The 65,658-nt window shown below is 54.4% G+C and overlaps 1 protein-coding gene across 1 annotated transcript; it reads left to right on the forward strand.

The window, feature by feature from the left end:
• Positions 1-7,361: 7,361 nt before the first annotated feature.
• On the forward strand, positions 7,362-41,720 carry LOC106803971 (nuclear pore membrane glycoprotein 210-like). The gene is made up of 24 exons (XM_087431700.1): positions 7,362-8,852; positions 9,098-9,226; positions 10,298-10,425; positions 10,520-10,721; positions 11,320-11,532; positions 12,136-12,198; positions 12,441-12,569; positions 15,247-15,327; positions 15,832-15,912; positions 16,340-16,471; positions 17,747-17,905; positions 18,386-18,499; positions 20,749-20,840; positions 22,549-22,645; positions 26,337-26,512; positions 28,587-28,807; positions 30,106-30,242; positions 32,941-33,064; positions 34,088-34,234; positions 35,799-36,049; positions 37,052-37,268; positions 38,759-38,854; positions 38,929-39,012; positions 40,237-41,720. Exons 1-24 carry the CDS (start codon positions 8,766-8,768, stop codon positions 40,335-40,337), a joined length of 3,261 nt encoding a protein of 1,086 aa, XP_087287826.1. The 5' UTR covers positions 7,362-8,765; the 3' UTR covers positions 40,338-41,720.
• The last annotated feature ends 23,938 nt before the right edge of the window (positions 41,721-65,658 follow it).

Raw genomic sequence — 65,658 nt, forward strand, 5'->3', positions numbered from 1 at the left:
TGATTGTTTCAAAAGCTGGCACTTAATCACATCAGGTGCAATTAGCAAGGTCTTGAGATTGTCTGATTCATTGTTTGTGACCCTTTAGTCATTTGCATGCTACCTGTGTGATTTTATTCCATCTCCAGAAACTACCCACACTTAGTTAGCTAATGGTTGCCTTTCAATCGACCTTTTAATTAAGATTAAAATATTGCTACATAAGCACCACTATAACAACCATGAAGAAGATGGCTTTTATAAGATACATCAGCTCTGTTTTTCCCTGTTCCTTTCTTGACACTCTCCCTAGTCTTGCAAATATGGACTTAGCTGTGCCCATGTGGGGAAGACTTGAGCATTCTACTTTTGCTGTGTAGGCTGGCTGGTTATTTTTATTCAGTCATTTGTACCTCGCCATTCTCTTCTTGCAGAGTGTTTGGGTTTAAACCTTTTGGTTTTTTAAAAATAGCGCTATAGTGATAGCGAAGAGTACAAACACACACCAGAGTCCTAAGTGTCAGCTTATCTGCACGGTGAGTACTTAGGCGATCAAGAAAACTGAACGTGCTTTAGAAGGAAACTTACTGCTGACTGTGCCACACCCCTGCCCTGAGTCGTGAGTGCAGGCAGCTGAAGACAGAGAGCTGCATACGAGCAGTGTCGAGGAGTTGCAACTGCGCTGTTGCCTCTGGACTGCTCTGAGCCCAGGACCCGCTCCCTTTTGTTAAAGGGTGAGTGGCGAGTGTTCAAGGAGGCGTAACAGTCGTCCCGGCCCAAAGCGAGACTTTCTCCCGGACTCCGAAGAGCCCGGCTCCATTCAGTGCTTGGCGTGTGGTGGGCACTCCAGAGGGTGCAGCGAGGAGGGCAGGGTAGGGCCCTCACCCTGCCGGTGCACCGTCCTGCATTCCTGATGGCCGCCTTACGCTCTCAGCACTGCCTCGTTCGTGCAGGGGAGCCCTCGCGAGTCTCTAGAGCGGCAGGAAACAGACTTCCCCATTCCAGGGAAGGCTAAGATCGAACTTAACCTTCACAGAAACCTAGTCCTCAAGTCTCCTTTTCGGAGTACACACTTGCCAGGTGCCTTGCTCAGGAGTTTGTGCAGTGAGTTTGTGGCGTGGCGGAAATCAGAGCATGTCCACCTCACTCTCAAGAGCATGTTAGGGCTTTCACATCCGTAACACCCTAAGGTCCGTTTCTCTGACTTTGTGTGTCCACTGACTGTCTTGACACAAGGGTCACAAATCAGTTGCCTCTGGGATGGGACAGGTGTAAAGGAAGTGGGGAAAAGCAGACTGTGAGGGACATACCTGGAAGTGCTGTGCTAAACAGCACCTGGCGGCTCAACTTCAGCGTCAGGGAGTAATAGGGAGTGGTGGGAACTGTGGCAAAGTGGAGAGCAGAGACTTGTAGGGGCAGCTGCTGTGCACCTCTAGCTCTAGCTGACTTCTGTTATTTACTTTTTGTGAGGAAGATCAGCCTGAGCTAACTTCGATGCCAATCCTCCTCTTTTGCTGAGGAAGATTGGCCCTGGGCTAACATCCGTGCCCATCTTCCTCCACTTTATATGGGGCCTTCGCCACTGAGTGGCTTGACAAGCAGTGCGTCAGTCCACACCGGGATCCAAACCTCTGAACCCCTGGCCACGAAGTGGGCGCTCAAACTTAACCACTAGGCCACGGGCTGGCCCCTGACTTCTGTTATTTTTAATAACAGCTTTATTGAGGTATAATTCACATACTACAGAATTCATTCATTTAAAGTGTGTACAATTCAGTGGTTTTTAGTATGTTCATAGATATGTGCAACCATCACCACAGTTAGTCTTAGAGTATTTTCATCACCACCAAAGAAACCCCATACACTTTAGCTATCTAATAAGGATAAGCTGATAGAGGTCTAGCCTCCTCCCTAATCTTACAGGCAGCGCACACACACACACACAAGGGTATTGGATTTTTGTCACATGCTTTTTCTGTGTTTCTTGAAGTAATCATGTTTTTGTTTTTTATTCTATTGATATGGTGTATTACATTAATTGACTTTCAGATGTTAAACCAACCTTGCATTCCTGGGATAAGTGTTACTTGGTCCTGATAGGTAATTCTTTTTGCATGTAACTAGATTCACTTTGCTAGGATTCTGTTGAGTTGATGTTCATGTTCACAGTAGATATTGTTCTCTGGTTTTCTTTCTGTGATGCCTTTGTCTGGTTTGGGTATCAGGGTAATATCAGCCTCATGGAATCACTGAAGTATTCTCTCTTCTAATTTTGGAAGAGTTTGTGTAGAATTGATGACAATCACTCCTAAATGTTTGGTATAATTAACCAGTGGAGCCATCTGGACATGGGCTTTTTCTTCATGGGTAGTTTTTGATTACTAATTCACTCTCTTCACCTGTTGCAGGTCCATTCAGATTGTTTCTTTTTGAGTCAGTTTTGGTAGCATATGTCTTTCTAGGGCAACTCAGTTTTTGTTATTTTGTGTTTTTTAACATTTTTTTACATTCCTCCGTGATTGACCTTGGTCTGTAGCTGTCTTGCGAAGAGGATGCTTTCTCACAGTGCAGTCCCTCGGTGAAGGATGAAGAAGCATGTCATAATATCCCTGTTTTTCTCAGAAACAAAATCGCAGGTGGCAGGACCTCTTAGGTTTATTGCCATAAATCAGAGCAAAAAAACCCATCTCTCAGCACCTGGGAGCAAATGTGTGTTGTTAGAGGAAGCTTGAGGGTTGCTGGAAGCCTGAGATCGTGGGAAGCTGTACTGTAAGCATTTTCATTTCCTTTATAAAAGAAAGACTAACTCCAGAGCCATTCTTCCTGCCATGTAACTGAGTGTTCACTGTCAAATCTTTCACATTAAAGGAAAACCTCAAATCATAAACAATTCCAACTGTTTAAAGTATGCCTTGCTTTGCTTTACTTCTAGAGATTAAAAATAACTCCCCTGTTATCAGTAAGAGGAAAATTTCAAGTTAGAAAAAATGTGTACAGTGCCAACAAAACTTGGGAACCCTTTCCCTCACATTTGTCTCCCACCACACATTTTGAATGAGCCCTGTGGGTGGACCTCTGGACAGAGAGAGACCTTTCCTCCAAGAACAAGAGCTTCTGAGAGACCGTGATGGACTAGGCTGCCTCTACAGGTAGCGAGCACCCCATCCCTGGAGGCATTCAAGCAGAAGCTAGGACACTTGTCTGAAAGACTCAAGATGAAATTCTAGCATCAGAGCCCAATTTCCCCAGAAGACCTGTGAGCCCCTGTTCAGTCCTCCAGTGCTGCAGTTCTAGGATTACCCCTTGCAGTCCCTGTCAGCAGCAGGTTCTGGGATTCTCCTAGTCAAGACTAGTATTGATGCCCCTGTTTTACAGACGGTCCCAGCAGAGCTATAGCAGTCCTGTGTCCGGGTTCTGGTCTGGCCTTTGCTCATGGGTCTCATCTCTTTCATGGCTCTTCTGGAGTGGGACTGAGTGCCCTGTTGCAGGCACAGCCCCCAGGACACGTCCAGCACTGTGGGACGTGCCAGTCACACCCCACGTGGCAGGCCCCACAAGGACTGCTTTTGCCCCAGAAGGTATCCTGGTGGCACCTTGACTCTGTGGTCTCCACATCCCCTCATCTTGGGCCTGGGCAGAGACCTCGCAGCTCGAGGGGGGTCGTGTGCTGCTTCTGCCTCTTCTGTAACTTGCAGGAGGAGTTTTTCGTGGAGTGTTGACAGTCGGTGACAGGTGCTAGCAGCTTCTCTGATGGTGGTTTCTGAAGGACGTTTACGCATTTCTTTGGTGTTTTCCAGCTGCTAGTGCTTGGCGTTCTCATTCCCTTAATCACAGAGACAAGAAAGCCCACAGCAGTTCTTTGGTTAGCTCATAGAAAATGTTTCTTTCTTTCCTATTGATATACATTCGGGATGCAGGAATGGCTCGTGGGTGTGTTTTGGCTTCAGTGTCTCCGGGAGGAGCATGGAGCTCACGCATCAGGGCCATTGTGAAGGTTGTTATCTGCACACAATACACCAAGGAGCTGTGCAGGGCTGTGCTTCATTCTGCTCACACAGCCCCAAAAACTTCGCTGCAAGGGCCTTTATTACATTTTGGCTGGCTTGCATGTAGGAGTGTTTACCTGATTTAAACTTAGGGTTTCTTTCTTCTCAACAGTTCTTTACGTTTCAAAATAAGTCCTCCAAGCAGAACTTCGTGTGGTTATAAGAGTAAGAGGAAGGAGCCTACTGTCTTGAGCACTTCACACCTTCGTTAATGCAATCGTTCAGCGAAGATGGGTGCCTGTCGTGTGCCAGGCGCTGGTCCAGGCACTGGGGATTTGGTGGTGAACAGGTCAGCTGCAGGCTCTGTTCTCAGCAGCCCAGGTCTTTCTCTCCATCTCCTTGGTCCTGTGGCACATAGCCAGTCATGGTGATATCGTGCATCCGAGGAGGCACGTTAGGAAGGGCGTCCGCCTCCTTGAGATGAGGCAGGAAGTGGGTGGCAGCCACAGAGCTTGAACTCACGTGTGTCCTGCTTTTCCCCTGAGAATGACCTCTGGGCAGAGGTACCTGCCCCAGCCCTGGCCCTGGGGGAGGTCTCGGGGCTGCTGGGGTCCCTGGATAAAGTTTTGTCCAGTGTTCAAGCCAGGACCCTGCCCAGTGCCTGTGCCTGTGATCGTCGCGTGATCTTGGTCATTCTCCACAGCCTTGAGGGCCTAGTTGGGGCACAGATCCTGACACTCTTGCGTGGTGTGGCCCAGCCCACTGTGCGACATTGGCAGAGCACGCCCTAGAAGCGAGCTGATGGCTCCAGTGATGTTTGGAAACATTTGTAGGGTCCTTACTCTTCTGCAAATGCCACCCATCAAGGGACAAGTCTGAAGCGTGATGGGGCCAAGGGAAGGGAGAAGCCAAGATGATGCAGGCAGAACCTCGGGGCCTGGAGGATGCGCGTGGATGTCACAGCGTCAGCCCGCTCGTGAGCAGAGCTGCCTCTGGCTCCGCGTACAGCGTCGTAATGAGTAATAATGCATTCATCGCCTCTGAATTGACGACAGGGCTTTCCCCCGGCTCAGCGTGCGCTGGTGTTCTCAGGAGGCAGCACGAAGAAGTGAGAATTCACCCTGGGCGTGGATTCCCCACCCCTCTCCTGCACACACATTCTCTTGTATGTCGGTCCAGGAAGCAAGGGGTTGGAAGTCTGGAGAAGCAGGCCGCTGTGACAGGCGGCGCACAGTCTAGAGTTAGGAGTGGGGCAGTTCCCACTTGGCCACCGCTGTCCCCTCACTTCCCGAGTGCACTGTCTTTGTCTCCAAAGCAGCCGAGTGAGCTCTGGCGTAGAGCGTTGTTCAGGTGGGCGTGAAGTGAGCTGGTGACCGGGCGGGCCAGGCCTGCAGCCTCTGCTCTCCGTGGATGGCAGCGTGACGCCACCCTCGCTTCTGTCATCTGGCGGGGCTGGGCGGCCAGCCTCTGGGAAATCAAGCGGAAGAGGAGTTGATTTCCCCACCACCATTTTATGTCTTTGCTTAAAATGTGCAAAGTGAGTCTTCCGAAGGAGAGAAAAACAGAAAAAGAAAAAGCCCTCCGTACCTTCCCCTCGTGAGTCTATCAGCAGTCGGTACATGTGGCTTCTTCGTGCTGTGAAGGGCGCCTCAGCTCCTGGCGGCGGTAACTTTTGCAGGAGGAGCAGATCGGAGCCTCGAGTTATGTTCTCAAAGAAAGCTCTCATTGTTCTCTGTAATTTTTATATGAGTACTCTCTGGGGAAAATGTAACAAGCCAGGGTGAATCGTCCTCTGCACGAGAGACCCGGTGGCTCCCAAACCGCACTCCTCAGCCCATGTTTAATACCAGACTGGCATGGCGGTGGCTCAAATTACATAGCCATCGTTTCGGAGCATAAATGTGATCTCCACTCTGGGATCTTGATCAATTGACTTAAAGTCATTGTGGGAAATAGCCCAGGCGCGCATCGTCTGTGTGGATGGCCTGAGCTCAGGCATATGGCAGAGTTCTCAGCCCGGCCAGCTTGCTAATTCTCACTGCCCCCAGCTCACGGGGGGCCTGGGGCCCGTCTGGGCTCTGGCCTTTCCCTGCGGTCCTCTTCCTGTCCTGGTCACTGGAGGCGTCTGGCTCTGGGAGTGGCCAAGGACGGTAGAAGGAGCCCTAAACTGGAGTGTGAGTGCCTGGGTCCCCCCGTGCTGCCCTTTGAGGGCTCGTTCCCAGCCTGCATGGGCCTCAGTTTCCCCCATATGTACATTGAGGGGTTGGACCAGAATCAGCACTTCCCAAATAGATGTGGGGACAAGGGGTTTGCAGGCTTTTTTTTTTTGGAATTTTCAAGTATTAACAAGTGGGCTGAAGCACCAGATTCCTTTATTGGGACCAGAGTGACCCAGCCGTGACCGAATCTTGATTTAATCAAGGCGTGTTTATTGAGGCGAGTCTGTGCCAGATGCTGGGCTCAGTCCTGAGGCTGCAGTAGGGGAGAAGATGGCCTGGAGGAGAAGGAGGGACACTGAACGATGGTCTACGTCAGGACCAAAGGACAAGCGGCGTAGCTGTCCTGGGAGAACTGAGCAGAGGGGCGAGGGAGCCTGCCCTGTCTGGGGTCAAGGGAAGGCTTTCCCGAGGGAGGCCGCTCAAACAGGGGCCTGAAGGGGGAGTGGGAGCCAGCAGGTGCGACGGGAGGAAGGGAGCCCCAGATCTTGGAGATGGGCTGTGCGGCCCTGGGGCAGGCAGGCAGGCAGGCGCTGGCAGCTTTGAGGAGCGGAGAGGAGTGTGGCTGGAGTGTGACAGCGGTGGGGCGTGTGTTTGCAGAGAAGTTAGAGGCCGTGGGCGGACGAGCGGTGCCATGTTCTCACAGGACACGTTGGGGTTTGGCCTCCCTCCCTGCGCAGCCTTTGAAGGGTTTTAACCTGGGTGCCATGTCATCGTATTTGGTTGTCTCCTTAAGGTCAGAAACTTGATGTGTTTTCACAGTTTCCTTTTTTGTTCCAGTATTATTGAGTTATACACATACAGCACTGTATAAGTTTAAGGTGTATGTACGATGACCTGACTTACGTGTATGGTGAAATAACTACCACAACAAGTTAACATCCATCATCTCAATAGACTAAAAAAGAAAAGAAAAATGTGTTTTCCTTGTGATGAGAACTCTTAGGATCTACTCTCTTAACTTTCAAATATACCAAAAACATGTTAACTATAGTTACCATGCTGTACATTATGTTCCCAGTACTTATTCATCTCATAACCAGAAGTCTGTATGTTTTGTGCCTTTGGACAACTTTCACCCAAATTGCCCCACCACCAAATTTATGGGTAACCATAAATCTGATCTCTTTTTCTATGAGTTTGTTTTTTGTCTGGCTTTTTAGATTCCACCTGTAGAGACATCATGCGGTATTTGTCTTTCTCTGTCTGGCTTGTTTCACTGAGCATAACGCCCTCAAGGTACATCCATGTTGTTGCAAATGGCTGAATTTTCTTCTTTTTATGGCTGAATAATATTCTGTTGTATACATATACCACAACTTCTTTATCCGTCGATGGGCACTTAGGTTTGCTTCCATGTCTCAGCTGTTGTGAGTAATGCTGTGATGAATGTAGGGGTGCCGATATCTCTTCAGCATAGTGTTTTCTTTTCCTGCGAAGATAGTCCCAGAAGTAGAATTGCTGGATCATACAGTAGTTTTTAAGAAATTTTTTGAGGAGCCTCCATACTGTTTTCCATAGTGGCTTCACCAATTTACATTCCCACCAACAGTGCCCAAGGGTTCCCTAATCTCCACATCCTTGCATGCTTGTTAGCTCTGATCTTTTTGATGACAGCCATTCTAACAGGTGTGAGGTGATACCTCATTGTGGATTTGATTTGCATTTCCCTGATGGTTAGTGATATTGAGCATCTTTTCACGTACCTGTGGCCATTCTTTGGAAAAATGTCTATTCAGGTCCTTGGCTCATTTTTTAATTGGATCGTTTTTCTTGTTATTGAGTTGTATGTGTTCTTTATGTATTTTGGATATTAACTGCTTATCAGATATATGGTTTGCAAATTTTTTTCCTTCCCATAGGTTGTCTTTCGTTTAATTGACCATTTCCACAGGTTCTTGATATTGAAATTCTAGCTTTGCAAACACTGAACTGCTCACTGTACACATCTCCTCCGCAAAATGAATGTAAGACCATGCACCACAGGCAGCAAAGCCAGGGTCAGCTAGAGGTGGGAGGCAGCCCGCCAGGCTCGCCCGCCTGCTCCGTGGCTTGTCACCACCTGTCCGGCCCCTCAGACACCCCCTTTAAATACACACCCGAGCAGTATAAATTGCTGCAAGCCCACCTTCAGCAGATGCATGTTAAGACAGCTGCCAAGTGTGTGAATGCCTGCCCCCTGCAGCATGAGGGAATGGTCCTGATGCAGATTGTCAGGGGAGAGAGTCTCCGGAAGGCGAGATCCCTGGAAGTGGGTGGAGAGAAGAGAAGCCTTGGAAGGCGCTCGTTGGCACTTCAAGACTGGGAAACGGTAGCTCAGATGTGTCCCTTCACTCAGAACACTTTATGAGGTCTCAACTTCCAACAGCTGGGGTTGCAGAGGTGAACGAGACTCAGAGAGCTCACACTGAAGAGCCTAGCGGCCTGTACGGTGTGCTCCCAGGTCCTATGATTCTGTGAGCAGACTGGAACTTCTGCGTGAGGGCTCCCTTTGGAAAGCAGCTATCTCCTGCTCTGCCCGCCCCTGACTTGTGGGGTGCTCTTCTGTTCCCGGAGCTGCAGGGGCAGGTGGCCTGGATGGGAGATGCGGAATGCGTGTTTGAATCCTCCCTCCGCCTCCAAGTGGCTGTGTGCCCCAGGCTCTTTGAGCAACTTCCATTTCCTTCTCTTTGTAAGTTGTACAAAGTTGAAATAAATGCTCTCTGAGATCCATCCCAGCACTAGCATTTTGCAACCCGAGCCTGTCCCCTGGCGGTGGGGGCTCATGATGAGGGGTGGGCAGGATGATATTTGGGTTAGGATTTTCCTTGTCTGCTCCTCGAGCCCTGGCCCGGAGGTCTGTGGAGGTGGCATCCTGTGGGTGATAGGCTGATGCCGTGAGCAGCTACGTAACCGAGTCCACCTCTGCCCTCGCAGGTGCACCCTCTGCGCCCGGGCACGTCGACCATCATGATCCATGACCTGTGCCTAGCCTTCCCGGCCCCGGCCAAGGCTGCCGTTCACGTCTCGGACATTCGGGAGCTGTACGTCCGCGTAGTGGACAAGGTCGGTGCCAGCTTGCTGACGTGGCTCCCGCTCTGCTGATTCGTAGAAACCGGGAACCCGGTGCGGCTGTGGGAGGTGTCTGCCCCCTGTCCTCTGCTTTTTCCCCTGGTTTCTGCATCACTCCACCCCCCTTCCAGGTTGCCGCGAGCTTGCACCGCTGTCTCTCACCTCTGTTGTTGTGTGTGCACAGTGCAGAGTAACCCGTGAGGCTGTGCTTCTTCATTCCAGTTGACATCAGTAAGCTCGGCTGCAAATCCCCCTTGAAGCTGGCTCCACATTAGCCTGACTTGGGAATTCCTGTCCTCCTGCTGGCGCGGGTTACTAACCAGCCACGCATACCTTGCTGAACAGAATTTTTCTCCCCAGTATGTATGTTTTGGATTCTCAGGAATTTCAGTGGCAAATCAGTAAAACTCACTAGTGCCAAGTGCTTTTGCAAAGCAGAATATGTGATAGATCTAGACATTTCTTTAATGTAAATAGGCAATTTTATTACTCCAAGTACCTGAAGTAACTGCAGCTAGGCCTACAGAGGGCTGCTGTCAGGCTCCTGTGTTCCTGAGTGGAGAGAATGGGCACTACTTAAAAGCCAGTATTCTCTCACACAGCCTCAAATATTCCTCCTATGACCTTATTTCCACTGATTATGTGCAGACCAGACTTCTGTGTCTTCACTAAGCGTTTCTGACTCTCATTTCCTACAAGAGTCTTACTATGTGTATTGTATGCTGCCAGGTGTGAACTTGTGCGTCACTGTGCGCTTATTGAACTCCTACTGTATGCCTGCTGCCGTTCTAAGCTGTGGCTTATCTCTTTTACTAGATTCTTCTTTAAGAGTGGGGAGTGTGATGTATGCATCTGAGTATCCCCAAGGCCCTTGTGTACAGTAAGCACTTAACTGTCATTTGTTGATGGGCTGATAGTCTGGAGATCGACTCGGGTGGCCTATGCCCGATTCCCAGGGCATGGGTTTGAGGTTGGTAACACTTTCTCAGAACGTCACAGGGTGCCAACACTGGTGGAATTGGCCATTCAGTGGCGACCCCTGAGTCTCTGTCCCCCACGATGTAGGTGGAGATTGGGAAGACGGTCAAGGCATACGTCCGCGTGCTGGACTTGCACAAGAAGCCTTTCCTGGCCAAATACTTTGCCTTCATGGACCTGAAGCTCCGAGCAGCCTCCCAGATCGTCACGTTGGTGTGAGTCCTCCCAGGGGGCAGAGGAGGGCATCTCAGGGACAGCGCCGACCAGTCTGTCCGGGTGGAGAAGTCTCAGCCCTTCCTTCTCTTCCAGGGCCCTTGACGAGGCCCTCGACCACTCCCCTGCCACGTTCCGCGTCCATGGCGTGGCCATTGGCCAGACCAGTCTCACTGCAACCGTGACTGATAAAGCCGGACAGAGAATCAGCGGCCCCACAACAGATCAGTACAGCTGCTCGTCTTCCAGGCCGCCGGGGTCAGCGCAGCCCCTGCCGCATGCACGGGAGGAAGCGGGAGTATGTCTTTTTGTGATAGGCGGGAGTTTTAGAGACAGTCCGGGAAGCCACCGTGGAGAGGCCAAATGAAAAGCCTACAGTGCCCTACAGCGTCCTCTGATTGAAAGGGAGCCTTTACTAGTCCCATCTGGGGGGATCTGGGGGGCAACGCCAGAGGAAGGGGCTGAGTTCATCCCCCTCTGAGACATAGGGGACATGATGCAGCTCAGAGAAGGGGCACGACTTGTCACACGGCAAGGGAATGGCAGGACGTTCTTTAAACCCTTGCAGTGCCGGAAAGTGGTGGCTGGGTAGGAGCTGCAGACAAATTTGGGCTCGTGTGTGGACACACAGTCTGAACTTTAGAACGGGCCCTTGGAAGTGGTGGGCTTCCGTCACGGGAGCTCCTGGAGCAAGCAGTTCCTGCATGAGGGAGCTCTCTCGTCCCCCAGCATCATCTCAGTGTGTAACGTGGGGCTGTCTCGTGGTGTTAGGTTTTGACAGGAGCCCCACAGTCGCCAGGGCACAAGGCAGCCGTGGCCAGGAGATCGTGTCCAAGCGTATCCTTCCGCAGCAGCACTAAACTGTGGGGCTCCTGCCGTGGGTCTTGGCCACGCAGGGGCCGGTGGTCTTTATGTTAATCTGTGTTGTAAAGCCGGTGAATGCCGTCGTGCCTGCAGATGGAAGCGCCCCTTTCTTCTCCCGGCGCACAGGAGTTCACTCTGCCCATAAGCAGCGCGGCCCTGCAGAGACTAGTCCTCAGGCACAAAGCAGCCCCTTGGCCGAGCAGCGCGTTTGCTCGCCCTACAATCTCTTCCGCCGCTCCTGCCAGGCGAGGGCCTGGGGCTGCGGGAGGAGGGTGTTGGCACTCTGCCCGGCTGCAGAGACAGGGGCATCCTCGACCCTGCCCCCCGAGCCCCGCTCTCCTCGTCTGAAAAGTTTCTAGGGCATTGAAGTAGAGAACTATTCTAAGGTAATTTGTCAGTAGAAGTTTGGAGAAATTTGATGAAAGGCAACCTTCCAAAGAGGTGTTGGGGAAATGTGGAAGGCAGTGGATTGGAAACTTGGACATATGTCGGAGTCCCCCGGAGGACTTGGTAGAGCGCAGGACCCCACCTGGTTCCGCAGGTCTGGGTGGGCTGGAGAGTGCACATTTCTCATGGTTCCCACGTGGCATTCACACAGTGGAACACGCCCCCACCACCGCCACCAAGAGCGTGGATCATTGGGCCGGGGTGGGATGAGATCCTGTGGGAACCGCTCAGGCTCCACCAGAGTTGGCCCCAACCCAGACCCTCGCCAGTCAGTCTCCACAGAGGAGTGATGTCCACACAGCATGTTTCTCGCTCCCTGAAGACATGAGGTGTGGATTTCGCCCCACTGCGTGAGCTTGGAACACAACAGTCCCCTTTCTGTCTTGTGTCTCCACACCCAGGTCTTTCCCCCGTTTAGGTTGATGCCCAGGAAGGTGACGCTGATCACTGGGGCCATGATGCAGGTAGGAGCCAAACGCCACATCCTTGCCCCAGCCCCACCTGCGGCCAGCCGTCAGCAATGCCATCAGCAATGCGGGCTGCCGCCTACCCCCGCCTGGCTCCAGGCATGCCTGCCCACCCTGGGCATCAGAAACGGCTAAGGTGGAATGCTCCAGGGTGTTGGCGCCCTCACCCTCTGAGGACAAGGTGTGGGCTGGCGGGGAGGACGGGGGCTGACGGGCACTGCTGTGTCTCCCCGTTCCAGATCACCTCCGAGGGCGGCCCCCAGCCTCAGGTCAACATCCTGTTCTCCATCAGCAATGAGAGCGTTGCGGTGGTGAACGGCGCCGGGCTGGTGCGGGGGCTTGCCATCGGCAACGGCACCGTGTCAGAAGTGCGTGCAGGCCGTGGGCGCTGAGCCCGGCAAGCTCGTCACCGTGTCTCAGGTAACGGGCGTGGGCTCCATCGCGGACACGGGGCCCTCTAGTGATGGGGCACACTGGCGAGTTGGCCAGCTGTGACGGGGAGGACGCCCTGTTTACGGGGTTTGGGCTCTGCTGCTGAGGCCCACCCCTCTCTGAGGGTCCTGTTTCTGCCCTCTGAGTCCACAGCCCCCGTCTGTCACCCCTGCCTGGGATGGCCCTGCCAGCTGGGGGCACCTGGACCGCCAAGGCTGCTTTTCTCCAGACTGAGTCTCCCCAGCTGCTCCTTAAGGGACAGGTCTCCAAGCCCCCGCCCTGGGGACATCCAGTGCATGAAGGTGGCAGCGGTTGTGATAGTGGACTCTGCACTCGCCTCCTCTAGTCCTCAGCATCCTCGTGCATTTTGCTGCTGTCTCTGTTTGCGGATGAGGGGCCTAAGGAGCCAGCTAGTGGCCCACGGCCGCTGCATAGGGGTTCCAGGACTTCATCCGGGACGGCTGACGTCAGAGCTCTCAGCCTTTTGTCCGTTCATTTCAGACAGAGCCTGGGGATGTTCTGATGGAAGAGGAGGGATGCTGTTGGCTCTGACACACTTGGTGGATTGCAGTGTGGGTTTTCAGAGGCATGTGCTGGCTTAGCTGCTGTAAGCGTGGATAGTTGAACACCAATAGTGTTTCAGACCTGGATTTGTATTTCCAGGAGAAAAAGCGAACCTGGGTCATCCACTAATATCTTTTGCTCCGCTGGAGGTGCAGTTCTCTCCCCAGTCCCTTCAGCCCAGGGCGGGATACTCACTAATTGCTTTCGTGGGTCAGCAGAGATGCTAGAAGGCTGAGTTAGGGGAGTCCTCTCCCCAGGAGGGCCTTCCTGCCCCGCGTTGGTGGCACTGACTCTGAGCAGGTGAGAGTTAGTGTCTCCGAGTCTGATGGTTTCCCTTCCTTCCCAGGCGTGGGTCCGTCTTTGGGCCTCTAGAATGGAGATGGAGATGGTTTCCACCTCCTGAGAAGGGCGCAGGGTGCTTGGATTCTCCTGACATCCTTGGCCTGCAGTGACTTGCATCAGGGGGGCTGCTTTGTGGGGCCGGAACCTGGGCTCTAGGAACAGCGTTTGTTTTGTGTGACATGATTGTGGACAAGAACCTTTTCAGAAGCCAGTTATCTCTTTCCTTGTCGGGAATTGGACCCTCTGAAAGCAGTCCGTGAGCCCCCCGAGTTTGACGCATCTAAACACGGCACCCAGGGGGCTGGCGTGGAGTGCCGCCCGGAGCAGGGGAGGCTGGCGCCCTCATTCCCGAGGCTGCCTGTGATCCGACGTTGAGCTCGTTGACTTACTCCCTTTCCCACAGTTTCAGTGTCTCTCCTCGTACCCCAGTTAAACCACAGAGTCCCTCTGCATCACGGGGTCGATGCCCTGGTGCTGCCTACCGATTTTCTAAAGACAAGGCATTGGAATGAAAGTCTGTCCTGTGGCAAACAGCAGGGTTCAGACAGACGTCCTGGAGAGTAAGACGAAGGAGCAGGGAGGCCCTGCATTTTCTCTCTTTAAAGAAAGGATTGGCTTTAGGAACTGGCTCCTTTTTCTTCTCCTGGGGGCCCGGGTGGCTGAAACAGCAGCTGGCTGGAGAGTCAGCTTGAGGGGCCCCCAGCTGTGTGTTTCCCCCTGGCCAGCACTCCTCTCTGAGGTCTGCCCTTGCGGGCCACCTCCCTCTCTGCAGCCCCGTCTGGCAGGTCGGGAGGGGAGCTGGGGGAAGGTCCTGGTGCCCCTTGGCAGATGTCGAGGCTGCGCCACCAGCTCCATCTGAAAGGCGTCTCCTTGAGCCCAGGTAGGTAGCGGCTCAGCCTGAAGCCCGCGTGTCCACGGAGGATGTGTGATTCTGGTCAGAAGCTTCTAGTTCCATCTGTCCAAGAATCAGCACCCAAGGCTGAGGGAGGGGCCAGGACTGGCAGGAGGAGACTGAACAGTGGGAAGGACGAAGGGAAGGAAGGGAATGAGTGTTTATTGAGCCTACTGGTTGCTAGGTGTTAGCCCAGATCACAAAGAACAGGAATTGGGCTCAGCATGAGCACATGTAAAAAGAGTCTAGTAGCCTGGATTCAGCATGATTCAAGAGTACTATGAGTAAGCCAATCAAGTTAGCCTTTGGCCAGATTAATAGGAATACAGAGTTCAGAATGAAGGAGAGTATAAGGTCTGCTTTAATCATACTCTGCCTGCCTCCTGCATTCATCCCTGTACTCTGCTCAGAGAGCTCGACAAGCTGGATTTGGGGTTGGCAGGGTCTGGAGACCTGTCCTGTAAGGGCTGCCCAGCCTAGAGAAGAACAGTCCCCAGTCACTGCCCCCAAGTCTCTGCAGCGCTCGCCTGGAGCATCTGGATCAGACAGGTCTATCGGCTCAGAAGACCAGGCGGGGACCCCCCCAAGGGGATGGGAGGGCAGTGGCCAGATCCATGTGGGGTGAGCCACCCACAAAGCCAGGTAGCCTGAGGCAGAGAAGCATCGTGCTGGACACCCTGTGGGTGCCTTCTAGCTACGTGACCCTCAGCTGGCCTTGGCAGGAGCCCCCTTCCTTGGTGGGTCCCCTCCCGAAACACCGCCCCCCCACACCGCCCCTACCCCGGCCAGCCTGAGCCCCAGGGCCCTTTTCCTAGGATCTCGTGGAGGTGGAGGTGCTGCTTCTCCAGGCGGTGAGGATCCGCGCCCCCATCACTCGGATGAGGACGGGGACCCAGGTGAGGCGGGGACCTCTCCAGCCCCTCCTGTCTGTGCCATCTGAGCAGCCTCTTGCCGGGTCTGGGGCTCTGGGTTCTGGGTCCGGAAGAGCTTGGGGGAGCCCCTGCTGGGACACTGTGCCTTCTCCATGCCCTTCACCTGCTCACCCTGGGGACCTGCGGGCTCCGCTTCACTGTCCAAAGGGACCTGCCCCGCGGTTTCCTGCTCCAGGACACGGCGCCTCTCACAGCACGAAGGCCCTGTTCGCTTGGTGCCTGTGTCCTCGCCTGCTCTGGGGGGCGGTCCTGAGCGATGCCCCCGTCTCCCCGCGCCTGGGGCGGCACCGGCACGTGACAGGAGCCAGCGGTTGTGTGGCGTGCCCCTGCTGAGAGCTTTCTGTGCATTGGGTCACTGGCTGTTCCTGCCCACCCCGTGAGGTAGCTGCCGGTGCCGTTTCCGTGTCACGGGCGGGGAAGGGAGCATGAGAAAGCTTGAGGCGGCTGCCCCGGCCACACCGCTGTCAGCGACGGAACCGGGAGGCCACGCGGGCGGCCGGGCTCCGAGTCTGTCTGCCCTTGGGCTGCGTCGCCTCCCCGTGCCGTCTGGTAGGCGCTGGGTCAGCGTGGGGAGGGAGACCGTGAGTCCCACCCGCGCCCATCCCCCGTGAGCGGGGAGCCCCTGCTAGCTGGAGGGAGAGGAGCAGAGCAGGGGCTGCGGGGCGGGGCGAGCCGTGCTGCCAGGGCTGCAGGCGTCTGAGAGCTCGGGGGGGTCGCTTCAGGAGCGGGGCTCTGGGCCCCGGGAGGACAGGGTGGGGAGGGGCTCGTTCTGTCTCGCGTTTCATGCTTTGCTCTTTCATCGGACCGTGCCGAGTCCGTCTCTGGTTAGGGAAGAGCCGGGCGCGGCTCCCCTTGCACGAAGGAGACGGGGAGGTGCCCAGGCAGTGGAGAGGCCGTGCGGGCGGTGTCCCCGGGCTTTGGGGCCCTCCCGGCGGTGGGACCCTGGTGGTCACGGGGCCTGGCCTCTCCCCTGTAGATGCCGGTTTACATCACTGGGATCACCAACGACCAGAACCCTTTCTCCTTCGGCGATGCTGTGCCAGGCCTGACCTTCCACTGGTCGGCCACCAAGCGGGACATCGTGGACATCCGGGCGCGGCACCACGAGGTAACCACCCACCCCGAGCACCACCCTCCATCCCAGGCCAGTGTCTCTGCACACGAGGTCTGCACCTTCACGCCCAGGCGGGCCCTGGTCCCTCGCTGCCCCTCTCGAGGCTCATCAGGACTCTTTCTCCCAAATGCTGCCGCCACGTTCTTCATACCCCCGCATCCTTCCTTGACTCTCACACCTGCTGGGGTCCAGAAATATGGGATCCCAGCGATCCCTCTCGCAGTACCCAGGCCTGTCCACAGCCCTTTTCATTTCCAGCACGTTCTTGCTGACCGTTACAGAGGCCCTCAGTGGGTAACCCTCCTGACAGAAGGCAGCAAAATGACGGCCTTGTAGGGAAGTCATGGAAGTGCCAGAATGTCATAGGGTCTTGGTCAGGGTCCCTGGTCTCTAGTTTCTGACCCCTTTCTGAGACAATGCTTGGCAGCTGGGGTTTTCTCCAGGTTTATCCCAGAGGCCGCACTCCCCTCCGCAGCCCTCCATTGGTGGGGCGTAGTCCTTCCTCCAGATCTCAGAGGTGGAATGTGCTGGAGAGAACCGAGTAACCCTCCAGTGGTAACCAAGCCCAGCCATGGGTAGGGGATCCCGGGTGCCCAGCGAGCCAGTGGGGAAATGGGACTGGTGCCAGCCCTGGGGACTCAGGCTGCAGCCCAGGTCACAGCGGGGACCAGTAGGGAGTGGTTCTGGGAGGTTTCTTCTTGCCTTATCTGTGGACAGTGGGGCGCTGGGGAGGGCGCCAGGCACGGGCCTGGGGTTTCCTAGAGGCTGCCCGAAGCTCCTCTAGTGTAGGACGAGTGCCTGCCAGCCTACCTGGTGGGGCCAGGGTCCTGTCCCCACTGCCGGGGGCATCCCCAGACTGCTCGCGTGGTACCTGGGTAGTGTGACCTATTCACAGACACCCCAAACCAGGGGGCCCTCCGGGGGAGCACCGCCAAGCCTCGCGTCCCTCTTAGTGATTCATAACCCACTCCTACACGCTGAAGGCTCTAAGAGGTCCTGCCGTAGAATGCTGGCTTGTGTGGGGTGGCCCAGCCTCTTCCACGAGCACCTGTGAACGTGGTGAAACTGAGCTGGGGCATGCTGCGCTGGTGCTGGGCCGACTGTGGGCTGCCGCCCCGGGGTTAGCAGGCCCTGAGCAGTGCAGGAAGGCAGCAGCCTCTGAGATCAGGGAGGCAGCTGTCAGGGAATCTGGGACTCCTGCACGGCTCTGCCCTTGGGAGGGTGCTGGGGCCCTGGGGCTCTCCCTGAAGACGTGTTTGTCTGTCCCAGGCATCGCTCCGGCTCCCGTCACAGTACAACTTTGCCATGAACGTGCACAGCCGGGTGAAAGGCCGGACCGGGCTGAGAGTGGTGGTCAAGGCCCTGGACCCCACAGCTGGGCAGCTGCATGGCCTCGCCAGAGAACTCTCTGATGAGATCCAAATCCAGGTAAAGGACAGGTGTGCAGAAGCCACCCTTAGAGGGAGGGTAAGTGCCGACCCCGCAGCCCGTCTCCTCCTCCCAGGGGCCGTGTGGGCACACTGCGGGTGGGCACAGGGCTGGGGGCCCTGCCCCCGAGGAGTGCTCTTTCTGCAGGGGTCTGGGGTCGGGGGTAGATGAGGTGCTCTGGGGGCTCACAGGCGGGCTGACGGGCTCCACGGAGGAGTGACGTTGCAGGATGGGCGGGGTCGGCCAGCAGGCCCAGAGGAGGGAATGGCCCCTGCAGAGTCCTGGAGGTCCGAAATAGCTTGATAAAATAGCTTGACGTGTTCCAAAAATAGCAAACAGTTCTGAGCTTGGCATCTGGGGTGCCTTCTCGAGAGGAAGAGGCTGGAAAATCGTGTGAGCTGGGCATGCATTTAACTGTATTTATTTCACAAACACGCATGGAGCGCTTGCCAGAGGCAGCCGTGCTTTCCCACTGCCCAGTGCCGCTCACCCAGGGCTCCCGTGAAGCCTGCGGGGCAGGAGCTGCGGGTGCCGCTGCTTGACGATGAGCCTGCGGCCCCAGGGGGCGGAGCAGCCCTCGCCAGGTTCCAGCAAGTGGGCAGGGGGCCCCGAAAGGCCTTGAGGGCTGTGCCGTGTGGGCAGCCCGTTGGTTGACAGATGGAAACCGAGCCTCAGAGAGGGAGCTGGCCTGTGCAGAGCCCCAGAGGGTGCAGGGAGGCTGAGTCAGGTCCCAGAGCCCAGCGTCCTTCTCCCGCTCAGGGCTTGGCCCCCCGTCTCTCTCCAGCCTCCCTCCTACTTCCCCCGCCCCCTGGACCCCTCTGTAAAACCGGGAGGGGACAGGTTGCCTCTGAAGAACATTTCTAGCTTCAAGGGCCCCAATCTGCTAGTCTGGGACTTAGGAACCCCCGGGACCCCTAAATTGCAAAGAAAAACTGAGAGTGAGAAATATGAGAAAAGAAACAGGTTCCAGCGCCCTCTTCAAGAAAAAATAAACCATTTCTAATGCAGGCACATGCCCAATCAGGGAAAGAAGCAGATTTTCAGAGAAAGAAATGCCTGTTTACCAAGCTCCTCACCCCTGCCTGCACGTGCACACACATACACACACAAACACACACAGACACGTAAACACATACAGACATCCTCTTCCTGGCTAAAAGTAAAATTAAGTTCTGGCACCTCTCATGGAATTAAAGACAGGGGTTTGCACTTCCAGATTCTGTGGCCCCAGTTGGGTCACTTAACAGCTCTGTGCCTCAGTTTCCCTAGCTGACAGCAGAAGGAGTTTGAGTACCTCAGAAACTTAGAGAAGCTGGATCCGGCCCAGAGACGTATTTGGTTTCAGTGCTTCGAAAAAGCTTTTATTTGTTGCCAACGTTTAAAAATAGGATGATTTTGTATAAAAATCCAATATGCTACTTGTCCTGAAGACATGGCATTTTGCCACATGGCAAAATCAGCAGGAGATGGGAAGCAGCCTCCCCTTGATAGAGCTGTTCTCTCCCGTTGGCCACAGGCCCCACCGCTCCCTGCTGTCTCTCTGACAGGCTGAAGATCAGTTGCCCTTTACCATGATGCTTGTGCTGTTGCTTTTCTGACAGTTAACGGAGAGGGAGATATCTCTTGTACCTTCACCTCCATCTAAAGAGGGACGACAGAGAATACCTGTTTCCTTAGGAAAAATAGGAGGGAACGTATTTGTACATGCATTTCCTGCACAGTCTGTGTGTCCAAGGTGAAGTTAACGAGGCTGCGTCACTCCGGACGCTGCCTGCCTGGCGGAAGGACTCGCCCGACACAGAACCCCGTCCAGCTCCCAGGGCCGTTTGTCAGTCACCGTTTAGGAAGTGCTGCCACTCAGTGTGTCACACAGGTCCCACAGCTCTTCGAGACAGGCGTGGCAAGGATTATTCGTTTTAGACCCATTTTACAGACGAGCAAATCTAGGCTTAAATATATGCTCAGAACACAGCAGTGCTGGGAGGTGGGGAATCAGGCCAGTTTCCCCTTGGAAGATCACCCGTCAGTTCAGACGATCTCAGACACGGGACCTTAGGCGAATGCAGCTGGTCTGATCAGATCAGAAGCGGGTGGGGGGGGCTCAAAGCAGTGCTCGGCATCCAGGCTCGAGGGTCCTCAGAGAAGGGGCCTTAGAAGGGTGTCGGGCGCATGAGGATGTGTGCAGAGAGGGGTCTGGAGTTCTGGGGTAGGTGCTGCCGCCGGGGGCTCTGGAGCCATCGAGGGCCTTGGGGCCCCTAGGGAGCGACAGGATCAGATTCCATCCGACATTATCAGGTTTATCATCTGTTGGCCTGAGTTCACCGAGGCCCCACACGCGCTCTCTGCAGATCCTGCGAGAGCGTGGCAGGACAGGGGAGCGAGATAAGGGCCAAGCGGTGGAATGGGGCATGTTCTGAGCTGGTCACCACGAGGAGCAGGCTGTCTTGCTGAGAGAAAGGAGCCTTTAGATGGAACTTTCTCCAGGCTCAGTCCTGGCAGAGTTACAGCCGAGCAGACCCTGGGCCCTGTAATTCCACATGCTGCCTCGCGTGTACACATCCCGGCAAACCAAGTCTCCTCCCCGGGAACTGGGGGAGAGGCCCCTGCTTCCAGCTCCGGGAGGCAGCTGCCATCAGGGCACACGCTCGCCTGCCTGCTTCTCGTCGTGCCCTTGGCCTCTCCTAAAGGTCAGCCCTCACCGGCACGTCACCAGCCACCTGGCAGGTGCTTGCAAGAGCATGTCTCATCCCTGGGCCCCCTGGGCTCTCCCTGCGGGGGGAGACGCAGAATCCTGGACAGGATTCCAGTCTATCGCAGGAACTAAGACGTGCCCTCTTTCGCAGGTGTACGAAGAGCTGCTGCTGCTGAACCCTGAAGTAGAAGCAGAGCAAATCCTGATGTCGCCCAACTCCTGTATAAAGCTTCAGACAAACAGGTGCGTGACTCAGCGCTTGCTGTCAGCAAGACGGCCATGCTGCGCTCACGCCCGCTGACTCCTTTGGGTTGTCAGCAGCCGAGGATGCTTCCAGCCAACTGTGCACCTTCTCGGTGTTGTGTTTGAAACGGGCAGCTTCTGCCTTCCTCGTCCTCTTCACCGTGGACTTGCCCTCCCCTTCTACTCTTCTCTTCCCTGGAGCCTAGGAGCCTTTTAATGCCTGCTGCTGAAATCTGGTCCTTCAAAGGGGGAAAAGGACCGACTTGAGAGTGTTCAATTTTCAGACACCCTGTGTCTTCAAGACTTACGCTCAGGCGCCAGTCCGTGGAGCAGCAGCGTGGGCGTCCCCCGGGAGCATGTTGAAATGCACATCCCGGGCCCCCCCCAGACCTGCAGAGTGAGGATCTGCACGGTCACAAGGTCCCCGGGCGACGGGGCTGCACGCTCACGTCTGGGAAGCGCAGTTTTAAGCGTGTCTGCAAACATCACCCTACCTCGGTTTCAGAGGGGACGCCTTTGATGCCAATGACTTGCGTGTGAACTGCAGCTGCCAAGTGTGGGACTGTAAGGACCATAAGCACTGCCGTGTTCATGACATACACACGCGGTATTAGTTCAGCCAAAAGTGTTTAAGCACCAGGCTCTGTGTTAGGCTCCGGAACAGAGATGGATGCCAGCTGGTGCCCTTGAGGGGTCTGGTGGGGAAGAGAGGAGTTCAGTGTGAGAAGGGCTACAACGAAACGAGGTGTAATGTTCAAGCTGTAGCCCAAGGAAGGGCCTTCCATACCAGGATGTAGGGGAGGCGTGTCATGGATGCAGATGCTTCAGCTGGGTCTTGAAGGATGCATAGGAGTTCTGCAGGTTAAGAGGAGGGAGTTGACGAGGGGATCAAAGTTATGGCAGAGGCAATGATATTTGCTTAAAGTCACCTGAGGATGGTCTCTGGGCCTGGGATACAAAGAGAGAGTCAAGAGGGGGCTAGCCCTGGGAGCTAGAGGCCTTTGCTTCCCATATAGTATATTAATGAATATGTAAAAGAGCCTAAAATACGGCATAATTTGTCTTCTACCCAGTGCACATTATCAGCAGTTTTGCAAACCACTTTCTGAGCAACTTGCCCATTTTTACCTTGTTGCCAGCCCTTGGAAATAGATTGCTCTTATTTTCACAGTTGAGGAAGCCAAGGCCAGAGAGGGCGCCATGTGCCTGCAGGCACACGGCTGTTCGCAGGGGCCCTGGGACTGCCTTCGGGTTCTGTCTCCCTCAAAGCTCCGCCTCTTTCCACCACGCCAGGCTGCCTTATCTAGTAAGCTGAAAACAATTGGCCTCAGAAACAATCTCCTCCGGCAAATGTCCCATGAAACTCCATCCTCCCGCTGACCACCCATGGTGCGCGCTGCTCCCAAGAGCGGGAAGCGATGCTCTCCTGGGAACCATCGGTTTTCCAAATTAGGTTCCTGTTGGTGACGGACGAGTCTGCAGATGGGGTGCCAGCACGTGGTCCTGATGCACAGCGGGGCCACGATTGGGTCTTTTCTTCTCCTAGGAGCAGTTGGGAACCCCGGGCCCCGTGCTGTGAGCCACTCCTGCTGCCACTGTCTGTCAGAACTGGTCTGTTTTGTTTTCCAAAGGGACGGCGCAGCATCTCTGAGCTACCGTGTCCTGGATGGGCCCGAGAAGGTTCCCCTCGTGCACATTGACGAGAAAGGCTTCCTTGCGTCTGGGTCTGCGATCGGGAGGTCCACAATCGAAGTGACCGCCCAAGAGCCTTCGAGGGCCAGCAAACCATCATCGTTGCTGTAAAGGTAGGATCATGGTTTCCCTGCTTTTTAGAGTAATGAAATCAACAGTGCCAGGTACTGTTTTCCCTTTAATGGGTGTAAAAGTGAACGTATATACTTTCCAGCTGAGAAATTGTGTGTCAGAACTTACTTAAGAATAACTCGGGGGCAGAGGACCTAGGTGAAGAGCCACGTCGTCTTCTGGCTGTCAGAGCTCAGATCCTGGAGATGACTGATTGTGACGACCTCGTTTCGGAGACGGGGAAGTTGAGGCCCAGCGAGGTCTGTGATTTGCTGAAACCGGCACCCGGGGGGTCTGACCCGGCCAGCCGGTGCCTGGAACATGGCAGGCGCCTAAAAGTAGCAGAGTCGTGTGCTAGATACCTGACCCAGAGGTCAGTTCATCACGTACATGGCAGCCTGGAGAGCTAGATACCTGACCCAGAGGTCAGTTCATCACGTACATGGCAGCCTGGAGAGCTAGATACCTGACCCAGAGGTCAGTTCATCACGTACATGGCAGCCTGGAGAGCTAGATACCTGACCCAGAGGTCAGTTCATCACGTACATGGCAGCCTGGAGAGCTAGATACCTGACCCAGAGGTCAGTTCATCACGTACATGGCAGCCTGGAGAGCTAGATACCTGACACAGAGGTCAGTTCATCACGTACATGGCAGCCTGGAGAGCTAGGGGACCTGACCCAGAGGTCAGTTCATCACGTACATGGCAGCCTGGAGAGCTAGGGGACCTGACCCAGAGGTCAGTTCATCACGTACATGGCAGCCTGGAGAGCTAGATACCTGACACAGAGGTCAGTTCATCATGTACATGGCAGCCTGGAGAGCTAGGGGACCTGACCCAGAGGTCAGTTCATCACGTACATGGCAGCCTGGAGAGCTAGATACCTGACCCAGAGGTCAGTTCATCACATACATGGCAGCCTGGAGAGCTAGATACCTGACCCAGAGGTCAGTTCATCACGTACATGGCAGCCTGGAGAGCTAGGGGACCTGACCCAGAGGTCAGTTCATCACGTACATGGCAGCCTGGAGAGCTAGATACCTGACCCAGAGGTCAGTTCATCACGTACATGGCAGCCTGGAGAGCTAGATACCTGACCCAGAGGTCAGTTCATCACGTACATGGCAGCCTGGAGAGCTAGATACCTGACCCAGAGGTCAGTTCATCACGTACATGGCAGCCTGGAGAGCTAGATACCTGACCCAGAGGTCAGTTCATCACGTACATGGCAGCCTGGAGAGCTAGATACCTGACCCAGAGGTCAGTTCATCACGTACATGGCAGCCTGGAGAGCTAGATACCTGACCCAGAGGTCAGTTCATCACGTACATGGCAGCCTGGAGAGCTAGATACCTGACACAGAGGTCAGTTCATCACGTACATGGCAGCCTGGAGAGCTAGGGGACCTGACCCAGAGGTCAGTTCATCACGTACATGGCAGCCTGGAGAGCTAGATACCTGACACAGAGGTCAGTTCATCACGTACATGGCAGCCTGGAGAGCTAGGGGACCTGACCCAGAGGTCAGTTCATCACGTACATGGCAGCCTGGAGAGCTAGATACCTGACCCAGAGGTCAGTTCATCACGTACATGGCAGCCTGGAGAGCTAGATACCTGACCCAGAGGTCAGTTCATCACGTACATGGCAGCCTGGAGAGCTAGGGGACCTGACCCAGAGGTCAGTTCATCACGTACATGGCAGCCTGGAGAGCTAGATACCTGACCCAGAGGTCAGTTCATCACGTACATGGCAGCCTGGAGAGCTAGATACCTGACACAGAGGTCAGTTCATCACGTACATGGCAGCCTGGAGAGCTAGATACCTGACCCAGAGGTCAGTTCATCACGTACATGGCAGCCTGGAGAGCTAGATACCTGACACAGAGGTCAGTTCATCACGTACGTGGCAGCCTGGAGAGCTAGGGGACCTGACCCAGAGGTCAGTTCATCACGTACATGGCAGCCTGGAGAGCTAGGGGACCCGTTTTACAGGCAGGGAAGCGGCCTCCGAGTGGGAGTGACGTGCGCGAGCTCGCCCTTGATTAAGCCGAGTCTGGGCCCTCAGCCGTGCTGCGCTGGCTGGGGTTGTGGTCCTCGGGCCACATCACATGCTTCCCGGCTCCCTCTGCCGTCCTGTGCTCCTTAGTGACGGGGACTTTCTCCGTGGGCATCCTTGGGTTGGGTCCTGGGGTTTATCTTGATCGGAATTTTCTTTCCTGGGGCCGGCCCCGTGGCGCAAGGGGTTAAGTGTGCGTGCTCAGCTGCGGCGGCCCGGGGTTCGCCGGTTCAGATCCTGGGTGGGAACCCACGCACCGCCTCTCAGGCCATGCTGTGGCGGCATCCCATATAAAGTGGAGGAAGATGGGCATGGACGTTAGCCCACGGCCAGTTTTCCTCAGCAAAGAAAGGAGGATTGGCAGATATTAGCTCAGGGCCGATCTTCCTCACACACAAAAAAAAAGAATTTTCTTTCCATAGCTCATCACAGCCACTTTCTGAATCCTAATAACAAAATACATGACCACTTTCATGTTTAGATTTGGCCTGGCTCACAGGCGTGTTTCCTTAATCAGTGTCTCTCTGTTTCAAGGTGGGTGGCTGGCAGGGAACCCTCCACCCTAGTTTTTGAGTGTGTGCAAGTGCGGGCTCGTCCTGTTTATACTGAGCAGCACCAGCTGTGTCCCTGTGACTGCACCACTGAATTTGGGGGCCAGCTTTCTGGCCGGAATGGATTTTACCTGGAGTCAGAGAACCAAGGTTGATCTTTATGGAGCTTGGGTTCGTGGGCTCCAGAAACCCGTCGTTCCCTCCCTTTCCCATCTCTCCTTTCCCTGGAGCACCTCCCGGTGTGCGGTGTCTCCCAGTTGGGCTGCCTCTGCGATCCAAGGCATTGTTTCTGCTTTAAATGCCCGGAGAGCCAGGTCCACTAGCGAATCTGACTGGTCAAGCCCAGGGGACATTTTTGCAACATGAGTAACGATCTAATTTTTCAGAGTCGTGGGTTTGGACTCTTGTGGGTTGGGTGGGCTCGCTGTGTAGGGGGGGTGGGAACCTTATCATGAGCTTACACTGCTCTGGGGAGTGAGGCCTTTCCTCTTTGCATGACTCTAGGTGGGTCCATCTCAGTCCTTCCTGAGATGGGGACCAGCCAGGGCAAGTGTCTCCTCCCTGGGGGTGTTACCGAACCAAGTGGACTCGCCTCCTGGTGAGTTAAATAAGACTCTACACCGGTGGAAGTTGTCTCAGGAAGTAAAGTGTATTTGCAGTAAACAGGAGACCGTGAGGAATCATTTCCAAAGTCATGGTGTCCCTGAACAAAGGGAAGCAGGAACTTTTATTTGGTTGGGAAGTGAATATTCAAAAAGAAGAGGCGGGTATCCGCTTGCACGGGCTCAGCTGGAGAACATGCTCCCATGTAATGAGGCCTAAGCTCCTCCTGCAGAGATCTTTGTGTTAAAAATAAGGCAAAGGTCATGGGCATGGCTCTTGTGGTGAGGCTTGGTCAGTTTCAGGATGGCTGGTGGTTACATCTCCTTAATGTACAAAAGGAAAAGAAACAACTTGGAAAAACAGTTAATGGCTTCCAAACCCACCTTTGAGTTTCTCCAAGCGCCCAGTCGGTGACAGGAGGGGTTTTCAGCGAGGCCGGTTCCTGGCACGGTCGTCGCCATACCTGCTCGTTGTCCCGTAGGTGTCTCCCGTCTCTTACCTGAGGATCTCCATGAGCCCCACCCTGCACACCCAGAACAAGGAGGCGCTGGCAGCGCTGCCTCTGGGAATGACCGTGACCTTCACTGTCCACTTCCACGACAACTCTGGCGACATCTTCCACGCTCACAATTCAGTCCTCAACTTTGCAGCCAACAGGTAGGGTGTGCGTAATGCCCGTTTCTCGCCGAGGCCATGTCTCACTTGTACCCGGGTTTAATTTCTGGAGGTGACGATGACGACACAGAGAGCCTGATGCCATTGAAAGAAAAGTTGTGTTTCCTTCCCGTTTCCGGGAGGAGGGGCTGTGCCACACTCGTAGGGCCACAGGGGATGCTCCAGGCTCAGTCAGGAGGCGGGAGCGAGGGACACCAGGGCTGAGAATCTGTTACTTCACAGCAGGAAGTTCTTCAGTGGGAACGTCCCCCAAGGGGCAGGAAGTGAAGCACAGATGTTGGGATTTGTGGTTGGAGGATTTGTAATAAGGTTTTTGTGCACCTGCGAAAGCCGGACTGCAGGGGAGATACAAACAACCCTGGCCATTGGTCTGGCCATGTGATCAGTAATGCAAATCATCAGTGACACACACACTCCACCAAGTTGATCAGACAGGCACACACTTTCCAATGCTTGGGCGCTAGTGAGGAGGGAGTCCAACGTTCACTGAGCCTCTGCTGTATGCAGGGCCTTCTGCGTGGCATCTTGCTGACTCCTCACTGTAGCCCATTTGTAGAGGCCCAGAGAGGTCAAGCCACTTGTCAAGGGCCACACAGCCAGGAAGTGGGGTTTGAACACCAGGTCCCATCTGGCTCCAAGCACACTTCTTTTTGACTGACTCTTGTGAAATACAGCTGCAGCCTCAGGCCTAATGTGGGGGGTTGGAGGGTGGTCTCTAGAGCGAGGGAAAGAGCCGTGGCCTCAGTCTGGGCCTGCTGCAACTTCTGAGTCTGCTGGAGCAGTGGTTCTCAAAGTGTGGTCCCCAGGCCAGCATCGTCAGCACCACCTGGGAACTCTTGGAGAGGTACCTTCACAGGGCCCAACAGTCTGTTACAACAAGGCCTGCAGGTGATTCTGAGGGGCCTGCAGAGTGAGCTCAGAGGAGGAGGGGAAAGCCTCAGACCGGGAGGGAGCGGGAGGGCTTGGGGAGAGGCTCCAGAGAGTCCTCCCGGGGGTGGAAGGTTGTGTCCAGTGCTGGTGACCATTGCAATTTGGCCTCCCCACGGGCCTCACAGTAGATGTGTCCCCTGCTGCTGAACACACCGGGGCCAGGCGTTGGGGGTAGGCCGTGGGGAGGAACCAGGATTTGGAGGTGGACCTGGTTTGAGCCCCAGCTCTGCCCTTTGTGGGGCTGTGAGCGTGGGAAGGCGGGTCACCTCCCCAGGCCCCTGGTCTCCACACCCATCCCACGGGCAACATGGCCTCGCCCCAGGGCCATCAACTGAGGCCATGGTCAGAGGGCCTCTGGCAAACTGGAGCCCTGTGCGCACAACACGGGCCGTCTGTCAGTCTGGGATGTAGGCTGCCCTGGAGGAAATGGGGCCAGACTGTCCCAGCCTCTCAGCTACCCTGCAGAAGTCGCGCCGGCCTTTTGTGTGGAAGCATCTCTCTCCAAGGGACAGTCAGGGCTCAGGAGTCAGAAAGCATGGCGGAGGGAAATGATGAAGCCGGAGACCCCAGCCCTCACCCCGCCCCCCACCCCCGTCCCAGCCTTCCCACCGGACGACACTGGCCCATGTGGACTGAGCCTCACTGTGTGCTGGGTGCCCGTCCAAGCACTTCCACGGGCCGACCCAGTGTGACGCTCACGGCCCGCTGTGACGCTTCTCCGCGCTGCACAGCGAGGGAGTGGGCGGAGGCTCTGTGACTCACTCAGGTTGTGCCCCAGAGAGCAGCTGTGCCTCCCCGGAATGTCCTAGCTCCTGCTGGGAAGGACTGGAGAGCACTTTGTAGATCGCTTTCCTCTCTGGGCCTCAGTTTTCCCTGCTGTAGTACGGGGGTCCCCCACTGGGACCGTTCCCCACTGAGGGCCGTGGGTTCCTCCCAGGGTGACGAGATGCGTGGGGTCTGTGCGGCCTGTGGTGGTCCCTTATCTGGAGCAGCTGCTCAGTAAACGGGAGCTGGAGTGACATCTGGGGCCACGGTCGGTGAACAGAGGACTCACGCTGCATTTCTCCCTCCGGAGCTGGGAGCTCTTGCCCGAGACTGAGAGCCCGCATCTCCCTCCTGTGCCTAGAGATGAGTTTGTGCAAATCGGGAAGGGCGCCGCCAACAACACCTGCGTCGTCCGCACCGTCAGCGTGGGCCTGACGCTGCTCAGCGTGTGGGACACGGAGCACGTGGGCCTCTCCGACTTCGTCCCGTTGCCCGTCCTGCAGGCCCTCTCCCCGGAGCTGTCTGGAGCGGTGGTGGTGGGAGACGTCCTCTGTCTGGCCACTGTCCTGGTCAGCCTGGAAGGTAAGAGAGGTCCTGGCCGTGGGGCCCTTCCGGGTCTAAGCTGGCGGTGCTTAGAGGGGCACACGGTGAGCGCTCCAAGACGGGAGTGGGCTCCGGGGAGGTGCTCAGCGCCCCGTCGTGGAGGTGTGCAAGTAGAACGCGGAGGCTGTTGTAGAGCAGGAGTCAGGAAACGGCTGCTCAAGGGCCAGACCCAGCCTGCTGCCTCCGCTTGCAAATTAGATTTGCTTGGAGCTCAGCCTCACCTGTTCATCTGTGTGTCGTCAGTGGCTCTTTTCCTCCTACAGCTGCCAGGGTGAGTGGCGGCGTCAGAGACCTTTGGGCCCGCACGGCCCAGAATGTTTACCGTCTGGCCCTGTACAGAGCAAGTGTGCCGACCCTGCTCTAGAATAGGGCTGTCTGCCGTTGTGGAAACGTGCTGTGTCTGCACTGACACAGTAACCGCTTGTGACTGAACACTTGAAATGTGGCTAGTGCAGCAGGGGAACTGAAGGTTCGTTTTAGTTAATTTGGTGGCTAGTGGCACCCTGTTGGACGGCATGCCACATGGAGGAAACTCAAGCAAAGAATAGCTCCTGGGCCAGTTCAGTGACTTCCAAATTTCAGTCATTCCCGTGCCACCTGTACGTACATCCAGCGACTACAGGTACAATTATTCACTTAATTTCTGTTTTCGGTTGGCTCCTTATTTTTTTTACCTAATTAAATTCATTTTAAAAGGAAGTTAAACACTGCCTTTAAAGTAAAGCAAACATAACTTGCCATAAATAGAATGGGGTTGTTGAGTTCTTTTATCGTATTTGTTATATAATGTGATTGGCTTTTAGCTAAGATGCTGTCTAGTGACAGCTCTGAGCCTGACACCGGGTTTGTTTGCTAAAAAGGGATTGTTAAACGCTCAGGGGGTCGGGGTGGGCAGGGTCGGTGCTGTGGGGAGAGCGGGGGCCAGCACCCAGGTCCTCCCAGGACAGGGGAATGATCATGAGGTTCCAAGCAGGGAGCACTGGAGGTGGGAGGGACCAGGGGTTCTGGACAGGCCACAGCCGTGCAGAGGGCAGGTGCCGCAGGAGAACTGCAGGTGGCTCCAGGTGGCACAGCCAGGAGCGGGGGTGTGGCCAGCACCAGGCTGCAGAGGCGGGCAGTGTGCATTCTCTCCTGGGGGTGATGAGTGAGCTCCCCAGACAGCGATGTGGGGCGTGGGAGTGGGCACGGGGAGGCTGACACCATCATCAGGTGAGATGGGGTTTGGCTGGAGTGTGCGACGTGGGAAAGACAGGTGACATCAGGGCTTCCTGTCTCAGGCCTCCCCGGAACCTGGAGCTCCTCAGCCAACAGCATCCTCCACGTCGACCCCAAGACGGGCGTGGCCGTGGCCCGGGATGCAGGATCCGTGACGGTTTACTACGAGGTCGCTGGGCACCTGAGGACCTACAAGGAGGTGGGGCTTCAGGACACACGTGGCTCAGTGGCCCAGGGGACATGGCTGACCCTCTCGGGGTGAAACTTGCAGTTCTCAATACTGAGTGATTCCCTTCCCTTTAGGAAGAAGCACCAGCACCTCACAGGGCAGTTGGGGTCTGGGAGTCATGAGTCTGGGGTCTGCACCCACCGCCTCTGAGATCGGGACCCTTTCCCTCCTCTCCCCAGTCCCCGCCTCCCCATGTGCAAAATGGCATGATGACGAGAGGTGGTCTCCTAGGGGCGATCCCAGCTCCCCCGAGCTCCACTCTTGCCGCCAAACCCGCAAGGGCAGGAGTGTCGGGTGGGCAGGCCAGGCAGCGATGGGCGTCACCGACAAAGTTAAACGCCCCCGGCAAGTCATCTTTGGAGTTTTTCTGGAGGCGAACCAAACGGCTCTCTCCTATTTATCTCCAGCCGAGAGTGAATCAATGAGCAGAGTCTGGCTGCGGCCCAGATGCATCTCATTCTTAGAGCCAGCGTGCGCTCTGTGGAATCCAGCAGTTGAACCTAAGTGCTCGCGTGGTTAGTGCTGAGACGGCGGTCTGGGTGAGCCGGCTGCAGGTAGAGGCACCTTGTGCTAACAAGCTGTGCTTTCCCGGACATAGCTGCCGAGAGTGGCCGGGGCAGGCCTGGGGGTGGGGCGCCGGCAGAGGAGAGCAGGGCATGGGCCAAGGTGTGTATGGTTCAGGAGCCGAGCCGAGGGGGCTGGAAGGTGGGGTGTGAGGCCAGCAGAGGCAGGCTTTATGATCAGATCGGAAACACTTGGATTCCGGGTAGCTTCGTGGAGTGGTTAAGCATGTGGGCTCTGGGTTCAAATCCCAGCTTGGTTGCTGAGAGGCTGTGTGACCTTGGGTAAGTTATAAGTTATTTAGCCTCTCTGTGCCTCAATTTTCTTGTCTGTAAGATGGGGATAATATTGTTTTGAGGATGAGTCAACATGTGCGAGGCATTCAGAGTGGTACCCAGCACGTAGCCAGAGCTCAGGAGGTATTAGCTGCTCCTGTGAGTCTGCCAGGGCGGAGAGGCTGAAGCTGGTGCGAGATGTGGTAGGGATTCATCAGGGACTTTTTTTAGGCCAAGAGTGATGTAGATCAGAGATGTGTTTTGGAAAGATTGTCCGGGGCCTGGTGGAGTCTAAGAGCCCGAGAGAGGGGAGTAGCTGCAGGGAGACCAGCCAGGGGGCCGAGGATGGGCCCTCAGCTGACACTGCTGGGTGGGCAGAAACTGAGGATGGGTTTGCGAGATTCCAGAGGGAGGGTCATCAGAGTCTGGTGCCCATTTAGAAGTGGGGCTGAGGGAGGAGGCCTTGGGATGACACCTGGGGTCTGGCTTGGGTGACAGGGTGGATGTTGGTCCTTTGCTCTGAGAGGGGAGCACAGAAGGAGGGGGCCGGTGCGGGGGGAGATGCTGAGTGAGTTTGAGGTGCTTGTAGCTCCTCCAGGAGAGGCTGGCGGTGACACAGCTGGGCAGGTGTGTCTGGAGGTCCAGGGCAGAGAGCTGGGTTGGAGGAGGGGGTGTACAGCACAGGGGTGGTTCTTGAAGACCTGGGAGTGGGCGGGAACATGCAGGGCATACCAGAGCAAGAGGGGCGTGGGGTCAAGGGCCGGGTCCTCTCTCCAGGGTGTGGAGGAGGAGGAGCAGGGAGCGGGAGAAGACTGCAGAGCGGCAGTCAGGAGCAGAAGGGAGCACGGGGGACGGAGGGCAGTACTAGTGCAGGCGTGCAGTACGCAGCCTCGGTCAGCCTTCGGGGACAGCAAGTGACCGCTGGGAGGAGGTGGCGCCTGGGCAGCAGGAGCCCACAGGTCAGTCTGGAGGTCGATGGGCCCAGCCTCCAGGCCTGCCTGTGACTCCCCGTCAGGCCCTGGGAGCTGCAGGGGCTTTGGGGCCAGGGGAGACCTCGTCCCTGCTCTCTAGAAGATGATGTTCTGGAAACAGATAGAAATGTAGAGAAAGAATAGATGGGAATCAGTCCTGGGGGAGGGGGGAAGTGCTCAGTGCCTGCCCGGAGGGGCGTGGACGGCCTTCCAGCTGGAGGTGGCGGCACGGAGCTGGGCCTGCAGGGGAGACGGGGTTGCGCTCTGCAGAGGAGGGTGAAGGGCTCTGCCAGCTTGAGAAAGCTGGTCCTGCCTCAGGAGGGCGTGTGGCCAGCGGTTTGGGTGCTGCCGGTTGCAGGGTAGGCGGGTGGACGAGCAGGGAGAAGTCTGGGAAGACTGGCTCCTGGGGGCCTTCACGGCTGTGAAGGGTTTGTGTCTTGGTCGGTCCGTTTATTGTGCATAAATCACAGTCAAGTAGAATGGATCCTTCTCTCTGCTGAAAGATTGATTAACCAAATTGATGAGCAGAGAAAGGATCGTCATTGCCACAGGAGCCAGAATTCACAGCCCACCCCAGGCTGAGAAATGAATTCAGGCCTGCTGTTTGGCTCCCTGCCCTCCTGCTGGGAGAGGCGCTTGTTCAGGGGCAGAGCACTGGGAGAGCACTGGGCTGCAGAGTCTGAGCAGCCTGGGGTCAGCTCTGCCGCAGTCCAGCAAGTCGTTTAGGCTGTGAGCCTCCGTTTCGTCCCCTGTGGAATGGGCAGTACTGCATCCCGGGCCACAGGGCGAGTCACCAAAGTGCCCAGCGTGGGCCCTGCGCACCGTCGGCGCTCAGTGGAGTTGCCTTGGCTCCCTCCCCAGATAGTGGTCAGCGTCCCTCAGAGGATTGTGGCCCGTCACGTCCGCCCTGTCCAGACCAGCTTGCGGGAGGCGGCAGCCTCCACCGTGGTGGTCACCGTGGGAGACCGGAGCTCTAACCTGCGAGGTACAGGGCAAGGGGCTCGGCGGTCTGGCGGGGGCCCTGCTGGGCGCGGGGCGTGGGGAGGGGGCTCCTGTGCCCCTCCAATGGGGTTTTGTCGGCTTTTCCTGCTCAAACTCACCCCAACTCCGGAGAGTGCATTTGGCCGCAGCTGGCCCACTCCTTCCGGCTTCTTAGAATTCCAGGTCCTCCACAAGCTGAGGCCAAGGAAGGAATCTTCCTAGTGAGCCCAGCACCCAAAAATTGTCTGTTTCTGAACTGGAAATGCAACTTCCACCCCAGGGCCCCTGAGGAAGGCAAGCCATGGTTTGCCCCCATTAATCCCAGCGAGTGTTGACTTCACAGCCTCGCCGCTGGTTTTGATTTTTGTAGTTACCTCTCCCAAGTCACGCATAGAACATTCGAGCCCATCTTCTGCCCACAACAGCCCTGGACAGCAGCTGCCAGAAAAATAGATCAATACAGGCTGTTTTTTTAAAAAACCGCTTAACTGGTAGCATTTGGCACCCCTGTTCTCATCCTGATGAGTGAGGCGGCTTTACTGCTTCACGCTGGCTGCTCTCTTCCTGCCTCAGCGCAAGTGGACAACGCTGCGCTGCTGCCAAGCGGTGCTCAGTAGATCGGTGGGGAGCTCTTACCTTCCCGACGTCGAGAAATAAGTCGCCCATTTTTCCCTGCTGGCGGGAATGGAGGACGTGCATTAGTGGCCGCCCCATCTGCTGTGCCCCTGATGTGAGCTCCAGAGCAAGTGCTGAGATTCCAATCTGAAAGCGCCCGCGGTTCACAGTGACCCCCTCCTGTGCATAATTTGTCCTCAGCTGTTATAAACCATGGCGCCATCACGAAGCTCTGGGCAGCCCTGGGGGCCCTGTGTGGAAGCTGCCGTTTCGTGGCCCGGCCGGCCTCTGTGTAACCTGCGCCTGCTCCCCCATTTTGGGGCTCTGCCGGCAGGTGTAGAGGCCTTGCTGGGCCTAGGTGTGGTGGCCAGCAGGGCTGACCCGCATCCCTCTCTCCCCTCTCTGTCCCTAGGTGAGTGCTCCCCTGTGCAGATGGAAGTCATGGAGACCCTGCACCCAGAATCCCTCATCAGCTGCCAGCTCCAGTTCAAGCCAGACGTCTTGGACTTCCCGGCACATGATGTTTTCACCGTGGAACCGGGGTTTGATGCTGCTCTGGGTGAGTCTGCAGGGGGTTGCAAGTGGAAATTGACTTGCACGGAGGACTGGCCTTCGGTGCGTTGGGCTCAGGACAGCCGTCTGTCCGGAGGGGAGGTGTGTCAGGAGCCTGGGATGGACACGTCACTCGGGCCTCTGCGGTTCAGTACGGCCCCAGGAGGGGTTGGTGTTTCCATGCTGGGTCACACCACTCTCACAACCACCTCCCCCAGCAGAAAGGACATGATGCAGAGTCGGAACATCTGGGTTCGATCCTTCTCCTGCTCTTCCTAGCTCAGAGCCTACGGTCTTGAGGCTGCTTCCCTCCGTGAAATGGGGTGGGGGGGTGCCTTGCTCTGGTTGCATGACAGGGTTCTGAGAGGAGCCGGGGAGAGAGGGGTGGAGGGTCCTATGAATTAGTCCAGGGCCAGACAGTGTGTTGGAGTGTCTGTAACCAGAGCCGCAGAACTGAAGGCTGGTGCCATGGGCTGGAGACCACCTGGGGCCACAGCTTCTGGCCGGGTGACACCAAGCATCCCCAGCTCTCTCTAAGAGGAGGGGTGCCCTCATAGGGTGCCGTGAGGGTGCAGTAGGGTCATTCCTGTGGCCTATTTAGCACAGTGCCCGCTCATCCTCACACCGAGTCCTCAGTGGTAGCTGCCGGTGTTGTTATGATGCTTGTTGATGGGCACTGGGGGCTTTTTTCAGTTCTAAGACTGTGCAGCCCAGTCTTAACTGGGAGAAGTTGGCAACAGCACGATGCCGGCCCCTCAGCCCAGTCTGCTGCTCCCAGGGCCCTGCTGGAGGCTCTCCTCTCCCGTGCTCACTCTGCCTCTGTGTCCCTCTGGCAGCAGCACCAAAGCATCTTCCGCACCGAGGCCGCTATCTGAGATACGGGAGATGCATTCTGTGGGCACACTGTGTGCAGGGCCCAAGCACTCAGTGGTCCCGTGCCCTATTTATTCAGTAGTGGGGCCCCACGAGGGGTGCGACAGTATCCCCACTTGACCAAGGGAAATAAGGCCACCAAGGAAGCCGACTCGCCCAGGGGCGCTTGGCCTGCGTGGGCTCAGGGAGCTTTCCAAGGCACTGCTCAACAGTGTTCGTTTAACTCCCTTATCCCGTCTGGGCCAGGCACCAAATTAGTCCCGCCGCACACCTTCACAGAACGTCCTGCTGCACCTGGGGCCGCAGGCCGTTCCGGAGGCCAGCCCAGCTCCACCTGCGGCCCAGCGCTGGGTCAGGGTGTCTGTTCACCACTTACCCTCCCTCATTCTGAGCCAGGCTGACTTGGCCCTGAGATGCAGAGCTGAGCCAGATGTCCCTGCCCCAGACCGCGTCAGTCCAGTGGGGATTTGGTAAATGGAGGATTCTGAGACAGTGAGGGAGTGTGCTGGTCCAGAAAGGGTGTCCAAGGTGGGCCGGGGGCACCGAAAAAGGATTTCCCAGGAGGCCCCTGGAGGAGGCAATGCCCCACCTGGGCTCTGGAAGATGACTGGGAGTTCTCCAGTTAGAAAAGCAAGGAGAAGGAGCAGCTTCAGGGCGTGGGTGGGAGAGGGGACAAAGTGGCCCCCTTGTCTGCGCAGGCGGGTACCTCTGCTCCGTCGTGACGCACAGGCTGACGGACAAGCAGCTGAGGCACCTCAGCACGAAGACGACAGCGCTGGTGGTCACTGCCTCCATCCCGGGCAGCGCCTTCTCCGGAGAGCAGGTCGGGGCCGAGGTGCCCTTCAGCCCAGGGCTTTATGCCGACCAGGCTGGAATCCTTTTGAGCAACCAGCACACCAGCTCTGAGGTCAAGGTCTTTGGTGCCGTGGAGATTCTGGAGAACCTGGAGGTGAGTGGTGTCTGTGCACCGCAGGGGCTTTGGAAAGGGCCCGGAGGCAGGGAGGACCAGGTGGAATGTGGAAATCCTGGACCGCCTGTCCTTAGAATTAAAAATTAGAAGTAAAAATTTTTAAAAACGTAAATGCCCTGACCCTTTCTTTTTTCCGCAGTACCATTGTCATCTATTAGCGATGATGGCAAATACATCTATATGATTGCACTAGTCATTATGACTTCTGTGGGTCGTCCCCGACTGGAAGTTCCATGAGCAAGGGCGGCACTTAGAACAGGGCCTGCCTGACACAGGGCACGTGCTCGGGGGACACTCAGTGTGTCACAGGAATGAATTCAGTGCGGGAGCACTGCGCTGACATGGGCCAGGAAGAAAAGCTCTGATCCTAACCTATCGCTGGGTCCCCACGGCTGGGGGCCGGTGCCCTTTCTGGGCCTCAGTGTCCCTGTCTGCTGAATGGCAGGTGAACGATGCCATAGGTCATGGAGTGCGGCGAGCTGGGAGGAGGTCTGGGGTGATGCAGCGAGGGGCTTCATTGGCCTCTCTGCCTGCTCCTCCTCTTGTCTCGCTGCAGCAAACATGTCTGAATGTTCTTGCAGCGAGACAGGGATGAATTCATTGTTGGTGGTGGAGGGTCCGCCAGGCCCCAGAGTTGGGCTGCTGGTGATCAGCCGTTAACAGAGCTCCAGGCTGCTCCCTTGGAAAGTTAGTGTTTGGTAGAAGTTCATGTCAATGTGGCGTTTTTTTGTAAAGAGCACTTGATTAGAATTTCCTGATACCGATTTGTCCCTTCCTTGCACACACCCGAGTACAGGCCGTGTGCTCCTGCCCTGGCTTGGCAGATCGCACGCTGTCAGCTAGAAGTGCCCAGGCATCGCCCCCTGCCTAGGAAGTGGGGCCTGGGCAGGGGTCCCCACCCCTAGCCTTGGGCTCGGGGGGGAAGCCCGGCCTGTCAGGCAGAGTGGGGGTGCTCCTCTCCAGCCCTGACGTCTCTCCCAGGTGAAATCGGGGTCCCCGGCTGTGCTGGCCTTCGTGAAGGAGAAGTCTTTGGGGCTTCCCAGCTTCCTCACCTACACAGTCAGTGTCTCAGATCCCGCGGCCGGCAGCCAGGGGCCTCTGTCCACCGCCCTGACCTTCTCCAGCCCCATGACTAACCAAGCCCTCACCATCCCGGTCACCGTGGCCTTTGTGATGGATCGCCGAGGGCCCAGGCCTTGTGAGTCACGGGACGGGACACCAGCTGGGACGCACCTGGGCAGGGAGGGCCGGGCTGAGCGGTCCTGGCTGTCAGTGGAAACCTGGGAGTCTGGGACCCAGAGGAGTCAGAAGTGCAGGCCGTCCCACAAGGTGCAAGTCGCTCATCTGGGCAGTCGTGCACGCTCTGCTTCCCAGTCTGTTCTCAGCACGGCAGCCAGAGGGTCCTGTTAAATGTGACTACATCGAGCCCGTCCTCCCTCAACGCTGTGCCATGGCTCCCACCCCCCTTGGGAGGTGAAGCCCCAGTCCCTCCAGCGTCCCGGAAGGCCCGCGTGATCTGCCCTCCCGACCGTTTATGACTTGTCCCCCCGGCACACCCTGCTCCAGCCACGCTGGCCTCCTTCCTGCTGGTAGAACGTGTGCAGCCCCAACTCGAGCCCTGGGCATTCGCTGTTCCTCTGCCTGGGATGCTGTTCCCCTAGACGGCCCCTTGGCCAGCACCCTGCTGTCCGTCTGACCTTCCTCCATCACTGCCTTCTCACATAACGTGAGCACTCCGGCCTCACTCGCGCACACTCCTGCCCTGCTGTTCCACAGCACTGTTGCCAGCTGTCGGCCTGTAGGCTAACTAATATGATTGGTTATCGTGATTTCTGCTGGGCCCCAGCTAGCAGTTAAGTATGTGAGGACAGCACTTAGAACAGGGCCTGCCTAGTATACAGTAGGTGCTCAGTAATGAATGAATCCATTTATTCTGTAGTCGCGGATGAGCGCCTGTTGTGTGCCAAACTCTGTGCTGGGCAGATGCCTGAGAAGATCCCCCTCAAATAGAGAGGGCCCAGAATTACAGACGCAGTCAGAAAGGGAGGGTTTAAAGATGCAGCTGAGGAGGGGGGCTCGCAGAGGGGGTAGTTTCACCTCTGCCGAGAGGCGGGTGCAGGTCAAGGGGCTTCTTCAGCCAGGTCTGGAAGGACGAGCAGGCGGGGGGCGACGTGCAGGGTGAGGGGCTGGGCCGTGAGGAGCCTTGAACACTGGGCCAGGGTCTCAGGCTTTCTCCTGAGAGCAGGGAAGTGAGCTGGTCAGGTCTGGTTGGGAGTGGAGTGAAGGGCTGGGCCCAACGTCAGGGGCACCTGCAGAGGCCACCCCTTCCTCCTGCTGAGTGGGGCTGTGTGCCGACTCAGGACAGCCCCGCGAGGTGGAGGGGGTGAGGAGGAGCCAGGACTGGGGCCGTCCCTGAGGACGGGGGACCCCCAGGGAGGAGCGGCTTTGGGGCAGAGGGTGCTGGGCTCTGGGTGCAGTTCCACGAGGAGAGCATTTCCTCCGAGGAAGCAGGGCCCCGGGTGGAATGGGGTTGGGTCATGTGGCCTGAGGTGGGAGGGGATGGAGCGCGGGGGTGGCAGCCCCTCGGGCCTGGACGCTGCCCGGGCCTCAAGCAGGCCGCCTCGCCCTCTGGCTGTGCACACAGACTCCACGAGGCGGTTTGGTCACTCCTCTTCCCGATGCTTGCAGACGGAGCCAGCCTCTTCCAGCACTTCCTGGATTCGTACCAGGTCATGTTCTTCACGCTTTTTGCGCTGCTGGCTGGGACCGCTGTCGTGATCATAGGTGAGGCAGGCTGCATGGCGTCCCCTGGTTTGCTCCACCCCGCCCCCCACCCTAACCAGCCACGTGTCTTGCAGCCTACCACACGGTCTGTGCGCCCCGCGAGCTCGCCACACCTCCAGCCCTCTTCCCCCGAGCCAGCCCTCGGCAGAGCCCCCACTGTGAGTAGCTCCCCTGCAGACAAGAGGAGGGCTCCTGGGGGAGGAGGGGGGCCCAGGCCCTGAACCCCAACTCAGAAGGCCTGGCCTTGGGTAGAAGCTGCAGCTGTGGCGTGAGGTGCAGAGGGCAGGTCCGGGAGCCTGTGAGGGGGAGCCGGACAAGGAGAGCTTTCCCCAGGCAGAGCCAAGCAGGGCGGAGGGGCTGGTGCAGGGAGCTCGGTCTTGGCAGGTGTGCACACTGGACCTGGGATCCTACCTGCCAGGGCTGCTGCAGCGGGCTCTGAGCTGGGTTTGGACTGGCTGACTCCAAGATGAGGATTCTGGGCAGTCCTGATGAGGGATTTCCCAGTTGGAGAAGAATCACAAGGCCTATTCCTCTTAATAGTCCAGTTGTCTCTGGTGGCCCTGAGGCCTGTCTGTTAGTGTTGTCCCCTGAAAGTGTGCATTGCCCAACCTGCACGTGGAGCCCTTATATCTCCTGACTCCTACTTGAGATTCTCTCTCCTACACAAAGAATGCTTGAGCTGTGGGCATGACCAGGCTTCAAGGAGTCAGTGAATTTTTTGGAAGAGGATGCAGTTTTGTATATAGACGCATTTTTCCAGTAACAAGGTGCCACGTGCATCCTGGGCCTCTAGAATCCTAGCCTTCTACCAGGCTGCCTCTCAGGCCTGGGAAGCAACGCCAGGGAAGGCCTTGCAACTCTGATATGTTATCCAGCTGTCCTCGCAGTGGGCACTCACCCTGTCTAACTCATCTCCCCACACACCCTTCCCTGTGCTGCCGGGCCACACCGGGGCTTTCCGTTGTCTCCTGAACACTCCAGACCCTCTTCTCGAGCTGGAGTCCTTGTTAACGCAGCTTTCTCTGCCCAAGAGGCCATGCCCGCCCAGATAGACGGGCCTTTTCCCCATGTGCCCCATGGACTGGACGCTTCCGTGCAATCCTGAGACCTGCTCCTCGTATTCCCCAGCAGGTTGTGCACTCTGGGAGGTCAGGAGTCAGGCTCCCGGCCCCTGCATGTCCAGCCTTCACCCTTTCCCTATTAGGGCCAGCGCAGCAAGCCCCCTGTGGATTCCCTCGCTGGCCCAGGAATGCCTGGGGGCAGCGTTAGGAAGGCGTCCTGGGCCTGCCGCGGGCACTTCGGCAGCGTTTGCTCTGACACATCTGAGGAGCGTCGAGCCCTCCCTTTTGCTCTGTTGCTCACCTCTTCTCTTTCCACCCTAGATTTTGCTGCCTCGTCGCCGATGCCTTTCAGTGCACTGCCTCCTGCGCGCAGAGCCAGTCCTCCCTCGGGGCTGTGGAGCCCTGCGTACACCTCCCACTAGTCAGCACGCGGGGCTGGGCCGGCGGCTGCCCGCACAGACACCCTGGCGCTGCTGGGCCTCCGCAGCAGGGACAGTGGCGCTCCTGCTCCTGCGGCCTGGAGCGAGCCCCGAGCCCGGCCCCGGCCGACGTCGCCGCCGCCTCTGTTCTCACAGACCGCAGTCTAGGCCGTGCTCTTTAGCTTATTCTTGTACGTAGGACTTGAAGTTTCTTGTTTGTTTTTACTTCCGAGTCTTGCAAAGGCTAAGACTTCTGGCTCATTCCTGTATGCCTGCCTGTCCAGGGCTTCTGGACAGTGTGCACTCGTGCTCTTATTGTCCTCGAGTCTCTCAAATCGAGACTTCGAGTGGACAGAAGCGCTGTTAGTTGTCTGGATGACGTTACTGCAGTGGTCTCAGGGAAGGGACTTCTTAACTACTTGTTTATTTCTGTGGGCTTTTTCCCCGTGGAAACCTGAGTTTTCCCGAGTCTGCTCCCGCTAGGAAGCGAGGGGAGTGAGCAGCCGTGAGCGTCTGGGGCAGCCCCGATGCTGCACAAGAGCCCCAGGACCGCAGCCACCAGCCCCGCTGGCTCTGCCCCGGGAGACAGGGAGATGCTGCAGAGCCGAGAGCCCAGAGAGCCGCTGCTCCCGGCCCCCGCGCACCACTGTGAATCGACTTTCTTTGTTTCCTAAGCTGTGGAAACGCCTCCTGGGCTCAGCCTCGGCTCTGTGGGGACATCCCGTGGAGTCCGGCTTGTTCTCTTTGTCCCGGCTCCTGCGTCAGCACAGGGACATTGGGATCGTAGTTAGGAAGCATCCCTGAGCTGGAGACGGGGACTTCTCTGTTTGTCCATAGGGAGGAGCCACTGTGTCCTGCACAAGCACAAAGACCCAGGCTTATCTGTTCCTCCTTTTGTGCAGCGGTCTCGCACCGCAGCGATCTGAGGCTCTGTCCTGCCCGGGCGGGGATGGCCTCCCCGGCGGTCAGCTCGCTGGGCCCACGCCCTCCAGGCAGCTCCCCTGAGGGCCACAGGGCCTGTCCTCCAGGAAGGGGCTGGGAAGGAGAAGACAGAAATCTCCCTCCTTCTCGGCTCCTGGATCCATCAGCCCCAGAGGCCTCCAGAAGGCGGCCCCTGCCCTGGGCCCAGGCCCGCCGCACTCAGGAAGTCTGGAGGCGCACCCAGAGCCCATCTCGCGTGGACACTGTGTCTGGAGTCCCGTGGAACTCTGAGCCGCAGGTGTGAATCCAGTCCCATCCTTTGGGCTGGGCCTCGTGATTTATCTTCCTAAAGCTGAGACAGGAAGAATGGTGCCTTGATATCACTTGAGCTCAAACTGACGACTTGGATGTAAATAGGTGCGTTTCTACTTGGCTTATTTAATAAAGCGTCATATAATTTCTTAAGAGGAGCGTGATCATTGCCGGAATGGCCTGTGTCCTGCCTGGAAGTGACCCAGGCCCTGGTGACTATGCTTCTGGTTGCATGGATTTGGGGAACAGGTCTGCTGCTCCTCCAAGCCTTCCGCACCTCACTTCCCTTCTCTGGCTGGCCTCCGAGGCCTCCCTCCCACCTCCAAGACCAGGTGGCCAGGGCAGGTGGCTGTGGTGTCCTCCCACCGCTGCCAGCCCGGGGCCCCCATGGGTGCCTTCCCTGTAGAAGGACATGGCAGCCCTGCACACACATTCACACGTCACTGGGTGTCACCTTGGCCGGCTGTTGCTCCCTGCCGCTCTGGCTTCCACCCCACTCTCCTCTGAAGCTGATGTCCCAGGGTCACGAGCACCTCGGCTCATTCACTCCTCCACTGCCCTCCACAGCCTGGACCCCCGTCCTCCTCAGTGAACTCGCCCTGCCTCGCTGCCCCGCCTCTCGCCTCCCCAGCCCCTCACCCTCTGCCTGTCCCAGTGCTCACGCCCCTCGGGGTGGTCCTTGCCCGGCCCTCCCCGGCCCCCAGTGCCCGGCCTGCTGTCTTCCCAGAGCGCCCACACAGACATCGTCCCGAGTGCCCCGTGAGGCAGGTTCTCCTGGTGTCCTCGTCGCAGGTGTGGGAACAGATGCCGAAAGAAACTAGGCAGCCGCCCGAAGGCGCCTCTGGCGGAGACCAGTTGTCCCCGACGTCACTCTGCCTTCTTCCTCGGGATCCGAGCCCTGACGTGGAGCTGGGCAAAGAGCAGCCAGGATACGCACTACGTTTCCCAGCCCCTCTTGCTGCTAGAAGCCAACGTGCGACTATGTCCTGGGCAAAGAACGTGAGCGCAGTGTCCGGGCAGCTCGTGAAGCCGTCTCCTGAAGGGAGGGGCCCTCCTCGCGGCGTCCTTCCCTGGCTGAGCAGACCCCGTGGGGTCCGCCCGGCAAGGCCGGTAGGGCCACCAGAGTTGCTGGGCCGTCGTGACCTTGGAGCCTGCACCCAGCCCAGGACGCCTCCCTTGAAGGGAGAGAAGTGCTCCCATGGCTTCAGGACCCAGCGGGTCTAGCGCCGCAGCCAAGCCCAGCCCACCTGAGTCAACGGCAGCGCCAGACGCACACCCGCGAGGCCAGCCACCTCCTGCCCAGAGCACTCCTCTGGCCCCCAGGGACGCACTTGCTCCTGCACGACCAAGGTCCCCTGCTCGGGGCCCCCTCACCCCATTCCCTACGCCTGCCAGTCCCCCAGTTCCCGTGAATCCGTCCCCTCTTGTCTCATGTCTCCGGCCTCCCCCTGGCCCTCTTCTCCACCCACGGAGCCTCCACCCTGGATGAGGTCCCTGCCTCCCAGCCCCAGCCTCTCCTCCTCTCAGCTGCCCCCTCCCCGCCCTGCCTCTCCTCCTCTCAGCTGCCCCGTCCCTGCTCTGCTGCTCGCAGATCTGCCTGGGCGCCCCCTGCCTAAACTCACCGCAGCCCCGCCCGCCCCTGGGGTGAGTGCGGCCCTGTGAACACAGGCAGTTTCCCAACAGGCTCTGCTCGCTCCCCTCCCCTCTTTGTCCTCCATGGAAACGGCCTGCCTTCCGGGCCCACCGTCCTCTACCCCCACCCTGGGCTTTGAGATCAGGCAGAGCTGGGTGGGTCCCGGGTCCACCCTCCCGCCTGTCTGCGCCTGCTCAGGTCTCTTCCCCTCTGGGCTTCAGGGTTCTCCTCCGCACAACGGGCAGAGCGGTGCCTACAAAGTTATCGTGAAGGAAGTAAATTATATTAAAAATTTTAAAGTTAATACCTTAGAGACAGGCACCTCCACACCCTAAGGATTCCTGGTATAAGGGGGAACGTTTATCGATCCTGACTGACTCTATTCATAGAAGACTCGCCCTAAACTGTTCGGGGAAAATTGAGAACAAGAGAGTGCTCCAGAGGGATAAGTTTGGGAGGGTCGGGGTGGAGGGGGTCCAGATGGGGACGCGTGTGTGTAACCTGATAATTGCTTCGCGCCATAGCAATTCGCGCCATAAAATGTAACTGTTTAAATGTTTTAAATTAGCCAATCATGTAAGACCGCGCCAACCTTTTCCCGCTTTATGCTTCTGAATCCTATAAAAGAGCTTGCCCCTTAAGGTTCGGGGTCGACCCCTCTGTCTCCTGCGAGAGATACGTGTCGACCCGGAGCTCCGCTTAATAAAACCTCGTGCGTTTGCATCAAGCTCGGTCTCCTGTGTCTGTGGGTCCACGCCTTCCCGAGACTGGAGTTGGATTTCCTTTTTGGGATCCTACATTTGGGGGCTCGTCCGGGATCTGCGCGGTCACCCCAGACTCCGAAGACCCCTTGGAGGTAAGCCTGAGTGACTGGGTGTGTGAGTGTGTGCGGCGCCGCGAAGCATTGCTTTGGTCTCGGTATCTGGGCAGCCGCCGCTTCGGGCCGTGAGGGCCGAGCGGCTGCAGTGGCAGACGTGCTGGGAACTGCAGGCTGCAACCCTGGGGGACGCCCCAAGGGACAAGGGGAGTCAGGAAAGCCTGACTACCCCCTTTCAGGTAGAAAAAGAAACGGCACTCTTTTTCCCAGGGAGGACACGAAAACCCCTCCCGTCTGAAACCGCCTTCGGTTGGCTTGTACAGACACCAACCGGGCAAAGTTGTTTATGTCTTGCTGTGTTTTTGATGTTCATTGTTCTGTTTTTGTTCGTTACGTGGACCTCATTTGACGGGATGGGACAGACTATGACGACCCCCCTCTCTTTGACCTTAGACCACTGGACTGAAGTGAGAGCGAGAGCGCACGATTTGTCGGTAGAAATAAAAAAAGGGCGTTGGCAGACTTTTTGCACCTCTGAGTGGCCCTCCCTCAATGTGGGTTGGCCCCCTGAGGGGACGTTTAATCTAACTGTTATTCTCGCGGTGAGGGCTATTGTTTTCCAGGAGAGACCAGGGTCCCATCCTGACCAACGACCATATATTACAGTGTGGCAGGATCTGGTGCAGAACCCACTCCCGTGGGTTAAGCCATGGGTAAAAGCAGAAAAACTAAGCCCCCGAGTCCTGGCGCTGCAGGATGCGGAGACACGGCAAAAATCGAAATCAACTCGAACAGCGGAGTCGGAGACCCCTTCGGCCCCCCCCCCGGGGCTACCCTGAGATTGGGCCTCCTCCCGAATGGCCCCCCTTCTCCCCTCCCCCCTTCCCCCCCCCCCCTCCAGGATCGCAATCAGGACGGAGGGCGACTGGCTCGGGTCCCTCCGCTGGAACCCGAAGCCGCCGCGGAGCCACTCCGGACGGGCCTGATACCACGGTGGCGCTCCCGCTAAGAGAGTATGGAGCTCCTGCGGGGCCCAACCAGCTGTCACCCCTCCAGTACTGGCCTTTCTCTTCCTCAGACCTGTATAACTGGAAAAATAACCATCCCCCCTTTTCAGAAAACCCCGCCGGATTAACCGCCCTGATAGAGTCCCTAATGTTTTCCCATCAGCCCACTTGGGATGACTGTCAACAGCTCTTACAGGCACTCTTCACCACGGAGGAGAGAGAAAGAATCACACAGGAAGCAAGAAAAAATATCCGAGGCACCAACGGGCAGCCGGCAACGATAGCTGAGGCGGAAGAAGGGTTTCCGCACAACCGACCCAACTGGGACTATAACACGGCTGAAGGTAGGGGGGCGCTGTCCGCCACCGCCGGGCTCTAGTGGCGGGTCTCCGGGGAGCCGCAAGGCGGCCCACCAATTTGGCTAAGGTAAGAGAGATTCAGCAAGGACCCACTGAACCCCCCTCCGTTTTTCTAGAACGATTGATAGAGGCTTACCGCAGGTACATGCCCTTTGATCCGTCCTCGGAAGGGCAGAAGGCCTCTGTCATTATGGCCTTTATTGGACAGTCAGCCCCAGATATAAAGAGGAGATTACAAAGGCTAGAGGGGCTGCAAGACTACGACCTGCGGGACGTAATAAAGGAGGCTGAAAAGGTGTATCATAAAAGGGAGAGTGAAGAGGAAAAGCGAGAGAGAGAGAAGGGAGGCTGAGGAGAGGGAAGACAGGAGAGACAGGAGACGAGAAAAAAAACTAACTAAAATACTGGCCGCAGTGATAAAAGCGACAGGGCCAGATCACAGACAGTCAGGGAACCTGGGCAACGCCCCACGACCAGGCTCACGCAGACGGCAACCCTTGGACAAGGACCAATGTGCCTATTGTAAGGAGAGAGGACACTGGGCAAGGGAATGCCCCAAGAAAAGGGCCACACCCAAGGTGTTGGCTTTAGGAGAGGGCGAAGAATAGCGGGGGCGGGGGGCGGGCCCCCTCCCGAGCCTAGGGTAACCCTAACTGTTGAGGGACCCTATGAGTTTTCTGATTGATACTGGGGCTGAATATTCAGTACTGAAGCAACCTTTGGGGAAATTAAAAACTAGAAAGACTCTGGTTGTTGGAGCCACTGGGCAGAAACAATACTCATGGACTACTTCCCGGACAGTGGACTTGGGGAAAGGAAGGGTGTCCCATTCCTTCCTAGTGATTCCTGAATGCCCGACCCCGTTGCTAGGTCGAGACCTTTTAACCAAACTGAAAGCTCAAATAGATTTTGCTCAACCTCGGCCTACAGTATCCTGGTCCGCACCTACCACCATGATATTGGCCCTGGAGCTAGAGGAAGAATATCGGCTCCATCAGCAGCCTAAGCCTAGAGCTCGGCTCAATACCGATAAGTGGCTGATCGAATTTCCAACGGCATGGGCTGAAACCGGGGGACTAGGGACGGCTACGAGAATACCCCCAGTCGTGATAGATCTTAAGGCCGGAGACCTCCCGAAAAGGGTGCGTCAATACCCAATAAGCAAAGAGGCCAGAGAAGGAATCCGCCCCCATATCCAGAGGCTGCTCCAACAAGGAATCCTGGTTCCTTGCCAGTCTCCTTGAAACACCCCCCTCCTGCCTGTAAAAAAGCCTGGAACTAATGATTATAGGCCGGTCCAGGATTTGAGAGAGGTAAATAAGAGAGTGCAGGATTTACACCCTACCGTGCCAAACCCATATAACCTACTCAGCTCCCTCCCCCCATCACGAAAATGGTACACTGTCTTGGACCTGAAAGATGCATTCTTCTGTCTACGGCTTCACCCAAAAAGCCAATTACTTTTTGCTTTCGAGTGGCGCGACCCTGATATGGGGATCGTTGGACAACTGACTTGGACGAGACTACCTCAAGGTTTTAAAAACTCCCCTACCCTGTTTGATGAAGCCCTCCACAGGGACTTGACTGATTATAGGGTTAAAAATCCTCAAGTGACTATTTTACAGTATGTAGATGATCTACTGTTGGCGGCGGAAACCCCGGGAGACTGTGAAGAAGGGACCAAGCGCCTCCTGGCCGAGTTGGGTGAGTTGGGATACCGGGCGTCGAAAAAGGCACAGTTGTGCCAGGAAAAAGTAGTCTACTTAGGCTACACACTAAAGGACGGCCAAAGGTGGTTAACCGGCCTTGACGGAAAAAGACTGTGACCCAGATTCCGGCCCCAACCTCCGCTCGCCAGGTAAGGGAATTCCTGGGGACAGCCGGCTTCTGCCGATTGTGGATCCCTGGGTTTGCTACCCTGGCTGCTCCACTGTACCCATTGACTAAGGAAAGTGGGAACTTTGTCTGGACTCTAGAGCACCAGAAGGCTTTTGAGACTCTAAAACGGGCATTATTAGAGGCACCCGCGTTGGCCCTACCAGATTTGACCAAGCCCTTCACCTTGTATGTAGATGAAAGAAAGGGAATCGCCCGGGGAGTCCTAACTCAAGCCCTTGGGCCCTGGAAGCGCCCAGTCGCATATCTATCAAAAAAATTGGATCCGGTAGCCAGTGGATGGCCCTCCTGCTTAAGGGCAATCGCCGCCACTGCCCAGCTGGTAAAAGATGCAGATAAGTTAACTCTGGGCCAACAGATAACCGTAGTAGCCCCCCATGCCTTAGAAAGCATTATCAGACAGCCTCCAGATCAATGGATGACTAACGCCCGGATGACTCACTACCAAAGTCTGCTCCTAACTGAGAGAATTACCTTCGCCCCACCGGCCATCTTAAACCCGGCCACACTACTGCCCGAAGCAGATGATGAAGTACCTGTTCACCAATGCGGCGACATTTTGGCATCGGAAACGGGGACCCGACCTGATCTGCCGGATAAGCCATGGGCTGGGGCCCCTAATTGGTACACCGACGGCAGCAGCTTTATGGCAGAAGGTAAGAGGATGGCTGGGGCTGCTGTGGTAGACGGGAAAAAGATTCTGTGGGCAAGCAGCTTGCCGGAAGGGACTTCTGCACAAAAGGCTGAGCTTATCGCCCTGACACAGGCGTTAAGGTTAGCTGAAAATAAGACTGTGAATATATACACGGACAGCAGGTATGCCTTTGCTACTGCCCATGTTCATGGGGCTATTTATAAACAAAGAGGGCTGCTTACCTCGGCCGGAAAAGATATCAAAAATAAAAAAGAGATTCTGGGCCTCCTAGAGGCTATAGAGTTGCCTAAAAGGGGGCAATCATCCATTGCCCAGGTCATCAGAAAGGCACCGACCCCATAGCTCAAGGGAACCGCTTAGCAGATTTGGAAGCCAAGCGGGCGGCACTAGGACCTATGGTCCTGACTCTCCAGGGAGCTAAGGTCAACAAAACTGTCTCCGGTGGGGAACTAACTAAAAAAGAGAAAGTCCTTTCCGTTGCAGAAGGGCGAGAATATCTATCACATCTACACCGGCTAACCCACTTGAGCCCTCAGAAACTAATTAAAATTATTGAGGCCTCCCCGTACCAGGTACCAGATTTGAGAAAGGCGGCTGAAGAAATTTATAAGGATTGTAGAGCTTGCGCTCTCACAAATGCTGCAGTTACCAAATACCGCACTGGACATAGACTCCGGGGAGATAGGCCCGGAACCTTTTGGGAGATAGACTTTACTGAAATCAAACCGGCCCGGTATGGAAATAAATATCTTCTAGTATTTGTAGATACCTTCTCGGGATGGGTAGAGGCTTTCCCCACCCGAAAAGAGACTGCCTCTGTAGTAGCCAAGAAGATATTGAAAGAAATCCTCCCGAGATTCGGGATCCCAAAGGTAATTAGATCTGACAATGGTCCTGCATTCGTTGCCCAGGTAAGTCAGGGACTGGCCAGTCAACTGGGGATCAATTGGAAATTACATTGTGCTTATAGACCCCAGAGCTCAGGCCAGGTAGAAAGGATGAATAGAACAATTAAAGAGACCCTAACTAAATTGTCCATAGAGACCGGCGATAGTGACTGGACAGCCCTCCTGCCCTTTGCCCTGTTCCGCGCCCGAAACACCCCACAGGGACCCTTAAAACTTACACCCTTTGAAATCCTCTATGGAACCCCTCCCCCTTTGGCACAAATAGGGATACATGACCCTGACATTATACCTTCTATACCTTTGTCAGCCCGCTTAAAAGCACTCGAGGCCGTCAGGCGCGACATCTGGAACCGGCTAAAAGAGGCCTACCAGCCTGGTGATCTGCTCATCCTGCACCAATTCCAGGTTGGGGACTCTGTCCTTGTGAGACGACATCGGACGGGGTCATTAGAGCCACGTTAGAAGGGGCCCTACGTGGTGCTCCTCACTACGCCCACAGCAGTCAAGGTGGACGGTATAACCTCTTGGGTTCACGCCACACACGTAAAGAAGGCACCCCAGAATGCAGCAGATCTCTGGAAGGTGGAAAAGACTGATAACCCTCTTAAGCTGCGTTTGCGTCATGGGAACGGTGAGCAGGTCGTCCAATCCTAATCCCCACGCTCCTCAACTGCTCACGTGGCAAGTCGTCTCCCAGGTAGGAGATATAACCTGGTCAATCCAAAAAACTGCTTCCCCTTGGACATGGTGGCCAGACTTACACCCTGACCTTTGTAAACTGGCTATAGGAACCCCCGACTGGGATTTCATGGGTCGACGAGGGGGGGCAAAACAAGCCGGAGGATGCCACTCCCCCCATCGCAAGGGTAAACTAAAGGCATACTCCTTTTACGTGTGCCCGGTCACCACAGACCTCGTTCAATTGACTCCTGGTGCGGGGGCAAAAAAGACTTCTACTGTAAAAACTGGGGATGTGAAACCAGTGGGACTACTTATTGGGAACCCTCCTCTTCTTGGGATTTAATCAGGGTTAGAGCAAATTACAGCCACCAGATGAGTCGGGCTCAGAATGCAATACCTGGCGCCCCCCCTTAACCATTCAGTACACAGGGAAAGGAAAAACAATTAAAACCTGGATCGGGAATGGTCATTCATGGGGAATAAGATTGTACAAAAAACGGTACGATGATGGCCTGACCTTCTCTATTAGATTAAAAATAGAACCCCCCGCCAGCAGAGCCAAAGGGCCAAATGGGATCCTAGCCGATCAGAGGCCCCCTCTGTCCCAAAAATCCCCCGCCAGCAGACCGATAGGGTTAAATAGCCCCAAACCCCCCCAGGTAAAATCCATAACCCTAAATGGGACCGTAGATATGGTCACCAGATCTGCTCTGCGACCACCATCTATGCCACCTCCCGCAGTACCTACTGAGCAAAGATGGCACAGACTGTTTAACTTAGTATGGGGAGCTTACTACGCCTTGAATGATTCCAACCCTGAAATGACTGAATCATGCTGGCTATGCCTAGCGGTCAGCCCCCCTTATTATGAAGAAATTGCCACCATGGGGGTCTATAATAACACCTCAGACCACACGACTTGTCTTTGGGGCAAAGAAGGGCGGCTAACCCTAACGGATGTGTCGGGGACCGGTTCAGGACTATGCTTAGGAAAAATTCCCCCGGGCTACCAGGCTCTATGTAATAAAATTGAAGTCAGCCTTCCGACTACTCCTGGTCATTTTTTGGTACCAGGACCCAATAGGTGGTGGGCCTGCACCACGGGCCTAACCCCCTGCATCTCAACTAGCGTATTCAATTCATCACAAGATTTTTGCGTGCTTGTGCAGTTGGTGCCTAGAATTTATTATCATACTGCCAATAGTTTCGAGGGTGAATTTGACCAGAGGTCCAGATTATGGAAAAGAGAACCAGTATCCCTCACCCTGGCTGTACTCCTGGGACTGGGAGTTGCCGCGGGCGTAGGGACTGGCACTACGGCCTTAGTCACAGGAGAAAGGGGATTAACTGCCTTGAGCAATGCTATAGATGAAGACCTCAGGACCTTAGAACAGTCCATCTCTAAATTAGAAGAGTCCCTCACCTCCCTGTCTGAAGTAGTGCTCCAGAATAGAAGAGGATTAGATCTGCTGTTTTTAAGAGAGGGAGGACTTTGTGCGGCCCTTAAAGAAGACTGCTGTTTCTATGCAGATCACACAGGGGTAGTCCGAGATTCAATGCAAAGATTAAAGAAAAGATTAGACATGAGGCAGCGAAGCAGGGAGGCGCAACAGAGCTGGTTTGAATCCTGGTTCACTAAGTCCCCCTGGATGACGACCTTACTCTCCTCCCTAGCAGGACCCTTGCTGATTCTTTGTCTACTTTTGGTCTTCGGACCGTGTGTTTTCAATAGAATTACTGCTTTCATAAGAAAAAGGGTCAATGCAGTGCATGCTATGATGCTCCAACGCCATTACCAAGCTCTCCCACGCAATGAGCCACTGATAGTAGACACCGAAAACTAAGTTCTAAGATTAGAACTAGGGACAAAAGAAGAAGTGGGGAATGAAGGAAGTAAATTATATTAAAAATTTAAAAGTTACTACCTTAGAGACAGGCACCTCCACGCCCTAAGGATTCCTGGTATAAGGGGGAACGTTTATCGATCCTGACTGACTCTATTCATGAAAGACCCACCCTAAACTGTTCGGGGAAGAATTGAGAACAAGAGAGTGCTCCAGAGGGATAAGTTTGGGAGGGTCGGGGTGGAGGGGGTCCAGATGGGGACGCGTGTGTGTAACCTGATAATTGCTTCGCGCCATAGCAATTCGCGCCATAAAATGTAACTGTTTAAATGTTTTAAATTAGCCAATCATGTAAGACCGCGCCAACCTTTTCCCGCTTTATGCTTCCGAATCCTATAAAAGAGCTTGCCCCTTAAGGTTCGGGGTCGACCCCTCTGTCTCCTGCGAGAGATACGTGTCGACCTGGAGCTCCGCTTAATAAAACCTCGTGCGTTTGCATCAAGCTCGGTCTCCTGTGTCTGTGGGTCCGCGCCTTCCTGAGACTGGAGTTGGATTTCCTTTTTGGGATCCTACAATCGTAACTCTCTCAAAGGGGGAGACGGGGGAGAGCGTGAGGAGGAGGCCTCGACTCTGTCCACAGGGCTCTAGGGGCAGAGACGAGGCTGGATCCAGCGCAGAGGGCCCTGAGGAATGGAGGTAACTGGGCACAGAAGTGCTTGGGGCACGGGTGACAACTTTAGGACACGCAAGCCCTGTTGTGGCCTGCTCACCCTGAGAAGCTAAATGCAAAAGCTAAAAATCCCATCGCCGCCATCACTGCCCTGGTCCTGGTTTCCCTGACCACAAAATGGGGAGGACGCTCCTCATGAGCGTGTCCTATGAGGACAGGAGGGTCCTATGAGGACAGAATGAGCTGATGGCAGAAGGCGCTGCATCCACATATGCTGCTGTCACTGTGGTTGGGGAGCTGGCACGGGGACCTGAGGAGCCCAGATGGAGAAAGAGCGTTTGTCCGCAGAATGAGGAGCTGGAGGAACAGCAGGTGAACGGCAAGGAGGTGCTCCCCCAGCCCCCTAGGCCTCTGTTGTCATTCCTCGTGCTGTGTGGCCATCATGGGCCCCCATGACCCCTCCCCACCTGGGACCTCCTGGAGGGTGGGAACAGGCCTACTTCTACCATGTCCCCAGGACCTGGTACACAGGAAGACCTAGAAGGCATTCAACCGACGCGGCATATGTTCAGCACAGGGGCCTGCCTGGCACACAATAAATGTCAGCATTGCCCTCAGGCAGGCCCCCTCAGTGACACAAGATGGCTGCCAGGATCCAGGCGTCATATCACATCCAGACATGGCAGCATCCGGAAGAAGAGGAGCAGGGAAACAAGCTCCCCCTGTCTCCTAAGGACTAAAGCCGCCTTTCCTGGAAGGCACCTCAGCAGACAGCTCCCACAGTATCCATAGCTGCGGGGCGGGGTGGGGGGGTTTCATGGCCATTCCTAGCCCGTGGCTGGGAGGGCAACGAGGTGATCATGTCCATGCGTGGTAATCCTTCAGGGCTGACTGCATGTCAGGATGTCGACCCCTCAACTTCTTCCAGAGAAAAAGAGAAAGGTCTCAGCATCGGCCAGCTGGCTTCCTCTGTGATGACGTTGTCTCCCCGTCTCGGGGATTCTGGGGCTTGCGGAGCTGCCGAGAGGACCAGACGCCCAGGGGAGAGCTCCGGGCTTGCTTCTCCCCGGGGACTACCATCGTTTAAGCACGTGCAGGGATGGCAGATGCACGTGCTGGGGCAGCAGCCAGACCTGCCAGAAGAGAGTGCACGGACGAAACCGGCGACACGCAGCACCCTTCAGCTTTCTGTCCCCAAACTAACCCAGCAACTTTCACTCTCTAAAGGGTGCCAAAAAACGCTTTTAGCACCATTTAGCGCTAAAAATATAACCATATAGTTTTTTTCCTCCAGAATTCCTAAGTTTGGCCAAAAATTAACTCTCTCTCTGCTTGTCTCTCCCTGTTTCTGTGTGTGTGTCTTGGGCATTCTGGAAATGTTACATCTCAAGGTCTGACTCGCCGGCTAGAGAGCCCAGAACCCGGGGCATCCAGGACGGGTGGCACAGGTCTGGTCTGGTGGGCCAGGCATGAAGCTTAGAGAGCAGGTGGCCAGGAGTGCAGGCCCACCTTCTGGGGCTGGCGATAGATCCTCTGACCTCTATGCAAAGTGGCATCCTGACATCTCCTGTTCCCGGCCCAGGGTGGCTCCCAGCGGGGAGAGGGCCACCATCATCCCGGCCCTCCCCTCCTGCCGGCACACCCTTCCCCACAGGACTCTGTGAGCCTCCCGCTGGGGGCTGAGTGTATTTCCCCCCGGAGGCGGCTGTGGTCATGTGACTCGCTGCGACCAATAGAACGTGGCTGGAAGTGACGGCACATCGGGGCTGAAGGAGGCCCCGCGGGTTTCCAGTCGCCCTTGTTGTGCTTCTGCCACTGACGTAGTCACAGGGAGGCCCCGGGAGCTGCTGGTCCGAGGAGGAGGAGGGACACTAAGAGAGACCTGAAGTGAATATGCCCATCCCACGTCAACTGACCCGCAGACCCACGACCACGAGAAGCAACGATGGCTGTGAAAACCCCTGACTCGGGGACAGCTTGTCAGGCAGCCTTCCTGCGGCAGGAGATGGCTGATGCCAAGCACGATATGGGTTCCCTTGTGGCTGAAAACCCATTGAAGGCAAGTTTTCTGCCACTTGTCACAGCGTCTGACTGGCAGAGCTGGGCCCCGAGGGGCCCCCCTTCAGTCTCCTCTCCTGGCCGGCCTGGTGCTGCCGGCTCAGCCCATCCTGCTGGCACAGGGTTTCCTGGGCAGCCGGGGCCAGGCGCTCAGGCAGGAGCACTCCGAGGACAAGGGCACAGGAAGGCTGGCCAATGCAGGGCCTTCCCCTCCTGAGCTGGGCTGACCTCCTTCTTGGGAGCAGCCCGGTCAGCCACCCCCTCCCCACTCGAGGCTGCTGTGAGGACTGATGGAGACGTGGCCCTGAAGGGCTCCTCGCGCCATCGATGTGGGTCCTGTACCCAAACTAAAACCATCCCCACCCCCGCCTCACCCTCCGTTGCGCACCTCGTGCTGGGGACCACACAGAGAAGGATGTTCTCAGGGTGGTTTGTTGAATGAGTGCAAGTGAGTCCCCGTGAAGGAATAAGTGATTGTGGGTTTTCCTCCACCGTGGGGCAGTAGTTTTCCGGGACACCCCGAGCTGCAGACCAGTGGGGAGAGGAGCAGGGCCAAGGGAGGCGGGTGGCGGCTGAAGCTCTAAAGTCTGTTTCACCCCAAGGCCCCTGGGGCAGGGGTGGCTGTCCCAGCCTCCCCCAAACCACTCCCCCAGCAGCCTGGGCCACACAAAAGCAGCTTGTCAGAGTAGTCGCCGCCTCCGGCAGTTGCCCCTGTGAGCGCTGGGGGCCGTTGGGAGAGGCTGCGGGGCAGGGTGCACAGTCGAGCAGCCGACATTGACTGCACTCCGCCTACCAGGCACATGCAATCACTCTCCCATCTCTAGTTCGCTTCCTCCTCGCCTCAGCCCTATGACGTAGGTACGACTATTTACAGATGGGGAAACTGAGGTACGCCAGGTGAAGCCACCCTTCTGGCGTCACACAACTGGCGAGTGGCAGAACCGGGATTCGAATCCAGACAGACTGCCATCAGGGTTTGCTGTCCACACCCGTTCTTGCCTCTGCCCACCTGGACCGGGCGGCTGGGGGGTCCACCCTGGATGGGGGATGCTGTGCGGGCAGGGAGCCGGGGCCCGCACCCACTCCCCTCAGAGCAGCTCGGCTTCAGGCTGTCTTGTGGGTCATTTTATTTTCCATAAGAAAATTTTAGGAGGAAGTCAAGATGGCGGCATAGGTGGACTCTGAACTCACCTCCTCCCGCGGACACAGCCAGTTTACAACTTCTCTTGGAAAAATTACCCCTGAGAGGGAATTGAAAACTGGATAACAGGAACTCCTGCAACAAAGGACAATCCTAATTGAGGTGGAAGAGGCAGAAACTCCCTTCTGGAGAGAAAAATGCCACCTTCACAAGCCGCCAACTTCACGGCCACCCGGGAGCAGCTCAAAGGTCTGCAGCCTCCCTGGAGGAGCGGGGCCCTGAGCTGGGGAGCACCCCCTGCTGTGGGCATTCTGTGGACCCAGCACAATCAAGACAAGTGGCATAATATCTGACTTTGCCTGCTACTAAAACATTGGGGAGTACCCCCAGAAAAGCTGATTCACAGAGAAATTAAAACCGGCTCTTAAAGGGCCCACGCACAAATTCACCTGTTTCAGAAAGCAACCTAAAATCACTAGAAAGAAAGGTGCACAGTGCTTTGGTGAAAAGAGACTCACCTGATAGGCTCTGAGTACATCTCAGTGAGAGGTGAGACCTCTCGAAGGACTGGGACGTTGGCAGCTGCCATTGTTGTTGCCTGGTGTGGGCGTGCTGACACAGATGCTGGCACAGACGCCATTGGAGTTCTTCCTGAGGCCTGCTAGCCCTGGGTCTGCCCCACCCACTAGAGCACGGATTTAATCCAGCTCAGCCAGGGCAGGCAGCCCACCCTAGAGACTGGCCCCAGCCAACAAGAAGTCCTCAGGCAACTTGTGGGCCTGCATAGATTGGTGACTGGATTCTCTGCAGCCTGGCAACTAGCCCACTTCAGTGAGGCAGGGCGTGCACAAGGAGCTGGTGGGGAGTGTGGAGCGGTGGTGGAGTGTGTGGGGCTCCCACTGTGGAGAGACTGGGTCCGCTTCAGGAGGTCGGGGCGTACACACGAGGCAGGACTGTGTTGACTGTGTGTGTGGACCTGTGGGCGGCGGGGCGGCAACAGACTTGTGCTTCTCAAAGACCCACATAGGGGGTTTGCCCCACCTTCCAAAGCCTGAAACAATTGGGTGCTCCTGTGCCTGAGGCCAGACCCACCCAGCTGCAATCCTCAGAGAACTGACAAGAGACCTAAAGGCTGGAGGCTTATAGCAATTGTAAGACCCTGAGCCTAACAACCTGCCACGCTGGGGGCCTACTCTCTTAATAGAAATATGGCAATAGGAATGTGCTATTAGACCTTGCAGCCCACTGTGCTGGGGCTCCCCACACCCAATAAAGAGACTGAAGGGCCCACAACAACTACAAGCAGCTGAGCATTACAACAGCTGGCCAGCAGCACAACTCAGCCTCCCTGGGTGCCTACAGGGAGAGCAAACACACCACAACACAAGGACACACGTAGCCCGCATAGTGGTCACTCCTGGAACATTCAGAACTGAGGGAAGCACACTGCAGGCCTCCTAAAGTATCACTTGTATAAGGTCATCTATCCAAGAGCAGGAGACGTAGCTGACCTACCTAATACATAGACACAAGCACAGGGAAAGAGGCAAAATGAGGAGGCAAAGGAATGCATTCCAAGTAGGGGAACAGGACAAAACCCCAGAAAAGGAATTAAGTGAAACAGAAATGAGCAACCTACCTGACAGAAAGTTCAAAGAGTGTTAAGGATGCTCACTGATCTGGGGAGAAGAATGGATGAACTCAGTGAGAACGTCAACAAAGAAATGGAAAATATAAAAAAGAACCAATGAGAAATGAAGAATACAATACTGCAAATGAAATATTCACTAGAGGGACTCAAAAGTAGAGTAGAGGATACAGAAGAATGGATCAGCAAGCTGGATGGAAAACTAGAAGAAATCACCCAAGCTGAACAGATAAAAGAAAAAAGAATTAAAAAGAGTGAGGACAGTCTAAGGGACCTCTGGGACAACATCAAGTACACTAACATCTGTGTTATAGGTGTCCCAGAAGGAGATGAGTGAGACAAAGGGGCAGAGAATCTATTTGAAGAAATAATAGATGAAAATTTCCCTAACTTAAGGAAGAAAACAGACATCCAGGTACAGGAATCACAGAGAGCCCCAAACAAGATAAACCCAAAGAGGCCCACACCAAGACACATCATAATCAAAATGTCCAGAATTAAAGATAAAGAGAGAATCCTAAAAGCCAGAAGAGAAAGACAAGTTACATACAAAGGAAACTCCATAACGCTATCAGCTGACTTCTCAGCAGAAAGCTTACAGGCTGGAAGAGAGTGGCACAATATATTTAAAGTGCTAAAAGGAAAAAACTTACAGCCAAGAATACTCTACCTGGCAAGGTTATCATTCAGAATGGAAGGAGAGATAAAAAGTTTCCCAGACAAGCAAAAATTAAAGGAGTTTGTCAGCAAGAAACCAGTACTACAAGAAAGGCTAAAGGGACTTATTTAAGGGGAAAAGAGAAGACCAAAAATAGGAAAAATCATCTATTTCCATGATAAGAGGGTAATGGATACAAATGCACAAAAAAGAGGTTAGATATGATATCAAAAATATAAAATGTGGGAGGAAGGGAGTTAAAGAGTAGAGCATTCAGACAGAGGTCAAACTAAAGAGGTCATCAATTCTGTGTATGGACCCCATGGTAATCACAAACCAGAAACCTACAATAAATACACAAAAAACTAAGAGAAAGGAACCCAAACATAATAGTAAAGAAAGCCATCAAACCACAAGGGAAGAAAGCAAGAGAAGAAGAAAGGAACAGAGAAGGACTACTAAAACACTGAGAAAAAAAAAAGTTACAAAATGGCAGTAAGTACGTACGTATCAATAGCTACTTTAAACGTCGGTGGACTAAATGTTCCAATTAAAAGGCACAGGGTGGCTGACTGGATAAAACAACAAGACCCATATATATGCTGCATACAAGAGACACACTTCAGACCTAAAGACATTCACAAACTGAAAGTGAAGGGATGGAAAAAGATACTCCACGCAAAGGGCAATGAAAAGAAAGCTGGGGTAGCAGTACTGAGATCAGACAAAATAGACTTTAAAACAAAAACTGTAACAAGAGACAAAGAAGGGCACTACATAATGATCAAGGGAACAATCCAACAAGAGGATGTAACACTTGTAAACATCTATGCACCCAACGCAGGAGCACCTAAATATATAAAACAATTATTAACAGACATAAAAAGAGAAATAGTAACACAATAATAGTATGGGATTTTAACACCCCACTTACACCAACGGATGGATCATCCAAACAGAAGATCAATAAGGAAATATTGGTCTTAAATGACACACTAGAACAGATGGACTTCGTAGATATATACAGAACATTCCATCCAAAAACTGAAGAATACACGTTCTTTTCAAATGCACATGGAACATTCTCCAGGACGGATCACATATTAGGCCACAAAACAAGTCAACATAAATTTAAGAAGATTGAAATAATACCAAGCATCTTTTCTGACCACAGTGGTATGAAACTAGAAATCAACTATAGGAAGAACATCAGAAAAGCCACAAATATGTGGAGATTAAACAAAATGCTACTGAACAACGACTGGGTTAACGAAGAAATCAAAGAAGAAATCAAAAAATACCTGGAGACAAATGAAAATGAAAATACGACATGCCAGAATTTATGGGATACAGCAAAAGTGGTTTTAAGAGGGAAGTTTATGGCAATACAGGCCTATCTCAACAAACAAGAAAAATCTCAAATAAACAATCTAACAATGCACCTAAAGGAACTGGAAAAAGAAGAACAAACAAAGCCCAAAATAAGCAGAAGAAGGAAAATAATAAAAATCAGAGCAGAAACAAATGAAATAGAGACTAAAAAAACAATAGAAAAAATTAATAAAATCAAGAGCTGGTTCTTTGAAAAGATAAACAAAATTGACAAACCTTTAGCTAGACTCACCAAGAAAAAAAGAGAGAAGGCACAAATAAGTAAAATCAGAAATGAAAGAGGAGAAATAACGACACCTCAGAAATACAAAAGATTATAAGAGAATACCGTGAAAAGCTATATGCAAACAAATTCGACAATCCAGAAGAAATGGATAAATTCTTAGAATCTTACAACCTTCCAAAACTGGATCAAGAAGAAATAGAGAATTTGAATAGACCAATCACCTGTAAGGAGATCGAAAAGTAATCAAAAACCTCCCCAAAAATAAAAGTCCAGGACCAGACGGCTTCCCTGGTGAATTCTACCAAACATTCAAAGAAGAGTTAATACCTATCCTTCTCAAACTCTTCCAAAAAATGTCCCTAACTCATTCTACGAAGCCGACATTACCCTGATACCAAAACCAGACAAGGACTACACAAAAAAAGAAAATTACAGGCCAATATCACTGATGAACATCGATGCAAAAATCCTCAACAAAATACTAGCAAATCGCATACGACAATACATTAAACAGGTTATACACCATGATCAAGTGGGATTTATTCCAGGAATGCAGGGATGGTTCAACATTCGCAAATCAATCAACGTAATACACTACATTAATAAAGCGAAGAATAAAAATCACATGATCATCTCAATAGATGCAGAGAAAGCATTTGACAAGATACAGCATCCATTTATGATAAAAACTCTGAATAAAATGGGGATAGAAGGAAAGTACCTCAACATAATAAAGGCCATATATGACAAACCCACAGCTAATATCATCCTCAATGGTGAAAAACTGAAACCTATCCCTCTAAGAAGAGGAACCAGACAAGGATGCCCACTCTCACCACTCCTATTTAACATAGTACTGGAAGTCCTAGCCAGAGCAATCAGGCAAGAAAAAGAAATAAAAGGGATCCAAATTGGAAAGGAAGAAGTGAAATTGTCACTATTTGCAGATGACATGATTTTATATATAGAAAACCCTAAAGAATCCACCAGAAAACTTTTAGAAGTAATAAATGAATACAGTAAAGTTGCAGGATACAAAATCAACATACAAAAATCAGTTGCATTTCTATACACTAACAACGAAGTAGCAGAAAGAGAAATTAAGGATACAATCGCATTTACAATAGCAACAAAAAGAATAAAATACCTAGGAATAAACTTAACCAAAGAGGTGAAAGATCTGTACACCAAAAACTATAAAACATTGCTGAAAGAAATTGAAGAAGACACAAAGAAATGGAAAGATATTCTGTGCTCTTGGATTGGAAGAATTAACATAGTTAGGATGTCCATACTTCCTAAGGCAATCTATAGATTCAATGCAATCCCTGTCAAAGTTCCAACAACATTTTTCACAGAAATAGAACAAAGAATCCTAAAATTTATATGGAACAACAAAAGACCCCGAATAGCTAAAGGAATCCTGAGAAAAAAGAACAAAGCTGGAGGTATCACACTCCCTGATTTCAAAATATACTACAAAGCTACAGTAACCAAAACAGCATGGTACTGGCACAAAAACAGACACACAGATCAATGGAATAGAATCAAAAGCCCAGAAATAAACCCACACATCTATGGACAGCTAATCTTCGACAAAGGAGCCAAGAACATACAATGGAGAAAAGAAAGTCTCTTCAACAAATAGTGTTGGGAAAACTGGACAGCCACATGCAAAAAAATGAAAGTAGACCCTTACCTTACACCATACACAAAAATTAACTCCAAATGGATTAAAGACTTGAATGTAAGACCTGAAACTATGAAACTTCTAGAAGAAAACATAGGTAGTGCGCTCTTCGACATCAGTCTTACCGACATATTTTCAAGCAACATGTCTGACTGGGCAAGACAAACAATAGAAAAAATAAACAAATGGGACTACATCAAACTAAAAAGCTTCTTCACAGCAAAGGAAACCATCAACAAAACGAAAAGACAGCCTAACAATTGGGAGAAGGTATTTGCAAACCATACATCTGATAAGGGCTTAATCTCCAAACTATATAAAGAACTCATGCATCTCAACAACAAAAAAACTACCAACCCAATTAACAAATGGGCAAAAGACCTGAACAGACATTTCTCCAAAGAAGATATACAGATGGCCAACAGACACATGAAAAGATGTTCAAAATCATTAACTATCAGGGAAATGCAAATCAAAACTACAATGAGATATCACCTCACGCCCATCAGAATGGCTATAATTAACAAGACAGGAAACAACAAGTGTTGTAGAAGATGTGGAGAGAAGGGAACTCACATACACTGCTGGTGGGAGTGCAAACTGGTGCAGCCACTATGGAAAACAGTATGGAGTTTCCTCAAAAAATCAAAGATAGAACTACCATATGATCCAGCTATTCCACTGCTGGGTATTTATCCAAAGAACTTGAAAACACCAATGCGTAAAGATACATGCACCCCTGTGTTCATTGCAGCGTTATTCACAATAGCCAAGACTTGGAAGCAACCTAAGTGCCCATCAAGGGACCAATGGATAAAGAAGCTATGGTATATATACACAATGGAATACTACTCAGCCATAAGAAACGATGAAATCCAGCCATTTGTGACAAGATGGATGCACATTGAGGGTATTATGCAAAGTGAAATAAGTCAGAGGGTGAAGGTCAAATACCATATGATCTCACTCATTAAGTAGTAGATAACAACAACAACAAACAAACACATAGAGACAGAGATTGGATTGGTGGTTACCAGAGGGGAAGGGGGGAAGAAGGAGGGTGAAAGGGATAATTAGGTACATGTGTGTGGTGATGGATTGTAATTAGTATTTGGGATGTGAACATGAGAACATGATGTAATCCATGCAGAAATAGAAGTATAATGATGTACACCTGAAATTTATACAACGTTATATAAACCAACATTACTGCAATAAAAAATTTTAAAAAATTAAAATTAAAATTAAAAAAAAAGAAAAAATTTTAATATGGAAAAGTACAAAGAGTGATACAACAGCGCTCCTCTGCCTTCCACACGGTGCGGGCAACTGTTAGTATGGTCTTACGGGCTTCCACCGCGGTGGTGGAGGTGTTTTAAAAAACAGACAAATGAAAAAACTACAAATATGACAAGTTTCCTTTAACCTCTGCCTTCTATCCCTTCCCTCTATCCCTTCTCGGAGGCAGCCACTTTCACAAATCTGCAGCATATCCTTCCAAAGCGACTTTCACTGTTAATAATAAGCGTCAGTAAATAAAACACAACTGTTCTGTATTTTATACTTTTACATAACTGTGGTCATACTTTGTCACTTGCTTTCTTCCCTTAGATGTCACGTACTATTCCCTCAAATAACTTCATTTCACTTTAATTCTTCATTCCCCTGTTGCTGGACAAAAAGGTTGTTTCCGATTTTTGCTGTACTGAACAGCATAGCAGTGAGCACTCCTGCACAAGGCTCACGGGCCTGGGGGCCGGAAGTGCTCCAGGGTGGGTGGCAAGAAATGGAGTTGCTGGTGCAGAGGGGTGCCCATTATCCATCTGACTGGATGCTGCTAAATTTATTTCTGGGCATCATACCAATTTTCACACCCACCAGCTGGATATGAGAGATTCTGTTCCCCCTTCCTTGCCAGCACACAGTATTGTCATCCGTGTATATTTATTTTTGCTGGTTTGGTGGGGGACAATGGTATTTTATAAGTTTAATTCCAATTCTTTGACTACTAGTGAAGACGAACTTTTTTGTTTGTTTATTGGCCGTTCATATTTTCCTCCATGAATTGTCTGTCCTCCACCCATTTAATTTGTTTTTCTTATTTCTTTGTCACTCCAAAAGAGAGACATAAAATACCTATTCATATGCCCGATTTTGTGTTCCAAGTATCCGTTAGCATTGCTGTGTAACAAACTCCCCTCATCTCAGTGACGTACATCAGCTGACGGTGCTTCTTGCACACGAGCCTGGGCATCAGCTGATGGGGCTGGCTCAGCTGGGAGCAGCTCTGCTCCACGTGTCTCTCCTCCTCCTCCCAGGACCACCGGGCCAGGTGAGACAGGGCCTTCCCATGGTGACAGCCTAGGGGCAAGAGGGCAAGTGGACACACGTGACAGCTGCTCGAGGGCCAGGCTGGGCCCGGCAAGCGGTCACTCGCTCTTCATTCTACTGGACAGAACAAGGCACGTATCTGAACCTGGAGTCAGTGCTGGGGAGACGGCCTCTGCCTTTGCTGGGAGGAGCCGCAGAGTCTCGGGGCACCGAGTGTGTGTGGAGGGGCCAACAGAAGGTGGTCGAGGTTCTGTGGGAGCAGTCTGAGTGCCCCAGGACCCCAGGCTGAGGCGTGCTGTGGAGAGGTGCCCAGGGCGATGGCCCTGCTGAGCTCCAGAGTGTGAGGGAGCTATCAGGGATGGCCAGCCCGGGCCAGCCTCTAAATCACCAGTCGCAGCTGCCATCTGACACAGCAGCATGAGACCCCCAGTGAGAAGCACCCAACTGATCCCCTTCCCCAATTCCTGACCCACAAAATTGAGAGCAAAGTTTAAATGGTTGTTTTAATCTGCTAAATTTTAGGGCAATTTGTTACTTAGCCACAGCAACTGGAACATCACCTCAGTGCCTCCGCAAAGGCTGTTCCTCCGCCTCCTCCTCCCCCAGATACCTGCATGGCTCCTCCTCACCTGATTCACATCTCTGCTCAGGTGTCACCTCCTCCTCCCTGAGGCCTGCCCCACCACCCTTGTTATATGCGATACACACACACTTCCCATCCCTTCATCCTGCTTTATTTTCTTCATAGCACCATTTATCACCTGTCGTGATCTTATATATTTATTCCTACTTTCTGTGCCCTCCCCCATCTATAATGTAAACTCCATGAGGGCAGAGAGCGTATCTGTCTTCTCTTTCCACTGGAGCCTCAGCACAGGTGGGTATTCAGTATCTATTGAATGAATGAATGAGTGAATAAATGCATGTGAGGCCCTAAGAGAGGGCAGAGGCTGCAGAGGGTGTCTTCTCAGGGAGGCTACTGAGGCCCTGGGCCTCTGGAGAGGCATATTCATCCTCCCACCCCAAGACCCAACACTGGGACGCCGCCATGGGCCTCAGGGACCAGGTCTCCAGGGACTTTCCTGGACATGGATGGGCTGAGATGTTGTTCTCAACTTTGGCCACCAGGTGGCAGCCCAGGAGGCCAACACTCCAGGCCTAAGGAGGCCAGGGGCTGGGACCCCTTAACAGAGAATGCGCCGGGGAAGGCTCAGGAAGGCAGGTGTAGACAAGATTTGGGGCCGGCTGGGGTGTAGATGACCCGGAATCCCTGGGTCCTGGGCCCAGAGCAGCAGTAGCCCTGCCCACGGGCCAGTCCAGGAGTGAGCTAGATGCTCCCCAAGGCTCTCTGTCCAGGTCACGTGGAAACCCACAATAAGGAGCTTCTGGTTTTATGTGTGGGCTGGGTTTCTTACCCCTCTGCCATTTGACACCTATCATCACCATATGGAGACATACTTTTAAGTCAGCAGAACTATTATTTACTTAATATTCTTCCTTAAATAGACCTTTAAAATCTAAATAAATGTAACAGGAATGAATTTTTATATCATCACTGTAACAGAAACCAGAGTCACTAGCCAGAAACAGGCAGTAACTGTAAAAATAATCACTAACATCAAGTACTTAGATGGCACTCACTGAGTGCCAGACGCTGTTCCAAACAGCTCCTGTATCTCATTTAGTTCTCACAACACGATGAGGTGTGTCCTAGCACCATCCCACTGTACAGGAAACGGGGGCACAGAGAGGTTAGGCAACTTTCCTGATCTCACACAGCCGGTAAATGGCACCAGCAGGGTTTGGAATCACCAGATTTTTCAAGAGCAGTTAAAAAACTGGAGTTTACCGCAACACCCTTTCCCACATGTTCACATAGCTAAGTGTTGGTTCAAGCGCCCACGTGCACCCAGCACCAGCTGCACCCTCAGGTTCCCTGCTAGCCTGACTTCTGGGCAGCAAGACCCTGGGGTCAGGCCTGGTCCCCCACCCCCACAGGGCTGGCTGGGTGTCTTTATCCTCAAAGGCTGGACTCGGCTCTCATCCCCTCACACACCGAGTCCTCAGCCGGTTCTGAGTGCTCACCTGGAGTCTGGAGCAGTTGTGGGTGACCAGGTGGCACACAAGTGTCCTGATGGCCAGAGGGCGGTGAACTGAGATCTCTCCTCGAGGACGGAGGCTGGCCAGACCCGGCAGGACCTGGAGACTCCTGTGGAAAGCAAGGCTACAGGGCTGCCTCGGGGGGAAGGAAGGGGCGTTCTTAGGCCTGACACTGGGGGTGGGAGTCTGGGGGAGTCATATACAGGGGCTGCTTGCCCGTACCAGCCCTTGGGCCCCTCGCATGAAAGGCAGCTAAAAGACAAGGGCACACCGTGCTCCCCTGGCCCGCCGACCCTCTCTCTCTCCGACCCTCGCTTCTTGGCTTGGGTGGAGGATGGCACCCCAGGGCAAACTGAAGGAGGCGGAGCCTGGCCGGC

This window comes from Ceratotherium simum, chromosome 5, assembly GCF_057802395.1.
Source record: "Ceratotherium simum simum isolate JZ-2026a chromosome 5, ASM5780239v1, whole genome shotgun sequence".
Classification (NCBI taxonomy): Eukaryota; Metazoa; Chordata; class Mammalia; order Perissodactyla; family Rhinocerotidae; genus Ceratotherium; species Ceratotherium simum.

Bases quoted from the DNA above. Each gene is read 5' to 3' on its own strand.
- LOC106803971 (XM_087431700.1), top strand. From the start codon at position 8,766: ATGCGGAATGCGTGTTTGAATCCTCCCTCCGCCTCCAAGTGGCTGTGT. The intron at 10,722-11,319 runs GTATGTCTTTTT...TTGGCCACGCAG, and splicing joins ATGCACGGGAGGAAGCGGGA to GGGCCGGTGGTCTTTATGTT. The intron at 37,269-38,758 runs GTGAGTCACGGG...CGATGCTTGCAG, and splicing joins TCGCCGAGGGCCCAGGCCTT to ACGGAGCCAGCCTCTTCCAG.